The 72,089-nt window shown below is 44.4% G+C and overlaps 1 protein-coding gene across 1 annotated transcript; it reads left to right on the top strand.

Annotated features, from left to right (window-relative positions):
• The first annotated feature begins 19,283 nt into the window (after window positions 1–19,283).
• IL1RL1 (interleukin 1 receptor like 1) lies at window positions 19,284–63,642 on the top strand. Its single transcript, XM_073327534.2, has 11 exons — window positions 19,284–19,335; window positions 25,493–25,563; window positions 29,731–29,929; window positions 30,259–30,433; window positions 30,523–30,691; window positions 36,751–36,819; window positions 37,674–37,806; window positions 37,890–38,047; window positions 58,578–58,721; window positions 60,381–60,539; window positions 63,296–63,642. The coding sequence occupies exons 2-11, from the start codon at window positions 25,500–25,502 to the stop codon at window positions 63,640–63,642; spliced, it is 1,617 nt and encodes a 538-aa protein (XP_073183635.1). The 5' UTR covers window positions 19,284–19,335; window positions 25,493–25,499.
• Window positions 63,643–72,089: the final 8,447 nt, after the last annotated feature.

Here is a 72,089-nt window from a genome sequence, read left to right as displayed (position 1 = left end):
GAGGGAGAAGGAGTGAGCCGAAGCTGCAAGGGCATTTAGTTTATGAGTTACAATACCTGAGGTCTCAAGTTGCAGACCAGTGCAGCTGCTTTTCAAGACATTCTGTAATCTGCCTGCAACAATACCTAGGGTGATGATTTACTATTTGTAACCAATTTCTTCAGTGAAACAAGCTTAGTTTGCCTGTTTTGTTTTATTTGCTTAGTAATCTGCTTTGGGTCTGCTGTGACAGGTGGCTAGAAAGTGTTAAACATCCTGCAAAATAAATGACTCACATTCAACCCAATCTACCAATGTGATATGTGCCATCATGTGCCAGCAATGCCCCTCTGCCATGTACATTGGCCAGACCGGACAGTCTCTACATAAAAGAATAAATGGACACAAATCAGATGTCAAGAATTGTAACATTCAAAAACCAGTCGGAGAACACTTCAATCTCCCTGGTTACTCAATTGCAGACCTAAAAGTCACAATATTACAACAAAAAAACTTCAAAAACAGACTCTAACGAGAGACTGCTGAATTGAAATTAATTTGCAAACTGGATACAATTAACTTAGGCTTGAATAGAGACTGGGAGTGGATGGGTCATTACACAAAGTAAAACTATTTCCAACTCCCCCCCGTTACTCACACCTTGTCAACTGCTGGAAATGGGCCATCCTGATTATGACTACAAAAGGTTTTTTTTTCTCTCCTGCTGATAATAGCTCACCTTAATTGATCACTCTCGTTATAGTGTGTATGGCAACACCCATTTTTTCATGTGTGTATATATATATCTTCCTACTGTATTTTCCACTGCATGCACCCGATGAAGTGGGTTTTAGCCCACGAAAGCTTATGCTCAAATAAATTTGTTAGTCTCTAAGGTGCCACAAGTACTCGTTCTTTTTGCTGATACAGACTAACACGGCTACTACTCTGAAACTATTCAACTCTTAAAGACGTGGGGAGATAATGTTTGTGATTTTGTGTATTTACATACATATGGGTAGTGATCAACAGTGTAATCAACAGTCCCTGTCTATGCTGTATTCTGATAATTCAGAGATCAAAAGAACATCCTAGCATTTAAATGAATTGTAAGCATGGGATAGCTCTGTATTCTTCTCTCTTTGAATGTATAACAAATCATCTCTGAATGGTGGAGGAACAAGCAAATTGCCTTATGTTAATTCGATAACTAAGTACCAGTGATTGACCTCCTTCAAAGTCATCCTAATTACTTTTTGTTCCCCGAGGAACTCCAACTTGTCAAAGAAGACATGAAATTGTATAAAAGATCCTTGGGTCCTGATCCTATTCATCTCAGATCTGCTTGATGCTTCATCAGGGGAAGCTTAAACCACCAGATTGGTGCCAACTGGTCCGCCCTGAATATGATATTGGACTATAACGTATGAACTATTTCTGAAAGAACGCTTTGCAACTACAAACTCATGATCTCGCTATATATCTGACCCTCAAGAATAGAACTCACATCTGTATGTATATTGATTTTTAACCATACTCTCTCTACCTTGTGTTTTTAATAAATTTCAGTTTAGTTAACAAGAATTGGCTGTATGTGTCTATTTGGGTAAGATCTGGAATATTTATTAATCCGGGAGGTAATGTGTCCAAATCCTTTGGGTTGGTAAAACCTTTTCTTTCATATGATGAAATAAGATTTATAGAAATCTTCATCATATTTGACCTGGACACCGGGATGGAGGCCTGAGGCTGGGTACTTTGAGGGAACTGTGTTGTTGAATTCTGAATAACCAGTTAGGTAATTAAGAAGCTGTTTTATGCTGCCTTGGTAAATCTAAGTATTGAATTATCCACCAGCTTTGGGGTTTGTCTGGCCCATTATCTTTGCAGTTCACCCTAATTGAGTGACCTCAGCTGGCCCCCACTGGGACCCCAGTCACACCCCTTCCTCCACATTGAGGGAGGAGGCGGATTTCATAATATACCTTTGGGTCTGCACTCTAAGGGAGATGGACACCTGAGTGCTGGGGCAAGTCCCTTAAGTTGAGTCTTCCCAGAGCTGATCTCAGTGTCTGTGGTGTTCTGCAGTTGGGCGTGGCCCTGCCTGTGTGTGTGCTGGAGGAGGCTTGATAGCCTGGCTCAGTAAGACAGGTAAAAAGGGTACCCAGGCTGGCAGAAAAGGTGGGTTTAGTGGTATCTCAGCACATCAGGTGGCATCTTAAAGGGGGCAACCAGTCACAGCAGTAACACCACCTTCCCGAATGATGTTGCACTATGGCCAATTAACTGAGGTCAACACAGTGCAAGAGTAGACAATGTCAACCCCCACCAGTTCTCCAGCAGCTGTCCAACAATGCCTGATGCTGACCGTTCTGGTCACAATTGTGAACTCTGCTGCTCAGGGGTCACGGAGATTGGAAGCCCCCTCTGGTAACCCTGTGAATTTTTGAAATGCCCTTTCCTGGTTATCCATCTTTGTGAGCACACCTAGCAGCTCTCTGTTGTGAGCAACTGCTCAGATGATCATATTAACTACATACTCCAGACTGCTCCGGCCTGGAGAAGACAGGAGATATTAAACCTCTGGGCCTATGAGGAGAAGAGGCTATGCAGGCACAGCTATAGACCAGTTGTAGAAATGTGGAGATCTGTGAGCAGATTGCACAAGAGATGCAGGAGAAGGGGTATGACAAGGATCAGTAGCAATGCCATGTGAAAATGAAGAAAGTTTGGCAGGCATATGAGAAGGCCAGGGAGGGCAACAATCAGTCTGGTGCCAAGCCGCAGGCCTGCTGCTTTTACAAACAGCTGCAAGCCATATTTGCTGGTGACCCAGCCACCGCTCCACAGACCACTATGGATACCTCCAAGGAGCTCAAGACAGGCTCCTGCCATGAACAGCGAGTAGGAGGAAGAAGAGGTGGATGGTGGACATGCAATTGCGGGGGAGTACAGCAATGCTAAGAGCCAGGAACTGTCTGAGATTCCACCACTGTCCAGTCAGTCCCAGCAGTTGAGCATGAACAAGCCCGATGCAGGGTAAGGGACTTCAGATAAGCGTGTAAATGTATTTCCCATTTCAGTGATGTACAGACGGTGCCCCCAATTTAACAAAAGCCATAGACTTTTCATTCATTTACTTGTACTATAAGAGGTAGTGGTACAACCAAGAGAGGTAGAATTGTTATCTGGTTTTCATGCCCCTTTAGAATTAGGGATGGGGTCTGTGCCAAGTAGTTTGTTTATATACCACAGAGGTGTCCCTTAAATCCTCAATGAAATGCTCATGGAAGTACTCTGCAGTCCTCTCCCAAATGTTTCGAGGAATGGCAGCCTTAGTTCTTCCTCTGTGGTAGGACACTTTCCCATGTCAGTCCATAACCTTGGTAGGCCCCACTGCAGTAAACAGGATGGTGGCATACGGGCCCAGGTGGCTTCAGGATGCCAGCAGCAGCTGTGCTTTCAGTGCCTTTGTTATCCTCCAGAGTGAGAGATCAGCTAAAATCACCACTGCCAGTGCCATGACTTAGACTCATAGTTTCATAAAACCGAGCAAGTCCTTCCTTATTTCCCTCCCGCCTGGCAGGCCATACTCACCCCTTGCTCCCAGTCACCCCCATGCTACTCGTTTCTGTCCCACTAAGCATTGCCAAAACTTTCCAAAAGACGGTGCGCTGGATGGTGGCAAGATGCACATTGTGATACTTACCTATGGTGCACCATACTATGCATTGACTCCGGGGGAATACATGCAGCACCAACACAAGTAGCCAGGTATGCCCACACACGAGTGATATACCAACTGCAGCAGCTTTATGCTGCTGTAACTTGTGTTGGCCCAAGTTTGTAGTGTAGACATGCCCTACTCTGAGCAGGGTTAGATGACCCAGAGATTAAAAATTCCAGAGGCCAGTCTACAGTTACGCTCCTGGTGATATCCACTGATGGCTTCCTGGGTGCGAGCCATATATGCTCTTTCAGATTAGCGGACTATTATGGGAATAGGAAAGCAAACTCCTGGCAAGACCTAAAGCTCTCTATATGAGTACTTCCATTGCAGTGCCCAGTGCTTTACCTGCAATCACAGAAGTGTTGTTAAGTAACATTGGCAGGTAATAATAGTTGTGTGTTTTGGTTTCTTGAAGAGTGTCAAAGGGATGGGGGAGAGGACCACTAACAGATCCCTTTCTATTCTACTCTTTGATATTTCTTATTCTTCTTTGAAGCCAAAGACAGCAAGGCTAAAAACTAATAGGAAAAAATTAAGTTGTTTGGTAGATTATATAATATCAGCTATTCTGGGAACCAACAGTATTTGGTTCAAGTTTGCTTTGTAGTCATGAAACCACACAGAGGTTACACTCCAAATTCCTCATATTATTTGAACCAATAGTTCAAGGGAAAGTGAGAATAATGGCAGGTCAAATTGTGGATTACAACCAGATTAAAGCAGTCTTTGGATATAATGCCAGGCAGGTAAAATACTCGAAATCTGAGACTGAATAAATAACTTTTAAGAGTTACAGAAAAGCCTTATGTTCACAAGAAACTATTGTAACCCTTCTGCCTGTCAGAGTTGGCAGCAACAAGGGCCGGGTTCAGTATCTAGGGGATCCATTCCAATAACACAATGCAAACCGGCTCGAGCCCCCACCCAGTGACCTGGGACAAATATATACCGCCCCCGCTGGGCGCCTCCAAGAGGCAATACTTCCCCTCTCGCAAGCACAGAGTCTGACTGTAGCAAAAAGCCTTTTAATAACAGAGAGAAACAATGTGGCGTTATGTTGGGGAAGCACCAGCAACAGGATTCATAACACAACCCATGAGCAAAAAAACCCACCCCAAGCAAATTGGGGCATGTCCTTTCCCTTTAGTTCTTGAGTCCAGCAACCCCAAATCACCCAAAGTCCCAAAAGTCCAACGACCCAAAAGTCTCTGTCCCTGGTCAGGGCAGCCCCAGAGTTCAAAAGTTTATCTGCAGAGTTTCACCTCCCAACCTGGGTGGAGATGGGGGGGGGGGCGTGTTAAGCGGCATCTTACATGGTCCAACGCTGATGGCCCCACCTCTCCATGGGGTGCCACTCTGCCAGCCACCCCATGGGCAGCTCCGCTTGCCGTCCCGCAAACTGCTCTGCTCCACCAGCCGCTCCGCTCGCCGTCTCGCAAACTGCTCCACCATATATCTTCAGGCTCCCCCGCTACTTAACCCCCCACTCACTGATTTCAGCTCTTAGTAAGTTTAGCTCTTTTAGTGATTTCAGCTTGTAGTAGGGGAGCCTCAGTGCTGGTGCACCATTGGCCCAAAGTGAATTCAGCTCAGCAGCCTCTAACTAGGTCCCTAATGGAATCAAAATTAGCTCTGATATTCCACAGTGGAGAGAGGAGGAAGTGCAATTAGCATGTAAGGCCCTCACCAAGGGGCCCATGCCACCAAGTATTAATACCTATCCCCAGCCTCTCTCCATTCACAGTTTTGGAACCCATGTCCCTGGCCTACTCAGTTGATGGCAAGTCCCTCCATCATAACAAAAGGCCAAGTACAATTCCACTGTCCTTTATTCCCATAATCAGGGTAATAACAATTTATTCTTCCTGCCCCAATAACAGAGACACTGGGGATCCCACAGCAGCCAAAGTGACCATTTGGGCAGCTATGGCCTCATTCTAGGTGGAGTGGGTGTGCCTATGCAAAGGAGATCATCCCCTGAAGTTCTTTTCCACAACTTGCCACACCTCACCACCAGATGTCAGGGTGGAGCTCATCCTGACTCTGCTAACACTATTAAGAAATGATCATTGATCTTTATAAATGTGACCTTTAAATGTCTTAACAGTTTTGCCATGTCCCTTTCCACACTCCCACTCCTCTCTTCCTGTAAGAACCGCTACTTCCTCCCTGATGCTGGACTCAGATTTTTGTCAATGTCAACAGAAAAATGGTATTTAAAATGTTATTTCCACCCACAGGAAAAAAATGGTTACCCTAGAGTTCAGGTTGCACAAGTGTGTTTCTTTTCATTGCCAACACTAAAATTAACAGACAATCACCAATTAAGGCAACTTTAACAGCCAGATGGATCTCAGCAGAGCTCGACAACAAAATCCAACACAAAACCAGCTATGGTGCAGCACGGACCCAATTCCTCACAGGCTCTCTCAAAACTACAACCTGGATTAAGATGTTTCCCAGAGAGACAGGTGTAAAGTCTGTAATGTGTTAGTTGTACATGAAGAAGTGGAAGACTGGAGTTAAGGCTGGGTATTTGAAAATCACCACTAATAAAAATAACTGAAGAAAGAGACAAGGTTGGTGAGGTAATATCTTTTATTGGACCAACTTCTGGTGGTGGAAGGGACAAGCTTTTGAGCTTCGCAGAGCTATTCTTCAGGGCTGGAGAAGGTAAGGTTAGCTAACCAGAGTGTCTAAGCTAAATACAAGGTGGACAGATTGTTAGGCATTCACACATGCTGCAGGAGGCCATTTAAAATGTAGGGGTCAGTTGCAGGTTAGCAGGCGGTCAGGTGTGTTACAAATTGTTGTAATGAGCCATAAAATCTCTGTTTCTGTTAAATCCATGGTTCATAGTATCCAGCAGTGTCATGAATGTAAGTTCCCAGGCTCACAGTTGTAATGTGATGTGCAGGATTAAGTGGGGCGAGGAGCAGGAGTGCCGGAAGCTCACTAGAAGGGGTGGAGTGGGGCCTGGAGCCACCAGTACCCAGTACACCAGTACACCAGTACCCAGTACCCATGGCCCTGCACCCCCACTCCGCCCCTCCCCGAGGCCCTGCTTGTGCACCAACCTGAGGCCGTGCCCCTGCTCTGCCTCTTCCCCCATGGCCCTGCCCCCACTTTGCCTCTTCCCCACAAAGCCCTGCCTGCTGCTTGCTCCCCTCTTCCCTTTCCCTCCTTCCCCCATCACTTGCTCTTAAGGCAGGTAAAAAGTGATGGGACCATGGCCTCCTGGTCCCACCTTGTTCTGGCATCCCTGGTGAGGAATCAACCAGGACTCGGCTGCTTAGTCCTGTTTGCAAGCCATTGTTATCTTCTGCATCCTCCATATCTCATAATTTATTTGTATTGTGGTGGTACTGAGAGGCCCCAGCCCAACTGTGCTAAGAACTGTACAAATATATAACAAAAAGATGGTGCCTGTCCCAGAGAGCTTATAAATTAAATATCTTCCCTGCCCCCGCGCACAGATCATAGACTCAGCTTTTAAGGCCAGAAAGAACCATTAGGGTCCTTTAGTCTGACCTTCTGTGTAACATAGACCATAGGCCTATGACTTCTGCATGGGCCAGAGCATGTCTGTTAGAAAGTCATCCAGCCTTGTTAAGCCTCCAGAGATGAATCCGTCTGATGAACTTCCTCAGATTCATCAGACAGATGTCTGCCATTAGGATGTACACATGATACTCATCAGGGGGTGCAGCTGCCTCCATACTGGAAGTGCAAGCTACAGGAAGTGAAATCCTGGCTCCACTGAAGTCAGTGGGAGTTTTGGCGTTGACTTCAGTGGGGCCAGGATGTCATCCCAGCTCTCTGATAATTTGCAATTCAACTCTCCTCCTCTCCTAGCCTCCATCCCCCCCCCCCCCCCACAACCCCAATGGCCCCTTGTAACTAACAGAGGCTAGGGCAGAGGCTGGGGAAAGCCAAAATACAGCCTGTCAAAGACTGGGAAGTTGGAGAGTGCTGGAGAGCAGAAATAACTGGCTGATCCGAGAAGTTTTTCCTGGAGATAGTTAGGTTCTGAGAATTAAGGCGAATGGCTGTTTTTGTTTTTATTGTGTCCTATTCCTGAGAGGTTCTGAAAGTGTGTGTAGTGTAATGTACTGTAGAGTTTGTGGGAACTAGAGGCTAGATGATGCTACTGTGCCAGGTTTGGCACAGTTGCCTCCTGCTCGCTATTTGATGCAGCCTGAACCAAAGGGGAGTGGTGAGGGGGAGATGTTGCTGTGCTGTTTGTATCTAACCCGAAATGCAGGTGGTCTCCCACCCCAGGCCTGAATCTTGTATAGTGTGTCCATCTTGTATGTCAGTCTTGGAATAGAGTTAAGATGGGAATGGTATTAAGATGGGTGCTACAGTACAGACTGCTCTGCTATATTGGATATATTTTGGTTTTGAAATTTCTGGTTGATTATTTCCTTACCTTTTCATCTTGGGGGGACGTTGCTGGTTATGTCACTGGATTATTAATTATGTCAGCAAAGCATCTGTAGGATTCTGTGGAAATTATGCAAATTCCTATGAGCAACTACTATGTTGTGAAGGATAACACTAACCAGACTGGTATTTGGTTTGGGATGCTTCTCGGGATATAGCATTTTACAACTATTCCTAGGTTATACCAAAAAAATACTCTCCAGAGAACTTTAGGGAGAGATATTCAAAAGTGGCACAGGATTTTGGGGCATCAATTTTTGGGTGATCGATTTGAGACACCTTAAAGGAGCCTGATTTTCAGAAAGAGATGAGATTCCATTCGCTGAAAATCAGTGTGTGTTGGAGGTTGGGTACCTGAGCATGTAGTCACCCCAATTCCTAACTCACTTTTGAATATTTTAGGATGATTAGAGTATATGTTATCCAGCCTTTCCGCCTTACTCTGCCACCAGTGCTATTACCGTTTATGGCTTTCGATATAATGAATTGTATGTGGTTCAGGGTAAAAGTGAGGAAGACAGCAAATACATTGGTCGCCTAATTTTGTGGTTGCAGAAATTACTGTTTTTATGCTGCGGCAGTTCAGATAATCTTCCTCTTTTCTGTGGATGTTGCAAACCCCTTACATTGCCCCAGCAACCTCCACTGAGGAGCCTGCACAAATATTTTTCTTATAGCATCTGTTGCTGGGACACAGATAGAGCAGGGCCTTTAACTAATGCTCTGGCCCTGACAAACAAATTACCCAGTTAGGTGCCAACCTCATCTTCTGCAAAGTGATTGGCTTGGCTTTGAGTGGTCAGTGGATCACAGGTAAGGTGATTGGTTTTCCTGTTTCCTGTTACTAAGTACATGCAGCTACAAAATGGAATAAACAAAGCTATCTTGAATGGACAACAACCTGATCAATGCTATTAAGTCACACGGCTATGATGCAGAACTTTACTCCACAAATTGGGACTGGATTTGCAAAACAGTGGTATATGGATAATCTGCAGTCACCCACACTACAGTTAGAGAAGAAACCACAAGATTTTAACATTACCAGAAAGAGAAATACAGAAGTCCAGGACTAGAAGGTGAAGCAACGACACGTTACTAACCTTCTAATGAGGGGGCCTAAAATGTTCTGTGAAGCTCCCTGGGTAAACACTCTCCCTACTGAAAACCCCATTGATCCTGTATGCTTCCCTCCAAAAATTCATCCGTTCCACATTCATTCCCACATCTCAAAAATCCATCAGTTTTATATTCTTATCCCCCTCAAAATTCTGTACTCATTCATTCTGTATTCTTTCTTTCCTAACCCGTAATGCTTTGTAACCCAATGGCCAATGAGTTTTATGTGTCCCCTCTGCAGGGGTGAAAGTAAGTCTAGGGACTTACTGGTACGGGGCTGGGGCTGGGCCAGGGCCGGCTCTGGCCCCCGGAAGGGGCAGGGCCTCGGGCGGAAGGGGCGGGGCTGGGGGGTCAGAGCCAGCCTCGGCCCACCCTGTACTGGCAACTGCCTCCTTCCCCCTCCCCAGGGTAACAGCAGCAGCTGGGGGCTCTGGCAGCAGTTTAAAGGGCCCTGGGCCCTTTCAATCATCCCGGAGCCCCGCCGCCGCTTCCCCAGGGCTCAGGCAGCAGGGCTCTGGGGACAGGGCTCTGGCCGCCACTACCGCCTCGGGGCCTTTAAATCATCCCTGGAGCCTGCCAGAGCCCTGGGGTAGCGGCAGCAGGGCTCCGGGATGATTTAAAAGGCCCAGGGCTCGGCCGCCACTACTGTCCCAGCCCCTTTAAATCGCTACCCCAGAGCTCCAGCAGCGGGGCTCTGGCAGCAATTTAAAGGGCCGGGGGCTCCAGCCACTGCTGGGAGCCGCAGGCCCTTTAAATTGTGCCTGGGGAAGCTGATCCACCCTGGTACGGCGCACTAGCTCTTGCCGGTACGGCTTACTTTCACCTCTGCCCCTCTGGTCCTGATCTGCAGAGGATGTGAGTCTGTTACAGCCCCCAGCTCTCAAGCCTAGATCCTTTGCTCAGACTGTAGAAATTCATGGGTTTTTTTAGCTCTGGGGATCCTTGTTTCAATCCCTGGAGTTGGCAAGATGGCAGCGGGCAGGTGTCTGGGTGTCCCTAACCTCTGTCTGCCAGAAGCTGGGGACTGTACTACAGGGGCTTTATCACTTGATAATTGCCCTGTTCTGTTCATTCCCTCTGAGGCGTCTCGCACTGGCCGCTGTCGGAAGACAAGCTCCTGTAGATGGACCATTGTCTGTCCCAGTATGGACGTTCTTATGACTGTGGGGTAGTTGGGGAGGTGTGTAACGGGATGGGTTGAGTGGTCAGTTGGGACATGGATCTCCTTTGGCTCTGTGGGTGAGCAGGTGAGCCCCTGACTATTGGCAGATTTCCCTGGGGGGCTGGGGTCAGGAAGAGAAGCAAATCTTACCTAGCTGGGTGATGGGAGGCAAGGAGGAGAACAGGGATCCAGGCTCCCTTTCAGTACGTTGGCTCTTTAAGCTCCAGGCTGGGGCTGTGCAGGTAGGCACCATTTGGAGGAGTCCTAGGTATGCAGTGATTGTAAGACTTGCTCAGTGCAGCAGCAGCAGCTTGCCTACAAACACTCCTTGTGCTCCTAGTGAGGCAGGTGCAGGATGGAGGAAGGGTGGTCACACAGGCGCCGTCCTTCTCCGGGCCCTGGGGATGCTCAACCTCCCACTCCGCCCCCATCCCCAAAGCCCCTGCCCTGCCTCTTTCCACCCCTCCTCGTCCCCAAGACTCATCCCCACCCCACCACTTCCCTCAAGTCCCCACTCCAGCCCCACCTTTTCCCATCTAGTTCTGTCCCCTCCCCTGAGTGTGCCTTATCCCCACTCCTCCCTCTTTCCCCCAGTACCTCCTGCACATCGCACAACAGCTGAACTGCGGTGGGCAGGAGACGCTGGGATGGGGGAGCTGGTTGCCGGTGGATGCTAAACACCCACTAATTTTTTTTCCATGGGTGCTTCAGCCCTGGAGCACCCACGGAGTTGGCGCCTATGGGTGGTCACTCGTAGCAGCTGCAATATCTGCAGCAAAAGTGGGCGTAACTTATGGCTCAGCAGTTGCCCAACTGAGCAGTAGCTGGCCCAGTCCAGTCCAGGAGAGGGCAATGAATGTTGAGAAACTGAGCTGGTTTACATTTCCAAGGCCGCCTGCTCAAGGAACAGGGTTAGAAACTGACTCTTCCAAAAATAAAACCTGAGGTCCTCCTTTGTGGGAGCAAATCACAAGCGTTGATGGGCCTTGGGTGTGGGTAAGCATGACCTTTCTGTTGTTAGCAGGGCAATCCAGTCACCACATACAAGCAGAAGAATAAAAATAGTCACTGTAAAAAGGATTAGGACTTAAATTAAAAAAACCCCAACAAATGAAACAGACAACTCTGCCCCCTTGTTCCTGGTTCTTACATAACACACAGCTTGGTGGGAACTGAGACTCAGGGCCTTTGTTCCTTGGCACCGTTTAGGCTAAAGGATCTCACTTCATGGATTTTTGGAAAGTGCATTAGTTTCTGGAAAGGTGGTGATGTTGAGACATTCCTTTTAGTGATTGTATTGGTTGACTGCAGAATGGCCCCAAAATTCCTTGTGACTGACCAACTCAGAACATACCTGTATATAGTAAATGCCACTGTGTTGCCCTATTTCCAATGTAAGCAATTCTGCTGCAAACTCAATTTATAACCCACCATGTGAATGTAGCAAAGGTAGACGTATTATTTTCTTCAAAACAAAAAGGTCACTAGACATTTTAATGAATATACTCTGTGAAGAATCCAAGCTTAATTCTAGAGGCTGAAGTATTTCTAGATGCATAATTGGTGATTTTTGTGAAATAGCTTAACATTTAGGCATTTTCTTTATGTCTGAATAAAATGCAGGGAATAATACCATTCTTACATATTTTCTTCAGTTTTGCGACTAAAACCCTCTGAAGGGTGAAGGAAGAGAAATCCAGGCCAAAGGAGCTTTACAGATCAAGATCTGCCCCTTAATACACATAGATCAGCAAGAAATTCATTTCCAGTCATGCATCTACATTAAGGAACTGCCAAGAATCTTTAATAACAAGTCATTATGCTTTGTCAGGAACCAGTTCCTGGAAATTCAAGCTTATGTAGTCCTGTCATTTAATAGGAACTTTATCTTTAATATATCCCATCTGTGGCACTTAAATGTTTCCTTTATTTATATAATTTCTTTAAATAAACAATGTATGAAAAGCCTTAATAACTAATTCATGGTGAGAGGGTGAGATATGAATAGCATAAACAGCCCCAGAGGTACTTGAATTAATAATTCCTGTTAAGAAAAGAACAGGAAACTGGGGGAGAACTTCATGGTAGGATACAAGAACAATCTCCAAGGCACTCCGAGAGGAGGCTTTGGTGTCACTGGAGGATTGGGCTCACAGAAAGAAGTCCAAACTGTTGCACGTAAAAAAACCCTTGCAGATATGATGGTCTCTGATTAAATTTTTTAGAGGTTTCAGTCAGCAGCCTCCTTTCTGTGGTCTTAGTCTCCTACATTCAGTTAGTTATTGATGGGTCTTTCTCTTGCCAGGGAGGTGAGTACTTGTGTGCTTATTCAGTGGCTTGTTCAGACTCTGTTCTGTGGACGTGCATTGTGCAGGTTCCATGTGTGGTCTCTCCGCTCTAGGAATTCAGTCTCACCTCCACCTCTTTTTTCATGGGGACCCATTCAATCCAAATCTGGCATCAGACAACATGATAGAACACCTTGTGGGGGATGGAAGGACAGACACTCCATCCTGGTCCTAACTCTCACCTCCCTCCACTCCTCCTTGCTGTCTAACCTGTTGGGATGGCAGCAGCAAGCTGGCCCAGTTTCTTCAGGACAGAGTAGCTGCTGTCATTTTCATTTTGACTGTCCTGCATCCACCAGCTGTGGGCCTGTGGCCTTACAGCAGACCTATGGCCTTGCAGCCTCCCTTCTGGAGGCAGCCCTGGAGCAGCAAGACAAGGCTTTTGTGGACAGGGAACCAGCCAGAGTTTTGTTGCTGACTTTTTGATTTCTTTTCTGCAACATTTATTGCTTTCAAGATGATAGACCCTATCCCTGAGGAACTATCTCCAAGCAGGAGTTTGCAGGTTCACATTTGTTGGTCAGTTATATGCTGCTAATGTTAAACATGTGTAACCCTTCTGCCCGTCAGAGTTGGCAGCAACAAGGGCCGGGTTCAATATCTAGGGGATCCATTCCAATAACACAATGCGAAACTGGCTCGAGCCCCCACCCAGTGACCTGGGACAAATATATACCACCCCCGCTGGGCGCCTCCAAGAGGCAATACTTCCCCTCTCGCAAGCACATAGTCTGAGTGTGGCAAAAAGCCTTTTAGTAACAGAGAGAAACTATGTGGCATTATGTTGGGGAAACACCAGCAACAGGATTCATAACACAACCCATGAGCAAAAACCCACCCCAAGCAAATTGGGGCATGTCCTTTCCCTTTGGTTCTTGAGTCCAGCAACCCGAAATCACCCAAAGTCCCAAAAGTCCAACGACCCAAAAGTCTCTGTCCCTGGTCAGGGCAGCCCCAGAGTTTGAAAGTTTATCTGCAGAGCGTTACCTCCCAACCTGGGTGGAGATCGGAGGGGTGGGGAAGAAGAGAGGTAAGGGGCACCTTACATGATCTGAAGCTGACTGCCCCGCAACTCCATAAGGCTCCGCTTTACCAGTCCGCATCCCACAAACTGCTCCACCAGCCAGTCCATGAACTGCTCCGCATCCCACAAACTGCTCCACAATATATCTTCAGGCTCCCCCACTACTTAACACAACACTCAGTGATCTCAGCTCTTAGGTGAATTCAGCTTGTAGTAGGGGAGCCTCAGTGCTGGTGCACCATTAGCCCAAAGTGAGCTCAGCAGCCTGTAATGAGACTCCTAATGAAATCAAAATTAACTCTGATAGTCTACCATAGAGAGAGGAGGAAATGCAATTAGTATGCAAGACCCTCAATAAGGCACCCATACCACCAAATATTAATACTTATCCCCAGTCACTCTCAATTCACAGAGTTTTGGAACCCATGACCCTTGCCTAGCGAGTGCTACTTAGTTGATGGTGAGTCCCTCCATCATAACGAAAGGCCAAGTACAGTTCCAAGTACAGTTCCTATAATCAGGGTAATAACAATTTATTCCTCCTGCCCCAATAACAGAGACACTGGGGATCCCACAGCAGCCAAAGTGACCATTTGGGCAGCTATGGCCTCATTCTAGGCAGGGTGGGTGTGCCTATGCAAATGAGATTGGCCCCTGAAGTTCTTTTCCACAACTTGCCACACCTCACCACCAGATGTCAGGGTGGAGCTCATTCTGACTCTGCTTACACATGTAACTACGGGGTTGTTCTATAAAAGATGTCAGGGAGCTGGCTGAGCTAACTTTGCAGTCTGTCACTAGTAAGCCTGCTGCAGCTCTAGAGTGCAGTAGTTCAGAAACAATACAAGTTGATTGTTGTTCAGTTGTTATAAGACAGCTAATTCACTGTATGTACGCATTGACTCAGCTGGTGAGGCAGTGCACTCAACTTGATGGCATTTCTCTGTCTGTCTGTCTGTCTGGTATGCAATTACTTTTGAATGCCACCTCTGATCAATTCCAAAATGTTCTAGGCCTCAATGGGCAGAACTCTATTACTTTGGGGGGAAACCTAAAGTGGGGAAAATGGGGGAGATATGGAGCCCTTATCATCTGTTTAGCCAAGTCATGGCTTCAAGCTCTTTTGCAATAGTCTACTACTCAAACACCTTCCAGCATAATTGTGTCCCATCTCTTCTCTGCTCATCCTCTCAAGAGAATTTAACATGTTGTCACGCTGAATGATTTATCGCCCTGACAAACAATAATGGTGTGTGTGTAGAAATGGTGATCTGGAGAATAGGGGACCGTGATATGGGGGAAGGGTGAATGGGGATAAAAGGGTGCACACATAGCCCCTGGCAGAAGGAGAGAGATTGGGGAGAAGGTATGGGGAGAAGGGAGCAATGGAAGGAAAGAAGGGAATGGGAGGCACACAGAGCCCCTGCCATGGGGAGAAGAAGGGAATGGAGAGCATGAGGGGAAGTGGGAATGGGGTGCACACTGGCATGAGGAGGACCAAGGGAGATCCTAGTATGAGGGAGCGGGGGGGCACAAAGAGACCCTGGCATGGAGAGAAAAGGGGAATGGGAGGTACAGAGCCCCGGGCAGAAGGGAGAAGGTGGGGGAGTTGCAGGGAGTCCCTGTAATAGAGGAGTTGGGAGAGGAGGACACAAGGAGGTGGAAAGGAAGGAGGCCCTGCTGTGTGCAAGGAGCTCGGTCTACACAAGCTCCGAAGTGCGTGATCTCCCAGCTTATTTTGATGTATATCTAAAAAACAATCACCAGTCCTAGTCTCTAGGCATACATAAAAAATACAATCACATAATAAACCAATCCAACTGTTTATTTTCCCTCCAAACTAAAAAATAGCTAGCTAATGAGGAAAACAAGCCGAAACAATACCCAATTTCACCCACAAATGGAAACCTTTAGCACATTCCTCTCCATCCCCTTAAGGCCCAAGTTAATAGGCTGCGAACTACGCTTTGTATGTCAACAAATTCAGGCTACTGCAGTCCAAGGTGGATAATATGTTCCAGCGCTGAGGCCCCCATCACTATGGTAGTATAGCATGGATTGCGGGAAAGATAGACAGGTTCTAAGTAATTTAATGTTGTATAGGCCAACACCTAAACTACCGAGAAATCAACAGGCAGTGAAGATAATGAAGCACTGATGTCATCTTATTCCAGCAAGATGCCCTGCTTGATAAGTGAGTCATGAGCTTCAGTTTCTGATCACTGATGTAACTTATACATCTGCCCAGTGCTGTGGTGCATCAGCCCTTGTAAAGTCCCCAGTAAAATGTCAATGCCAGTGATAGCTAATGGCAGCTAGTCTAAAAGACCTCTAGTCTCTGTCTGTGTACAGTTGTCCTTTGCAGTAGTCCCCAGACAGTAGTCCCTTCTCTTGGGCCTAACACCTGGTCAGAGCACGCTGGCCACTTCTCAGACTAATTTCCAGTGTCTAGGGCAGTTTGCAATAGCCTTCTTCAGGCTCCAGTCCCTTAGGAGCCTGAGCTAGCTGCTGATTGTTTGCCCAGACTTGTGACTGCAGGACCCCTGCTCAGACCCTGTTGCTTCCAGCAAGTTCTGCACCATTCTGAATTTGGCTGTGATGGCTGACACTCACAGACTGCAATACTTGTGGCTTTCTGTCTCCTGCTTCAGCCTGTTCCCCTGCTGAGGCTATGTCTACACTACTGTGGTAAGTCAACCTATGCGATGCAACTCCAGCTACGTGAATAACGGAGATGGAGTTTATGTACCTTAGGTCGAGTTACCACGGGGTCTACACCGCGGGGGGTCGACGGGAGAAACTCTCCCATCGACTTACCTTCCTCTTCTCATCGGGGGTAGAGTACAGGGTTTGACTGGACAGTGATCTGCAGTTGATTTGGCGGGTCTTTACTAGACCTGCCAATCCACTGCTGGTGGATTGATCTCAGAGCGTCGATCCCAGCTGTAGTGTAGACCTGCCCTGAGTTGCAGTCTCACTGCTGGAGAAACACAGGCACAGCCCATGGTCTTATCAGCCTCTGCGAGATCTGGTACATTTGTACCAGCATCAGGCTGTTAAGGGCCTTGCTTTTAGTTGCCTGTTTCTGGTCATCGGCTTGCAGCAGTGTTGAAAAATATGCAGTCTTGGCCAGCTAAGCCAGATTCTTATTAGACGAAGGGAAAAAGGAGAGAGACAGGAAAGAGAAGAAATAAGGTGGGGAAGGAAAAGGACACATGGGGGGGGGCAGTGTGTGTGTGTGTGTGTGTGTGTGTGTGGAGAAACCCACGTGGTGTTCGGGATTCAGCCAGTAGAGATGGTGGAGTCATCTGCGTCCCTCACTCTGGCCTGGTCAAGTCAGGACGTCCCTCACAATTAAGATGAAGAAGGTCCAGGGTCCCAGGAGATGGTCAGGGTGGCAGCCATGATGGTGAAGTTTGCTCTAGTAGCCAATGTTCCTCCCCAAAGTCTGTTTCTTTAAGGACCCACACAGGGAATGGTGGGCAGAATAGCCCATCCCCTCATTATTTTGCCCAACAATTAGGCCAACTTTCACACTCACCAATTTTGGGTCACTGATTTCTGGTTCCACGCTTTTCTTGTTTACCAAGCACGATCTCTACACAGTCATTGAGTTATCTCAGTAGGCCTTTTTGGTTGGACTCATTCAGTTTTTCTGTCTCCCTTTCATACTTTTTCCCATCAACATTTGTTTTTATAGGTTCTTGTGACATCTTATAAACTCTCATGTATGTTTTACAGTAGGGCAAATTTGTAGGCCCAATTATCACAACACACCTGCCTCCAACCTACTACATCACCTTTGTTTTATCTGCATTGAGCCTCAACTCACTAGTTCCCACGAGTCTCAGACCCTGGGTAAAGCATTCAACAGCAGTGCCTGGATGGGATGAAATAGAGGTACAGAGCTGAGAGTGACAGAACACAGAAAGCATCACAGCCGTACTTCCTCACTAACTCTCTCAGTGGCCTCTCTCATGTACCCACATTGATCAGGAAAGCAAACAAGATGGATGCTTATGGAGCGCCATGCCCTCTGGGCTAACTGTCCAAGGCTACCCTTTGAGAGTGTTCAGAAAGAAAGGAATGAAACCACCCACACACAGGCCAATTCACTCTTGTCACAGTGCTTAAGTGACACAAGAACACTTCATGATCAACGGTACTGAAGGCAGCTGAAAGATCTAACGTCAGCATAAAGCGCCATGAGATTTTTTTTCCATGTTTCTGCAAAGTTTGAATAAAACTGTATTTTGGATTGTCTTGCTGCTTATGGAGAAAAGAAGGGGTAGAGCGGAACCCAGCCAGGTACCACCTGGAATGCTCTCAGGCCTTTATGGAATTAGTTCAGAGGCTGCCTGGCAGAGCAGGGAGCAACCAAGGCCTGTGCTGGCTGTGCTTAGGCCTGCATGGAACGGTTTCCTGATGGGAGGGAGGCAGGCAGAGATGAGTCCACTGTTTTGGCTGCTCTTGGGGCTGCCTGTAGTCAGTCAGTGAGTGGCTTGACAAGTGACAGAGCCAGTGATCTGAGCTTATAAAGCCGTCACTGAAGGGTTGGCTGAAGCATTGTGGGATTGGATTAGGAGGACTAATTGTTCAGTTGTAGTTGTTACACCAGCACTTAACTGCCTGTAGTAGCCGTGCAATGATGCAGAGTGCCATGGTGGACAGTGCAATGGTTAGCCTTGTCCAGAGCAAGAGTAACAATGCCAGCAGTGGTGGTAACAGGTGTAATGATGGCAGTGTACATATGGTGTGTTACTTCCACACTGGGGCTTTGCAGCAGTGGTTGCAATGTCAAAGCTTTCTGGTGTATACATGTCCTGTATTGTTGGATTGTTTGTTTGGTAGTGAGAAAAAGTACAGCATAATTCCTGAAGAAGTCCTTTAAAGGGGCTACCTCATGGCTGCTTCCCTCACTAAAAAGCTGCTCCTGCTATTCCAGCTCTGGTCATTTCTTTGGCCTTGCTGCCTGGCCAGTCTTTCTCAAGTTCCTCTTCTGTGCTCTCTCTACCCTCTTTCAGTTCATGTTTTTGGTCCCTAATGTTCTTTATCTGTCACTTATTTTTGGTTGTTAATCAAAGTGAATCATACAATGCCTTTTATTGACCAAGTGCAGCTCTGTCCTTTTCTGCCAGATGTTTGTGGGGAAGGGTGCACTGGAATTAGCCAGCAGGCTTATTACATTATAATCCAAAGGCTCTAAAAAGTTGATTTAAGTGTTGCACATAGTGATTAATAATGAATGCAGTGTTGTTTAAGAAGTATATTTATTTCTGGTTAGCAGAGACCACATCTGATAGGCACTGGTTACCAAAACAATTTCTGTATCTACTACGTGATAAATCCTATGCAGTGGGAGGTGCCTTGAAATGAGGTTACATATCTTGTTCCTACAGGCATGAATTGCAGAAGCAAGTTTATAAAGTTTCCACTAATCTCTGGCATGTGCTGTAATAGAGGAATCAAAGTGGAGGACAAGACACACTGACTCAGTTGATTCTCTCCATTCTGAATTGTCCAACTGGTAGGTTCAATTTCTATATTATAATTTAAATGTAATTCAGTGTGTGATGGAGAGTCAAAATAAAGAGCACACAAAAAATAATTCATGTAGGAAACTGAACATTCTGTGGGATCCATTCCTTTAGCATGAATAATTGTATAATCTCATTTACAAGATTCTTTATTTGTGATGTAAACAATGTTGAGTAAAAGAAAAGTGAGGGACTCCAAGTTTGTGTAGAATACAGGTAACTTTGGAACTAAAATGAATGACCTCCCTTGAAAGGAGGTTCAGTTTGAAACTAACATTTTTCCTTCAGTTTCCTGAGCTGAACATTTGTTTACAATTCAAAGATATGAATGATGCTTCTTGTGTGCAAATGGTTTTTGCAGCACTGTATTTTCCATGTTGATATACCTGCCTGTTTCAAAACACTGCATTACTACACTATGTACAGCAATATGTACAGCACAATAATTAAAAACTGTTATATTTTAATGTTGGGCTTGCTGAACTATACAGTTACAGTTTTGACTAATGTGGAAGGTACTGATTCCCTTGAGAGCTATTCCTGGCACTAAGTCCAATGCTATGCTCATTATTTTAAAGCATCATTTGCTGTCAGAGTGAAAGCATTGTGTATTGCTAAAGGTGTGAAAATAACATCTGAAAGATGAATGGGTGCTCATTATGAAGGCTTCTAAGATTTCTTCACATTATGGGTATCAGCTGGCATTTTATATCAACGTCATAAAACATTGTGAATGAGTAAATTACTATAGTATTAATTGTCAGTTTTTGCTAGTGTGAAGTGTATGCATGTTATGTTTAGTAATATTTGTAAACAATATTATAAATAATATCAGTTATGTATTGCCAATATGCAAGTTTGGAAAACAGCTGATAATTGTGTTTGTTAACACAGCTGTATTTGGGGGAGGAAAATTACTTTGGTAGACAACTATTCTTTATAATATAATAACTAGACCCTGAGCACTCTCACTGCCTGTGAAATCAAAGACAGCTGCTGCCACTTGGCACCTTACAGGGTCTGACATGTCTATTCAGAGAAATATACGACATTGGAAGGCATTCCTGTGTGTTCAGACTTTGGATATACAAAGTCTCCTTCACATGGGTAAAGGTTTGGAGAACTGAGCCCATAAAGGTATATCTCTTCCCTCAGACCTCGGAACTTATTATCAGGGTCGAAGGAAAGTTGCAGTAAAGCTGTTGGAGAATTACAGGAAAAGCTATTTTATCTAGAAAATTGACATTTTTGGCAGGATATTATGGAAATAAATCTACTGAGTAAGTGGTTTTCCAGGAAACTGTTAGGTAGTTTTTACTTTAAACATATTGTACGTTCCAAATATATCTGCAAAAGTTGGGGGTGGGGGATCATATTCCCCTGTAAATATACAATACTGTCACATAGCCTGAATCCTACATCACACTATTTTAAGAGATTCCACAAATGTTTGAGGGTCCAAAGTCAGGCTGCCCCTGTCCCTCAGCCAAGATACAGGAGTCATTTGCCCATTCTTGCCATTCTGGAACCATGGGCCTGTCTCCTCGCACCTTGTATTTTGTGCAAACACTTGTGCCCAGTGGATGTAACATGTTACTAAATGAAAATGGTAGCATTTTACATCTGCTTTGTTCTCACACTTTACATGATTGTAAATGATAGCACAAGGTATAAGGTATTGGAGAACCAGGTCCATATTGCCAGGTCCATCAGTGTGTCTAAACAGTGCTAATCTCTGATCCAGCTTTTGTTGAGGTCATTTGTAGATTTGCCATTGACTTCAATGGAAAATGGAAGCAGAATCAAGTTTTGTTTTTTTGAATTCCTGAAAAAAGTGTGTTTGAAAAACATACTTCTCTAATTATAGCTCAACATGTGCTGTACATGAATCAAGATCCTGCTGAAAACTGATGCCAAGGCACATACAAGGAGTTTTATGAATGTAGTGATACGGTGCAGTGAAGAAGCAACACAGTGGCTAAAATTATTTGGGGAGAATTTACCCGTGCAATGCGACTATTTTGCACCCACTCTGCTGGTGCAAATTGATCACAAACCCAAAAGCCTCTCCAAGAATTACCCTTGGAACAAGGGGCCTCCTTTGCAATCTAGTTGTCACATCTGGTTCCATGTGACCCCTGACGCTGCTGATATGCCAGTTCCAAGTCCTGGCCAGTGCACAAATTAGGGCATCTGCGAGTTGTGCCTTCGCTCCCCTCTCAGTCCTGTTGACTCTGGCTTGGTTATCTTTTGTTTGGATAATGTTGGCATTCAAGTCGTGTTCCACTAGTGTGAAGTGGGCTTTGAAGTTAAACTCTTAATGTGAACAAGGAAGTGCAGCAAGCCTATGGACTTGTCTGCACTACAGAGTCTTTGCCAGGACAGTAATGTCAGCAAAGGACACTAGTGTAGATGCAGTATATGCTGGCAAAAGAAGATCTTTTGCTGTCAGAGCTTCACCACCTGCTCAGATGATATTAGCTATGCTTACAAAGCACTATTCTAGCAGTATAACTGCATCTCCACCAGGAGTTTTGCTGGTATAGCGGTATTGGCTGGGGTGAGTGATTTTTTTTCACACTCCTACCCAACATAGTTATGGCAGCAAAGCTTCGAAGTGTAGACCAAGTCCTGGTTAACTCTTTTCTGTTACAGCATTATGTGTCCAGAGACAGAATTTTTGCAAGGCAAATATTCCTTAATTTATATAAAAGAAAGCTTAGAGTTTTTTAGTAAATGGCCTATGCTACCTCTCAAAAATTGAGAGTTGTGAGTGCTCATGAATTTCCATTAAGCTTCAAACCCTACCTTCTACCTATGGCATATCAACCTCTTGTTGCTTGCTTGCCCGCACACGCACACACACACACACACACATCACCATCTTGTCACACACATATCACCCTCTTGTCACTCTCTCTCTCCCACACATACTCTCTCTCTCTTTCCGAAATTGGAAAGAGAGTTTGAGTTTGGACAATTTCTTAATCCAGGTAATATGTGCAGTTATTAGAAAGCAGATTGCTGATCATCTGTGGTGGCCTTTAACCTTAATCTCATCTCAAGCTCTTTCCAGCTCTGGAATGCTCTCTGGTGATTTGCTGCCTTCTCATGGCATGCCAGATTTCTAGCCAGATTTTTTCAGTCCTTTTGTTCCTGTAGAACCCAATGTGGCTGGAACATTAGACTGGAAGAGTTTGCAACAAAAACAGTATGCAGCATTCTGGGTTTTTGAGTACATAAGCCATGGCCTCTCCACTTTGTCACCATTGGGGATTTCACACCAGTAATGTGTTGGATGAAAACGTCTATTTTCATTGTCTTTGGGGAACATGAAGTTTTTCACTTGCTGTGGCCCATGCAGTACAAGGAAGTCCCTCAGGCTACTGCTCAAGTCGGTCCAGAGTCCTGGATCATCTAGACTTAAGGAACTAAACTCAGGAGCAGCTGTTTCTTGCACCTCCACCACACTCTTCTCTGATCTACACTTTTCTTCAGGAATGTGCATGGTTACATTCATTTGAGATGGAGAGATGGATGCTGCAGTAGCTGCCAGGTCACCTGCACTCTGACTAACTGGAAGATCAGGCATCTCCTCACCACTCACATCCTCACTGGGGCCGGAAGGCTCACTCTGAACATTTGTGTCTATGTATCTCAGGAGAGCTCCTTCCTGCTTAGATAGAAAAGCTTCCTTTGCTTTCTTTCTTTTTCTGAATGCTGCCCCAGAGCAGTGTTTTCTTCTTTCACTCATGACTGCTGATCTGTTCCAGCTATAGTGGCTCTCAACACCAGGGCCGGCTCCAGACACCAGCGAACCAAGCAGGTGCTTGGGGCGGCAAATGTAAAGGGGTGGCAGGATGTTGGGCTCTGGGACGGCAATCCGCCCTCGGCAGCGGCAGGAATTTGGCTGCCGCTCCGTTACAGCGTGTTTCGCGCTCAGCGGCAATTCGACGGCCACACCATTGCTCCGCCTCCGTGTTCAGTGGCAAGGTGGTTTTGTTTTTTTTTCCCCACTTGGGGTGGCAAAAACGCTGGAGCCGGCCCTGCTCAACACTCAATTGAAGGGGACAAATAAGCAGGCTGGTAGCAGGGCCTGAGTGAGGGATGATATCAGCGTCTTAAGGGCCTAACTGGCTCCTACTACTTCAGTTGACTCCTCAAGTGGGTTCAGGGAAGCAGCAGGAAACAGAAAGCTCCCTGAGAAGCTGGTGTAAATCAGTCCAGGCTCCTGGGGGTGCTAGAGAGGTACGTAAGAGGCTCCTCCTCCTCTCTCTCTCTCTCCCTGCAGCTCCTGCTGCTTTGTTATTCCCTCTCACCTTTTCTCCTGCCTGCCTGTTCTGTCTTTTGTGCCCTCCTTCCTCCAGCACAGCACTCCACCATCTCTGTGCATCTAGAGCAGAGAGAATACATATGCACCAGCAGCAGACACAATTTTCTACACTCTGGGTCCTAGTGGCACCCCCGAACAGTCTGGCACCTGAGGCGGCCGCCTCAGTTCGCCGCATGGTAGTAAAGACAGTGTACTTAACACGTGCAGTATGTTACTTACCTCTTTTCCAATATCGTTCATGCTTTCTTTATCTCCAAGCTCAGTTGTTGTAATTCACTCCGAATTAGGGTTCTCTTGAAAACTGATCTGCAACAGATGCAAGATGTGGCTTCCCAATTATATTATGACATAACTTGAAATTGTTGTGACATGTCATATTATGCAGTACTATTACTGGATATGTCACAAAAATGGTAAAATAAAAATAAAATACAAGGTAAATGTTGAAAGCAAAATTTTATTTTGAAATGAAGTTTTTAAATTTTCCAAAACAGAGGGTTTTTTTGGCATATCTGTTTTGTAGGAAATTTCAAAAATCTCAAATGAAATGTCAAATTTTCTTACAAAACAGAAATGCTGAATACGGTAAACTGTTACGGCTGCTTAGTTTAGCTGGATTGTACTTATTCTGTCTTCTGAGATGTTGTCTGGATTCTTCTTCCTAGTGTATGTGCAATGTGCCTCAGGTAGCACGTGACCAGGATTCATCACTGAATTTGGTCCACTGGTTGGATCATCAGCTTCCCTGCACTGGGCCAGGCACTGATGGGGAGTGCGACATAAATGCTGATCCATGCCCTCCGTGTGTGGATTGAGCTAGGGAAAGGCTATATTTGCAAATCTCCATAAACGAATACCAATTACACCATTTTTTCCCTAATAAAGTATTTTGCTGGGGAAGTGCTGAGCCATGCTGCTCAGTGTGAATTCTAGCAGGCATTGTGAAGTCTCCGGAACTTTCTGGTACTGTATGTAATGGGAGTATGTCTGCTGCTACACCCATTAAGAGGGTGCAGTGTGCACTCCCTTCCTTGCACATCTGTTTGGGCCATGTCTTCACCTCCTCTTTGGCTTCCTTAATGTCATTAATGGCACGAATCCTGCACGGTTCTTGTGCTTAGGTGATTGCAAGGGTTGAGGCTGACACCACCCTGCATGAGGAACACAAGATTTGGAGGCTTCTTATGCCTTCCCTGCTATTATGCATTTGTGCATGGGGTTGAGTGCAATCTTGGCCTTCATTAGAATACAGAGATATTTCTCATGCTTGCATAAGCCAAGAATTGTTCAACAGCTTTTGCTCAAACTTTTGGAACAAATTCACCTTTTAGCAAAGACCAAGCTCGGGAAAAATCAGCAAAAATGAATAATTTTTTCATAAACATAAGAACGGCCATCCTGGGTCAGACCAAAGGTCCATCTAGCCCAGTATCCTGTCTTCTGACTGTGGCCAATGCCAGGTGCTTCAGAGGGAATGAACAGAACAAGCAATCACTGAGTGATCCATCCCCCATCATCCACTCCCAGCTTCTGGCAAACAGAGGCTAGGAACACTGCTGTGAGCAACTAACACTGTAATGGCAGCGTCAACATAATCTAACTCTCGTATTAGTTTATGAGGCAAATGCTATAAATCATGCTGCAGAACTAGCACACTATACAGTCAGCAGCCCGTATGACTCAGTTTATCATCCCACTGTACTGTTATCTCTTAATCGATGTGCACCTTTATCTGTACTGCAGCGATAGTACTGTGGATGCAGTAAGAGAGCACTCTGCAAAATCCCACTCTTTCTTTTTATTTCTTGATTTAGAACCGTGATGGGCCTTCTGCACTTGATCCTGCTATCTACTTTCCTCTCAGTTTCCATGACATCAGAATTATGTAAGTCTCATGTTACAAATATGTGACTGTCTCTTCTACAGAAATAGCTTGAAAGTCCCCAAATAATGGACACTTTACTTAAAAGTAGCTGGCTTAGTTCAAGCCACCAACCACAGTTTAAAATTAGTCCCAGATAGTATTACCTCAGGTTATTAAAATACATCAACCACTGCCCGCCTCTGAGATATTAAACTAAGGGTCTTCACTAGCAACATTAACGTGCTGCTTTAACATGGCTGTGTAGCCGCGGCACCAGCGCTCTGAGAGAGCTCTTCCAGCGCTACAAAAAACCCACCCCCATAAGAAGAGTAGCTCCCAGCACTGGGAGTGCCGCTGTCTACACTGCCACTTTACAGTGCTAAAACTTGCAGCGCTCAGGGGGGTGTTTTTTCACGCCCCTCAGCGAGAAAGTTGCAGTGCTGTAAAATGGCAGCGTAGACAAGGCCTAAGCTTCCTTTGTCTGCTTCTGGTAGCTATGCAGGTGGAAGGTAAAGGTGCTTTATGAAAGGATAACTGGTATTCTAGGCCCCCATTCAACAAAATCACCTAAGCACATGGTTACGTTTCACTGAAGTCAAGCATATGTTTAAGTGCTTTGCTATACTGGAGGCCTAGCTAACATTTCCTCTCTCATTAAAGGTGATTTTTAATGCACATTGCTGTGTGAGATGTTGGCTAAATGCAAACATGACTGCCACGCTTTCGTAGGCCGGGCCCGCCACCCTTATTTATGTTAGTAGTCCCTTCTGCTTCAATGTGACCACGCAAGTAAGGGCTCCTGGATTGTCTCTACAGCCACCATCTACCAGTGTAATATTATTTAGACCTTACATATCTCTCCTATCTAACTCACTGAATTGCATGTTGATTCGGACAGTGTGAATATGAAAGCAGCTATATAAAACATATTTCCGATTATAGGTTTCCATATGTGTAGGTTTACATATCAATCCCAATTTACAAATGAATTCAATTTATTTAAAAGCTAAATTCTGCTTAAAGTTGCACCAAGATAAGCTGCCTTGACTTCAATGGGTTTAGATCAAGTCCCTAGTCTCCTTTATAACTAGGCTTGGCAGAATTTGATTTAAATTTTTTTTTGACAGATATTTCAGTGTTTATTTTTAAGCATTTTTTCAATCTTTATCAATTTAAATTTTAACATTTGTGAGAAATTATGTGGGGGTCACATAATTGTTTAATGACAGCAGATGTTAAGCTTCAAAAAGTTAAAGCTTTTAACCATTAAAATACAAATTTTCAACATCACATCTGAATGTATACAAAGTAAACATCTTTAAATCAAACTCTCAAGCAGCATTTTTCGTACTTTGTAAATTTTAATTGTTATTGATGGAAGTAGTTTTTGCTGGTTTGTGTGTATATGGTGAGATCAACATTCACTGATACTTACCAATAAAAAGCTAATCCTTCCAAACCTATTTATAACCTTTCTCCTCCTCCTTTGTCTTTTTAAATGCTTCCATTTTAAATGCGTTCCTCCTTAGGCCAGGCAATGCTGTCACATCCTGATACTCCTGACACTTACCACTTCCCTTAAGTAGCTTTTGGGAAGGCAGTATTTCTAGCCTGACAGTAAGTGTCTTTTCTGCCAGAGGAATTTTCTCCATAGTTCCATCCGGCTACCTCTTCTCTTTCTTGACTCCTCTCTTGTTTTCCCTCTCCTCCATCAGGTTGTCTAACCCCCACTCCCACTAATTCTCTCTCATCTCTCTTTTCCCCAATGTGTATGTAATTTTGAGACCCGAGTGTCTATCTCAGAGCAGCTGTTTCAGCATTTGGGTGCTCACACTGGTGCATAGCCAACTAAATAATCAATTTTCAGTATCTATGTACCTAAACTGTGACATAGGACTGGAAGAGATCTCCTGGGTCATGGTGGTCTCCAGTCTTCTGATATCTCAGACAACCCTGTCATATAATCCCATTCATAAGTGCATCAAGCTTCATCCTAAATCTAGTTAGGTTGTTTTCCCCCAGTACTACTGTCGGGAGACTCTTCTAGAATATCTCTCCTCCTCCTCCCTCTAATTTCCATCCTACATTTATTCATGACGATTTTATGCCCAGTCTGAGCATTCAAATATTGAAGTCGCCACTCTAGTTTGAAAATTGGGTGCAGTGTCTTTCCCCAATTTCCTGTCTCAATTTCTCCATTTGTTTTCCTTAACTTCTCATTTTATCCTGCTTCCCCAATTTCTCCTCTAATCACTCCCACTATTTTCCTCTCTTTTCATCTCTCCACCAGATTCTGGTATCCCCTCTCCTGTCCTTCTGGTTTCTTTTTCTTATTCTCCTACTTCCCTGGAACTTCCAGAACATTCTGCATTTTTGGCATGTATCCCTGATGGGGTGTGTATACAATCTTCCTTCTTCTACTGGTCCCTGTATAAACGTTTCCCTTTAGAACCTCCTGCCTATGTTGTATTTACAGGCACCTAGATGACAATACAGTAACTCCTCACTTAACGTTGTAGTTATGTTCCTGAAAAATGCGACTTTAAGTGAAAAGATGTTAAGCGAATCCAATTTCCCCATAAGAATTAATGTAAATGGGGGAGGGGGGTTAGGTTTCAGGGAAATTTTTTTTTTGCCAGACAAAAGGCAGTATATACATTTTAAACAATTTTAAACAAGCAATTTAATACAGGTATAAGTTTTAAACAATTTTAAAGAAACAATTTAATACTACAATCATCATTGCTGAGTATGAAGCAATGGGAGGTGCCCCCGCCTTACCCCACACAGGCACAGCCCACTGGCACTGCAGACAATGAGGCAGGCAAGGAGGCTGAAGGTGCCGTAGGCTAGGAGAAGCACGGTGCGCAGCAGCAACGGCAGCTTCCCCTACTGTGCAAGCACCAGGGGCGGGGGCTCAACCCTCGCCCCCCCCATTCTACCCCTTCCCCCCAAACCCCCACCCTTAACCCACCTCTTCTCCCTCCCACCTCCTTCCCCTTTACACCGTGTCCTTGCTCCTCTCCCCTCCCCCCCCTGCCTCCTGAACACCGCAAACCAACTGATTGCCCCACAGGTTTAAGTCCCTGCTCTGAATCAGGCAGAGCAGGGATTTTAACCTGAAAACCAATATATTGCCACAAAAATTTTCAATTTCACTGAATTTTCCGATGAACAATTCCTGACCTTACTTTTGACTATTTGATTCTGGTATAATTCTGGACTTCCCTCTGTCTCACGTAGTGCTTATTAGTTCTATAAATAACTTATTACATCATTCATGAAAAGAAAAATTTAGAAGGAATTAAAAATTGAATAGGACTAAATTAACCCCTGTGCTGACTCCAGAAAGTCTGCTGTTGCCAGTGTTCCATAGTTTAACTATGAGAGTAAGAATCAGTGTCCTTATATGTTTGTTACTTCATGGAGCTGCTAATCAATTAACTAAAACCATAAAGCAATCCTATTGTCCACTATAATGTGCTCTGGTAATTTAGTTTCATACGAAATCCAGCCTAAATTCCTTTTTCTAGCTCACAGGAAACATGTTGCACTAGCAAATGCAATCTGAACTTGAAGTAAAGCATTTGTAACAATGGGTATGTTGTATACTCATATGTTAATGAGAAGAGTATGTCACTTTGGATTTGCACTTATGTACTAAAAGCTAGTCCACACCTGAAAACTGCATTAATTCAACTTAAAACTGATTTAGTTAAACTGATGCAACCCCCTGTGTGGTTACTCTTATATCACCTTAAACCTGGTTTATAACAGCTGAGTTTCCACCTGGTGCAACTAACATAAGCCAGGTATAAACTGATATAGGAGTGGCTCCCTCTCCAAGTTGCACCAGTTTAACTAACTCGGTTTAAAATTAGTTAAACAGGTACAATTTTGCATGTAGACCCGGTCTAAATTATACCTCAGCATACTGTTCCATGAAGAGTGTCTCAAGATATGATGCATTAATGATCATACAACAGCACGACTCCTTCTGAAATTTTATTGCATTTTCCGATTAAAAATGTGTAAAATATCGGATACTCACAGGGTGAAATTCTGGCCCCTTTGAAGTCAGTGTCTAAACTCCTATTGACTTTAATGGGGCTAGGATTTTACCCATAGTTTTGCCATGTATTTTTTCTCCAGCCAGGATTGGGAACTTTTTATTTTCTTCTTTTCCAGTTCATGCAATGGAAGACGAAGCTTTGGTTGTAAAATGTCCCCAAGACTGTCAAAATAGGACCGTCAGATGGTATCACACACAAACTAACCAGCTCATTCCTGCAGAAGAGGGTGGACGGATACATTCCTCTGGGCGATTTCTTTGGTTTCTGCCAACATCAAAAGAGGACTCGGGAAACTACACTTGTGTTACATGCTAGTAAGCAGAACACTGAAAAATGCAAGTTTCAAGGCTATAATAAGCACAGATGTCTGTTTTAGTTAGATGGACAGTTATAATCCCAATCTGTATAATCTCACTTATTTTCATGGTATCCATTTGAATCCCTGAAACTTTTATATACCAATTGCTATTTTTATGTGGCCATTTCCCCCACATCTTTTAACTGCAAGAGAAATACAGTATCACGTGCATACGTATAAAGCAAAAATAATATTCAGTAGAAATTGTAGGTTATTTCTAGCTAATCCCTAGAAGTATTCCACAGCCCTCTGTGTCTGATCTGTTTTTATTTTTATTTTTTTAAGTTATAATTATAAGAAACAGTACACTGTGAGTGTGATGGTGTATCCACACAAGCAAGGAATTTGTTTCCCAAGTCAGATACGTTATCCAAATGATACCGGAACGTTAACTTCTGGAAGAATTGTTTGCCCTACGATTGACAATTATGAGAATGCTACTATTGTCAAGTGGTATAAGGTAAATAAAAACACTAACAACATCAATGAAAATCAGATTATTATTCCAAGTTACGTACAGCCATGTGATGAAAGTGTCTTATTTTTCAGGACTGCAAAGCTCTCCAAGGACCACGTGAAAAATATTTAATGGGAGAGAAGTATCTTTTTATTAAACATCCCCAAAAAACTGACGAAGGATATTATACTTGCCATTTTACCTACACGCACAATGCAAATGTATATAATGTATCAGCGACAAGACCCTTTATAATTAAAGGTAAGATGGTCATATTGCTGCTTAATAAGATAAGGATCACTACCTGCCTTGCTACAACAAAGTGAATTTTGTGTGTATCATTAAAGAGAAAAAAGTTCTCCACTAGTTTGTTGCTTCTTGATGATGAAGCTTGTGACCAGCTGCTTACAACAGATTTTTGTGGGTGGAGAAGGTTGAGATACAGACCCAGGTTGGGCTCCATCTCGTAATAATCTCTTTGCCTACCAACACTGCCTTGGCCCTGAACTGTGCTTTCTGACCACATTAAATCTCCCAGCAGCAGCCTCTGACAACATTGGCTGTTGGATGTGATGATAAAGTTGCTGTTCTTGGGGCTATTCTGGCTGTGCTCGTTTCTGGAGGCAAGAACTTGCTTCCTTGGTTCCCTCAGTGGAGTGCCACAAGGTTCCATTCTGTCCCCTTTGCTGTTTGGTGAGTATATGACAGACAGCTCAGACAAGATTGAGGTGATGAATATAAACAGAGGGAAACGTTTTGAGTTTTGTTGATGTGTTTTGAATTTAGTAGATGCATGAGACTTCATTATTTTGAAAGTGTATGGGCCTCTCATGAGACAGGAGTGGAATTTGGGGTACACTTTTGATTGCTATCTTATCAAGGGGGCCCAGTGTTGTGACCATGGTCAAGGACAGAGCTGACTGGACAACAATTCCATTTTGCAGCCACATTTGAGGTTTTGAATTTGTTTTGGTTTTGATCCTCATTGGAATGTGGCGTGATTTTTTTTCCTTTCTTCCTCTGAAGCATAAGAGATGGCCACAGCTGAGGGTGGGACACTGGAGAGGGAGGACAGGTGCTCTGAGATGGTACCAAGCATTCTCTCCTCTCTCAGGTGCTTGGCTGGTGGGTCTTGCTCACATGCTCAAGGTCTAACTGATTGTTATATGTAGGATCTGAAAAGAATTTTCCCCCAGGTCAGCATGGCAGCACAAATGGGCAGATTGTTTCTCCAGCACCAGGCCTGGTTCACTTGCAATGATCATCGGGCATATCTCACTTAACTAACTCCCTGCAACTGCACTGGTGCACCTCAGTCCCTCGTGTTTTCTGATTATGACACACAATCACTTAGACAGTCGAGGTAGGTAAGGTAAAATATTTTATTGGTCCAACTTCTGTTGGTGAGAGAGACCAGCTTTTGAGCCACACAGAGCTCTTCTTCAAGTCTGGGAAAGGTACTCCCAGCTTCAGCAAAATGCAAGGTGGAACAGATTGTTTAGCATAAGTAGTTAGCACCTATTCTGAGGGACCATTCCAGGTACATTCACTACATACCCACAATCCTTTTGGGCGTAGTAAGGCCCCAGATGGTCCCGGTGCAAGAATAGATTAGGGACCCCTTCCTAATTCTGGCACCTTAGAGACTAACCAATTTATTAGAGCATAAGCTTTCGTGAGCTACAGCTCACTTCCTCAGATGCATATCGTGGAAACCGCAGCAGGCTTTATATATACACAGAGAATATGAAACAATACCTCCTCCCACCCCACTGTCCTGCTGGTAATAGCTTATCTAAAGTGATCATCAGGTGGGCCATTTCCAGCACAAATCCAGGTTTTCTCACCCTCCACCCCCCCACACAAATTCACTCTCCTGCTGGTGATAGCCCATCCAAAGTGACAACTCTTTACACAATGTGCATGACAATCAAGTTGGGCTATTTCCTGCACAAATCCAGGTTTTCTCACATCCCCCCCACCCCCATACACACACAAACTCACTCTCCTGCTGGTAATAGCTCATCCAAACTGACCACTCTTCAAGTTTAAATCCAAGTTAAACCAGAACATCTGGGGGGGGGGTAGGGAAAAACAAGAGGAAACAGGCTACCTTGCATAATGACTTAGCCACTCCCAGTCTCTATTTAAGCCTAAATTAATAGTATCCAATTTGCAAATGAATTCCAATTCAGCAGTTTCTCGCTGGAGTCTGGATTTGAAGTTTTTTTGTTTTAAGATAGCGACCTTCATGTCTGTGATTGCGTGACCAGAGAGATTGAAGTGTTCTCCGACTGGTTTATGAATGTTATAATTCTTGACATCTGATTTGTGTCCATTTATTCTTTTACGTAGAGACTGTCCAGTTTGACCAATGTACATGGCAGAGGGGCATTGCTGGCACATGATGGCATATATCACATTGGTGGATGTGCAGGTGAACGAGCCTCTGATAGTGTGGCTGATGTTATTAGGCCCTGTGATGGTGTCCCCTGAATAGATATGTGGGCACAATTGGCAACGGGCTTTGTTGCAAGGATAAGTTCCTGGGTTAGTGGTTCTGTTGTGTGGTATGTGGTTGTTGGTGAGTATTTGCTTCAGGTTGCGGGGCTGTCTGTAGGCAAGGACTGGCCTGTCTCCCAAGATTTGTGAGAGTGTTGGGTCATCCTTTAGGATAGGTTGTAGATCCTTAATAATGCGTTGGAGGGGTTTTAGTTGGGGGCTGAAGGTGACGGCTAGTGGCATTCTGTTATTTTCTCCACTAGCCGTCACCTTCAGCTAAGTCATTATGCAAGGTAGCCTGTTTCCTCTTGTTTTTCCCTACCCCCTCCCCCTCCAGATGTTCTGGTTTAACTTGGATTTAAACTTGAAGAGTGGTCAGTTTGGATGAGCTATTACCAGCAGGAGAGTGAGTTTGTGTGTGTATGGGGGTGGGGGGGATGTGAGAAAACCTGGATTTGTGCAGGAAATAGCCCAACTTGATTGTCATGCACATTGTGTAAAGAGTTGTCACTTTGGATGGGCTATCACCAGCAGGAGAGTGAATTTGTGTGGGGGGGTGGAGGGTGAGAAAACCTGGATTTGTGCTGGAAATGGCCCACCTGATGATCACTTTAGATAAGCTATTACCAGCAGGACAGTGGGGTGGGAGGAGGTATTGTTTCATATTCTCTGTGTATATATAAAGCCTGCTGCAGTTTCCACGATATGCATCTGAGGAAGTGAGCTGTAGCTCACGAAAGCTTATGCTCTAATAAATTGGTTAGTCTCTAAGGTGCCACAAGTACTCCTTTTCTTTTTGCGAATACAGACTAACACGGCTGTTACTCTGAAACCTTCCTAATTCTGCAATCTAAAATTTTGCTTACTTTTATCTTTTGGAAAATCAAAACATATCCAACTTATCCATAAATACACAAACACAATATGCAGACTATGTCTACACATTTTTGCAAGCTATCTACACTTTATTTACACATTTGTACAAAATTTTTACTTGTAGTACAGTGCTAAATTTTATAGTGCAGGAGCCCTGCAGAGATGATCTCATGTTGGTAGTTCTTGTGTGTGATGTCACCGTAAGATACAGCACCTATATTTTAAACCTAACATTTTACCAGTAAATAGAGGCTAATGGAAGATCTGTGCAAGAACAATTCTGAGACTTCCCACATTAGTAATAAATACACATATTGTATCAACATAAACCACACATAACTCAGTTTTGATATGCCAAAATTTAAACTAACAAACCACACCCAGAGCAGGCATGCAGTTAGTCAAAAAGCCCAAGAGCTTTAGTCAATATTGTGTTACTCCAGATTCAAGCTGGTGCATCTCTACTGGAACTAAAGGAATGGAGTTATTATGCTTCTGTCAAAGGGGAGGAATGCAATGGGGAATTAAGCCCCAAATCCTTCACCCACAATTTTGCCAAGGAAACACTTGGCATTTGCACACGAAAAGCATTTGCTTTGCATTTGCCAATCACATAGCTGTGCATTAAATGTAAGTAAGTGTTATCACCAATTTCCAGACGACTCCTGAAAATGTGGTCTCTGCGTCCCAGAAACCAAACACCAGGATCCATGCTGCCATTCAGTCAGAAAACCAAAGCCTAGTATAACAACAACTGCCTCTTCAGCACTTTTCAAAGTTCACGATTCCTACTTCATTTTCCATTACTGTCTAAGTAAGGCCCTTAAGGTAAAGCTGTTTCCATACAATAAAAATGTTACCTGACCTAGATAAAAAGCCATCTTCCACCAATATCTGTAACATCTTCTATGGACTTCTAAAATATACTCACTAGTCAGATAAGGTTTGATTCTATCCCAGATGGGGCAAGATTTACTGGTATGCTTCAGCTACTTTCGGGCTGCTCCAGAAACCCAGTTTAGCTGGCTGATCAAACCAGGTTGATGATGGTTTTCCATTGTCAAAATGTTGCACAGGAGCTGGAGTGCACCAGTGAATTTAGACTAGTTAGGAGAAACACACATTCTAACAGTGAAAACCGATTAATTCTCATCAGGGCTCGCTCCTCATCTCCCCCCTGAAATCTCTTCCTCAGCCTCCTCAGCCTCCACCCCCTGAGGCAGGGGTGCCCCATCCCCTGAAACCCTTCCCCTGGGCCTGCTCAGCTCATCCACAGTGGGAACCTCCACACCCCGCTCCCATCCCAGCCTGCACCCTCTGCCTGGCCCCCAGCAACCTCCAGTCTGCTCTCCCATACCTTCCCGGTTGAGCTCCTCACTGTTGAAGTAGCCACCACTGTGGCCTCTGCCGGGGCAGCAGACCCTACGGGGGATGGGCACTGAGCAGCAGGTGTGGACAGGGTGCAATGTGAAGCTTCAGCAGTGCTCGCAGTGCCACCAGGATTAGCTCCAAGCTGCTCAGCATCTGAGCCATGGCCACAGCTGCAATCTTACCCACTCTGGGGATGGGGAGCCCATGGGGAGGAGGTGGGAATGCTTCTCGAGTGACCCAGCTGGGGGCTGCTTACTACTCCTCAGAGTCCCCACCAGTTGGTAGTCAGCTGCCTAATCTGCCTATGTGTAGACTGTGGCATAACTACAATGGTGCCTAAGGTAAGGGGCCCCCATAACCTTAAGGGCCCTAGCACGACTGCACCATATGCATCATTGTAGCTAAACCACTGCTTGAGGGTTTAGTGTGCTGATCTAATTCTGGTTGTTGGGCTTGGTGTAGGGGTGGCTGGGTGGCGTTGGTGGCCTGTGATATACAGGAGGTCAGACTAGATCGGCATGGCCAACCTGTGGTTCCAGAGCCACATGCAGCTCTTCAGAAGTTAACATGCAGCTCCTTGCATAGGCACCGACTCCAGGGCTGGAGCTACAGGCGCCAACTTTCCAATGTGCCGGGGGGTGCTCACTGCTCAACCCCTGGCTCTGCCACAGGCCCTGCCCCCACTGCACCCCTTCCCGCCCTCTCTCCCTCCCTCCCAAAGCCTTCTGCACACCACAAAACAGCTGATTGGGAGGTGTGGGGAGGGAGGGGGAGGCATTGATTGGCAGGACTGCCAGTGGGCAGGAGGCTCTGAGAGTGGGAAGGTAGGGGAAGCTGATAGGGTGGTGGGGCTGCTGACCTATTACTGTGGCTCTTTGGCAATGTACATTGGTAAATTCTGGCTCCTTCTCAGGCTCAGGTTGGTCACCCCTGGGCTAGATGATCTTTGGCCTTAAATTCTGTGAAAGCTGGAGTCAGGGGTATGCAGCTGTATACAGGTTGTGCCCACACACTGGAAAATGTGGACCTATAAATATGTCAGTAGCATTATTACTGAATTGCCAACTACCCCAAAGGACAAGTGCCATCACTGCTAAAAGGTCAAGGAAAAGGAATCTACCAAGCTGAAGTGATGGGCAATGGTCCCTTGCTCAACTGCCTGAGGGAATTCCCCATCCTGTCTTTAAAAAAGATTTAAATGTTACTAAAGAGCGATGTAAACAGGTGAGAAAACATGACAGCACATAACTAATTTTTCTTCTCCACCAACTAGCTAAAGCAACATGCTTTAGAAAAATATTCTTTCTTCTTTCCCCTTGTTTATGAGTATTGATGTAAAAATGCAACACAAATTAATAAACAACCTTTGCATTTCATACAAATATGCAGATTTTCCAAAGGATGTTGTCTTGGGAGTAAAATCAGATAATTCTAGTAAATATATGGACCACTGGTGTTCTGGTGTTAGCTTGCATTTCTGCTTCTGCAGTGCTAAAAGGTTAGCATGGCAAACTAGAATGATAATGTGGTAAGGCTGTCTAACACTTGCTTTCCTTTTACCTTAATTTCAGTATGCCCTTCACCTATACCTCCCCGAATTCAATATCCAGCAGACAATGCTGTAATAAAAGTGGAGTGTGGTATGTATCAACTTCTTATCTTAATAATTTTTAAATGACGTTCTGCTGTGGGTTGCCTAACTTGGGATTGATAACAATATTATTGATAGAATTCTTCACCTTGAGGTTACTAGACTTCCATAGTGACAGAAATTTATTTCCATTTAGTGGGTTATTTGGAGAGAGGCCAAGGAAAGATCATGTAAACTGAGCTCTCATCTCACTACTAGACATATTGCTTCCTAATCATAGTTTGGGTGCATTGGGCAGAGTGTGAGGATAGATTGCGTTGCCTTCTGTGCTAAAGGATTTCATTTTTCCAGGTTGTCAGTTTAGCACCTTTTGTGCAGAGCAGCGGGTTCTGTCTGGGTTCTCTGCTCAGTGTCCCCATTTGGTTCCCTTGTTTTAAACCTATGATCTACACTCCTATTCCTGCTCCCCCACCCCGCTATTATTTGTCCCCTGGATTTAGTTGATCCCAGTTCCTGTGGCTGCTCCCTTGATTAAGGGGATGGACCTTTAGTTCGAGGTGGTTCTGTCCACCTTTCCAGGACATCAGACAGACCTTTTGCAAGCACTTTAATTTACTTAAAGAAATAAAATATTCTAAACTCTTTGCTATAATGAATCTATAATTCCCTATTTGCAGGAATGTTAGAATTCCTCTCTCTCCCTTGCACATTACCAGTTTATGCCATGAAGTGTAAGATTTGTTAACCTTATTTTCGGCCTTGCCAACACAAACTTGCACAGATATAATTAAATCAGTTTTAATTCACATCTTCCATTATTTGGTGCAAGTCAGTACAACTCTTATTTTGGAATTTTGCTTGTGTCAAGGATTATTTACAAAATTCCCACTGACTTTTGTTTAGGTTCTCCTGTGGACATTAGCTGTAGAGCCCTTCTGGGGATTGGGAAGCAAAATATAGCCGTTGTTACATGGGAGGTTAATGAAATCAAAGCTGAAGATCTCGATACTTCAAGGTTTCGTGAAGACCGTCAATTGTAAGCATCATGTGAAATAATTTTCATATTTTGCAAGCTGTGTCTATCCATTAACAACTAAAAATAACAACTTTCTCTACTAGTTTTATGGGACGTGACTGGGAATACTATGGAGAGTCCATTTTAAATATTGAGGAAGTAAAGGAAGAGGATTTTCTGTCGAATTTCACATGTGTAGCACTAAATGAAATAGAACATGTAAAGCTCACGGTGACATTACAGCTCAAAGTGCCTTGTAAGGGTAAGGTACCTTTCAATTTTCATACAGTTTGAAGAATCAGAAACATGTGGTTGTTTGTTTCAGTTGGCAAAAGTAAAATAAAAAAGTACCATCCCTCCCACTGCCACCCGACATGGTCAAACTATACAACGTATATATACTATACAACTGTATATTCACGTGCTATAATATGGAGAGTTTTGTTGGTGGACTTGTGGAGATCTGATCTTGAAGCTTTAGGATAAAATCCTGGCAAAATTCCCATTGACTTTGCTAGGGTCAGGATTTCACCCTCAGAGTCTAGTGTTCTGAGGTAGGGGTTCTCAACCTTTTCTTTCTGAGCCCCTCCCCCCCCCCCCGCAACATACTATAAAAACTCCCAAGGCCTACTTGTGCCACAACAACTGGTTTTCTGCATATAAAAGCCAGGGCCAGCATTAGGGGGTAGCAAGCAGGGTAATTGCCTGGGGCCCCATGCCACAGGGCCTCCCACAAAGCTACTTTGCTCAGGCTTTGCGTCAGCCCTGGGTGGTGGGGCTCAGGGCCCCAGGCTTCAGCCCCATGCTGTGGGGCTTTGGCTTTCTGCCCTGGACCCTAGCGAGCCTAACACTGTCCCTGCTTGGTGGACCCCCTGAAACCTGCTTGTGGTCCCCACAGAGGGCCCCGGACGCCTGGTTGACAACCACTGCTCTGAGGGATAGGATGCTGTTCAGTGTAAGTGTGGAGTGTTGCATGTATAGTGTAAATGAGAGGTTCAAAATGACATGCAGGGGATCCAATTCTGCGTTCATGAGCATGTCGCTGCCAAATCACTCCTTCCTTGTGGCGAGATTAACCTGCCTTGAATCTATGCAAAGCAACCACTTGCCCATGTGCTTAGCACAACAGCCCTGTGCAGCCTGCCGTGCACCACAGAAGGACCCCAGGATCTAGATCTGAGTCACAGATCAGCGGGCGGCATAGCTCTGACACGAGTCTCCGTTTCTCTTATCAGCAGTGTTCAACTACTCTTTTTATCGCTTTTTGAAAAGAAACTATTGCTGCTAGTGCAGGACCAAGTCAGGAAACACAAAATCTTCAAAATCTTAAAAAAAGAAGTTGAAGGTTGAGCTGCCAGTTCTTGTAGAGCCAAAGGACTGCCCTTTCCCTCTATGCTCTTCTAGTCAGGTTCTTATGTCACCCTCATCACTGCGCACCTTCCAGAAGTGAAGTAAGCGATGTGACTCGCATTCTCTCCCCAAGGGAGAATTGTGTGCGCTATGGTTTGTTTTGGTAGGGTGTTACTTTGGGGGTGGTTGTTTTTTTCATGTACAGGCTGCTCAACGTGTATGTGAGAGAAGGCAGGTTGAAGAAGTGCACCATGCACTTGGAGCAGATGACTGTGAGGTTTGGGATGGTCCTTCGCTCCTGGGGGAGTTTGTTCCCCAGACCAGCCCCTAGGAAAGTTCTATGTCCTGAACTTGATGAGCTTGAAATTTTTATAACAGAAAGTTCCATTGTGCCTGAGGAGCAGAGCTTTTAATTATGGTCTCCATTCCAGAGCTTTGGGTGGTCTTTTAGGCTACATCTACATTACACATCACTGGCGGCGACATGTAGAGTATGCGTAGCTGCACATCGCATTGAATAGCACACCATATCCACACTATGGCGTGTAGCTACATATGTCAGCGAAAGGCTCTGGTAGAGGGGAGGCAGCGGGAAAGCCTTTAGCAGCTCCGCACTACAAGAGCCTTTCGCTGCGGTGAAGCACCTCTCCCCGCCAGAACCTTTCTCCGCTGCCAGAGTTTTTCCCTGTGGTGGGGCAAAGGCTCTGGCTGTGGGGCACTGTCAGAGATTTTCCCTGCTGCCTGGAGTCTTTCCTTGTGGCATGGAACTGCTGGAGCCTTTCTCCACTGCTGGACCCCATACCCACTGCTGGAGTATTTTCCCGGGTTGGAGAAGGGCTCCAGAAGTGGGGAGGCCGCGGGCACTACACAGCTAAAAATAGCAGTGTAGATGGGGAGGCATGGGTTGAGGAAGTAGAGAGCTGTGTAAGTTATGCATTCAGGTTCATACCCACAGCCTTCAGATCTGTCTTTACTCACCTAAGCTGTGCCTCACCATCTACCCTGCGATTTATACCTGTGCTCTGGGGACTATGCATGTATGTACACTACACCCCACCAGAAGAAGAGTGCAGTGTAGACACACCCTTAGATATGCTAAGCGCAGGGCACTGAGTGCCTTGGAGATCGGACCTTGGCCTTGACTTGATAATCTCTGGGAAGCAGCATAAAGAACGGGTTTGATATGCTCATGTTAGGGAAAAAGGGTTTCCCTCCCGTCTAGGGTTGGGAGGGTAGCCTTCCCTGGACTTCTGTATTAGCCAAACAAACACAGAGTCAGGACTCTTAGATAAAATGAGGCACTTTAATGCTAGCAAGTACGACAGCTGAAGGGCTCACCAATTCCTACTCAGAGGAATATGGCGAAGCCCCCAACAAAGAACAGAGATGAGCTTTTATAGCCTGGTTCAACATACAGTGTGATATCTCTTCCAGTTCAAACCGGTTAACCCAGTCTGTTTGAAGTTCTGGGGTAGGTATGAACATGGAGGCTTATCTGTATAAGGAATTCTTTCCCGAAAACGGGGAGTACAGGTTACACACAGTTCACATTCCTTCTACCCATAACCTTAGAGAGAAGACAGATAAGCATAGAAAGAAGACAGAAGCCTAGCTTTACATGATTATAGGGTTGTTTTCTGGTTCTTTTCTTTATCAGTTCCCCCCTTTGAGCCTGAAGATAATTATCTTACATGGCTCATTATTCATTGTTTAACATGTTCATATGCTTTTCATCTTGGTTAACACCACCCTTTCTTATATATATTATCTTTGCTGGGCTCATGGCTTTGGTACATACCCGGTGGAAGAGGGCACAACAACTGGACACACAGCAGAACAGCAGACCCACAATCATAAGGAATCCCACTCCATACACAAACAAGGTTTTTAGCCATCCAAAGTTAGGCAACCAGCTGGTGAGCCAGCCCCATAAGTCAAAGCCCACACTGGGAGAAATATAGGCCTGCTCATGAAAGAAGGCTGACACGTTTGCAATTATATTAGTATCCGTGACTATGTGTCCGCTTTGATTCACATAAAGGCAGCATGTGGCATTGAGAAATGTGCACACCCCTCCCTGCGCACTTAAAAGCTGATCCAAGGCCAACCTGTTTTGCATACTGTAGCGAGCTAGTGAGCTTATTTCTTCTTGTAAGGCTTGGATTGCATCTCGAGTGGCGTTAGTAAATATTTCTATTTCGGCTGACATATTTTTTAGAGCGTATTCAAGTTGGCCCACCCCCACCCACGGAAAAAGAATACGGAAGGCTCGCATGCCTGCACTGCCTTCCTCGACAATAGGATTATAACTGGTATCTCGACGGGTTCGTCGAGTTGTGTCTTTGATTTCTATTAAGTCTCTACGATGCATCCCTGCTGGCCAGGCAAAGGCCACCGTGCATCTTCCTAACCACTTTGGGGGCAAGGTTTTTCCTGCCCAAGTACCATATACCCACCATAAATGGTGATCTCCTAATACTATGCTATAGTTGCCTTTATTGCCCCCTGAGTTCTGAGAAACGTCCTGCAATCGTCCCACCAGGGATGCAGCATCATCAGGATTGGGTCCTATTCCCCCCAAGTTCCATAATGTAAGGCCGGCAAATTGAGTCGTATTTTCTCTGAGAATGTACCCCACATAGCCTCCGGCATGGGCATAGTTGGCTACCTCAGTACCATTGGGATACTGCAAAAGAGTAGTGCTTGCATTTTTCCCCAAAATTAGGATTTTCTCACAGTGGGTTTTTGGGTATTTTCCCAGTGTAGTTTTACCTCGGGAGCATAGTGACTGTTTCTCTACGCACAAGGGGGCCTTAACGAGCAAGTCTGGGCGATGGTTCGGGATCCAAGTCCTAAAATCTATGGGTCCCCTTCCCCTTTTTCCCTTTTGGCCGTACCACACCGACCCATTTTGCCAAGAATCGAGGAGCGCTGGAACCGGCAAAATGGGGAAACCTTGCAGTGAATGGGAGGAGAAGTGGGAACACACCCAACAATCACTAACATTCCAGGCGTTGGTTACGTTTTGGGCTAATTGTAGAAACGTATTTTTATCCCAGCCCCCCAGGGCAGAGGCCCAGGTTAATGCCCATAGCCATACATACATTATAAACACTACCGGCTACTAACCACACAAAACAAACAAAAAATAATATTAATACAATATTTGTAACAGCATAACTAATGCTCCACAGTTCTATAACTGCTTCTGATTCCGCTGACCGATCGGTACACAGTTCATGTAGAAGCGGCGGTTGTGATGGCAGTCATTGGGGATGTTGGAGTAGGAACCTTCTTACAGTGGCTGCAGTGCACCCATCTATTGATGCTCTCGACCTTCACTGCAGTCGGAGTAGTCAGAAGGACTTGGGCCGGGGCCAACCACCTTGGTTCCAGGCAATGCTTCCTTCGATGGATTTTAACACAGACAAAGTAACCTGGAAAAAGAGAGTGCGCACAAGTATCAAGCGGTAAAGGTTGGGCATCTTTTACTCTGGCCCACGCATCACTCAATGCATCTTGCAACATGCGACAATAACCCGCCAACTTACCTTGCCCAGCCATTAATGAAGTTTTCGCTGGGACAAACCCGTCTACACTGGTTAGGGGAATTGGCAAGGGTTGGCCAAATAGAATTTCGAACGGTGTCAATGAATGCTTCCTATGGGGTGTATTACGAAGATTGGTTAACACTATGGGTAACACTTCGGGCCACTTTAATCCAGTCTGCTCGCATGTTTTTATCAGCCCATTCACCCTTTCTACTTTTCCTGAACTTTGTGGATGATAGGGGGTATGCAAGGCCTGTTTTATGCCGAGGGCCTTCGCTAAGTGTTGAATAATTTGGGAAGTGAAACGGGGGCCTTGGTCACTTTCCAAACGAGTCATTATCCCAAAGCGGGGAACAATCTCCTTGAGGAGACACTTTGCTACGGATACTGCATCTGCCCTTCGAGTGGGGAAATGCTCAACCCACCCTGAAAAAAGGTCAACCAGGACAAGCAAGTGTTTTAGTCCTGTCACTGGTGGTAAGTCCATGAAGTCCATCTGGACCACAGTAAATGGGTAGTCAGGCAATGTCCCATAACTTGTAGTTTGATGGCTCCTTGATTATACCGTTGACACAATTCACACTGTGCAGTTACGGTCTTCGCAGCCGCATGGACCCCCGGAGCAAAAAACAACTTCTCCATTTGAGCCACTAATCCCCCCTTTCCCAGGTGCAAGGCCAGGTGGAGTGCCTGGGAAACCTGAAGGAGGAGTTGTCTTGGGAGAACTGGACGACCGTCCGGGCTGACATAGAGGTTGTCCTCATTTAGGTGGCATCCAATGGATTTCCAACGGCTAACTTCGGCCGGGGGCGTCGTCTGCTGGGCAGAGAGCAAAACGGCTGGCGTCACTGGTTGCAGTAGCAGGGGTGCCAAAAAAGGAAAAGGGGTTGGAGCCCCACAGAGGGCAGCATGACGGGCCGCCGAATCGGCTGCAGCATTTCCCTTGCAAACCTCGTCCGAGGCGCGGGAGTGGCCCTTACAGTGTGTAACTGAAACAGCTGCAGGAAGTTGAATAGCCTCTAACAAGGCCAAAATCAAGGCAACATGGGAGATCTGAGAGCCACTGGAGGTAAGGAACCCACGATGTTTCCAAAGTTGTCCAGTAGAGTGGCATACTGAAAAGGCATATTTGGAGTCAGTATAGATGGCCACAGTTTTGTTTTCAGCTAATTGACAGGCCCTAACAAGCACCACGAGTTCTGCTGCTTGCGCTGACTTTTGAGTAGGTAAGGCATGCGCTTCAAGCGTTGTCATCAGGGTAACAATTGCATAGCCAACTCGTAAGGCTCCAAACTCGTCCCGACAGGCGGAGCCATCACAAAACAATTGGAGGTCAGGATTCTGCAATGGAATATTGGAGAGGTCAGGACGAGGCGTGGAGATCAAATCCACCAAGTGGAGGCAATTATGAGGTTCCCCGTCCTCAGGCAGAGGCAAAAGGGTTGCAGGTTTCAGGACTTCGCAGCAGCGTAGGGTAACAGCCTGATTGGCGAGCAAGGCCAACTCGTACCTGGTCAATCTGGCTGCTGTGAGGTGCTGCGTGGATCCACGATTAAGAAGCGCTGCAACGACATGAGGCACCTGAACTAGAAGAGGGTGGCCCAAGGTAAGTCCCGAAGCTTTCTCAACCAATACAGCGGCAGCTGCAACAGCGCGGAGGCAGGGCGGAAGACCCTGAGCCACTGGGTCAAGAAGGGCCGAAAAATAAGCCACCGGTCGCTGGCCAGGCCCAAAGGGCTGAGTTAGCACACCAGACGCCGTGCCAGATTGTTCATGGCAAAACAAGGTGAAAGGCTTTGCGTAATCCGGTCTGCCCAGAGCTGGTGCAGAAGTTAATGCTTGTTTGAGGGCTGTAAGGGTGTTGTTGTGTAGAGTCATCCATGGCAGGGGTTCGGGAACGGAATCCAGCAGCAAATCAGTGAGGGGGTGCACTAACTCCGCATAAGCCGGAATCCAGGCTCTACAATAGCCACTTGCTCCCAGTAACTGGCGGAGTTGTTTTTTAGTGGTAGGCCTTGGCATACTCAGAACACTTTCAATCCTGTTCTGAGTAAGTGCAGTAGAGGCATATGAAATACAATGCCCTAAATATTCCACCTCGGGTTGGGCAAACTGTAGCTTGGAGAGTGCCACCTTGTGACCTTTTTCGGCCAATGCAAAAAGAAGGATTTGAGTGTCTTGTACACAGGCAGTCTTGTCTGTAGAGCACAATAACAGATCATCAACGTATTGAATCAAAGTAGAACCTATGGTCAACGAAATAGAGTCCAGATCTCGCTTTAAATACTGGCTGAAGATGGTAGGGCTCTCCCTGTAGCGCTGAGGGAGGAGGGTCCATACGTATTGACGTCCGTCAAAGGTAAAGGCAAATAGCAACTGTGAGTCTGGGTGCACAGGGATGCTGAAAAATGCTGAAGACAGATCAATCACAGTAAAATAAGTAGCTCCTGGGGGAATAGCAGTTAAAATAGTTGCTGGATTGGGAATAACTGGAGCTCTCGGGATCACAATAGTATTAATCAGTCGGAGGTCATGCACGAAGCGGTAAACCGGTTTGCCATCGGGGCCAGGCTTGGGTTTCTTAACAGGAAGAATAGGTGTATTGCAAGGGCTGGTAGCCTCTTTAATGATTCCTTGAGTTAAAAGCTGTTGTAGGACTGGCCGAATGCCCTCTATGGCCTCTTTAGGCAATGGATATTGCATTTTTCGGGGCAGAGGGATGTCTGTACGGTAAGTGATATAAACCGGTTCTGCTGACTTGAAAAGTCCAGTTTCAGTGGACGCCGAGGCCCACAATGCTTCAGGAATATCAGATAACTCAGCAGGGACAAGGGGGGCAGTGGGTGTCATTGTGGTGGCATTAGTGGCTAACAATGCCATTACCGTAGCTTCAGGGACAGAAGTAGGGACTGAGAGATATAGCCCCTCCGGGCTGCAAGTTATAGTCGCTCGTAGTTTACATAACAAATCTCTGCCTAATAGATTTGCAGGACAGGAAGTTGCAATTAAAAAGCTATGATCCTCTGATAACGGGCCAAGCTGGACCGTTTGCTCCGCAGTTAGAGGAAGGGCGCACACGGTGCCACCAACCCCTATAGCTTTTACGGTTGCAGAAGTGGTAGGAAGGTTGGGGTCCTGTAGAGTACTTCTATCTGCCCCGGTGTCAGTTAACATTGAATAAGTTTTTCCTCCCACCACAACTGGAAGTTCCAGGTGGTTTGCATCCAACTGCACTGTCCAAGAAGCGGAGGGGGTTCCTGGCGGGGGGAACGAAGCATTGTGGGCGGCTAGCTTTTAATCAGTACTCCCTTCTTCTTCCCCCCTTTCCTGTACCCTCTGGTAGGCTTGCATAAGAGGGTCAGCTGACTGGAGGGGGTAATTTGGGCACTGGGCAGCCCAGTGTCCTTTTTGTCGGCACCGCCAGCACTCATCTGGCCCTGCCCTCCCGGGCCGTGGCTAGAAGTTCTGACCTTGTGGTCCCCATCCCTGGGTAGAGCTGCCTCCTCTTCCGCCTTGTCCCCGAAAGCCTCCCCTCCTACAGCTTGCATCTCGTCCCCGAGAGCCGTCTTGGAAACCTTGCAACTGCAGATTAAGGAGCTTTTCGGACCTCCTAGTGTCTAATTCCTTCCTATTCCTCCAGGCATGGGCTGCTAACCACACCACCTCCTCCAGCGTTTTGTTTTCATAAGCTGGTTGACTACACACATACTTCCGAGCGAATGGTAATAAGTTTTTTACATACTGGCCGATCACTTGTGTTTTTGCTACAGAGGAGGTTGGATCTAAGCCGCCGTGGTTTTTCAAAACCTTACAAAGGCGGTGGAAGAATTCCCCTGGGTGCTTATCGTGCTTTTGAACACATGCATCTACCTTTCCCCAATCATACACAGGCTTAGACATCTAATGCTTCTAAGATTCGCTTTCTCATTTTATCCCACTCTTGAACGGTCTTTGGAACATCCCAATCCATTTCAGGTTTCTCTTGCGGATAAGCTGCCCTGCCTTGTACCGCCTCTTTAGCTTTCTTATACACCGTTTCCTTCTCACCCTCACTTAGCACTTGATTCAAAATTATCTCCACATCATCATAATTACAATTATACATTGTGAAAATATCCTTTAACTTTTTAATAAATTCTTCCAGACACTGTCGAAATGAGGGAAAAGTAGATGACCAATTCATTAGATCTGTGCTGGTAAAAGGGACATACACCATCTGTGTCCCCCCTCTACCCCTTGGCAATTGTCGCATAGGCATTTGGACTGCACTAGCTATTGCAGCTTCAGTAACTTTTGCCTTAGGTGTGCCTAGAGAACTATGAGACAGGTCTTTGCAGGGGTCGCATCACTGGGGTGTCGTGGATCAGGACGTGCCACCGCCATGGTAGAGGTGCCAGCCTCCGGATCGTCCCCCAGCTCTGTGTCGGTTGTGGGGGTATCGGTAGCTAGCGGGAGAGTGGGGCCGCTCCTCTCCCCGTTCGGGGGCGTTGGTGCATCGGGGTCAGGCTGCGGTACCCCACCCCATAGCCAGGAACATTCTTCCAATGGTATAGGGTCCCCCGCTTCTTTCAATGGGAGTTGGGGATAAATAGACTTTGACACTTTTAGCTTCCGGTCAGCATTACTAGATTCTGGATTGTAGGGTGGGGGTCGCATGGCTTTAAGTTTGTTTACCTCAGTACGTAAACTAGTAGTTACACTGGCGCTTTTGCGCCATTCGGCCTCCCTTATCCATACATCAGAATACTTAAGTTGCTGCGGTTGCAAATCATACAATACTTTCCGTAAATGAACAATGTTATTTATAACTCAAATGTTCCCTCCCCCGGCCAGCGATTTCCTGGTTCCGGGTCGTCTCGCGTCATTCCCACCGAGGGACCTTGACACAGAAATATAAACTTATACAAAGCTTTGTTGCCATCCGATTGTAAGGCCTTGATATCCCTATCATAATGTTTTAACATATAGCCCAGGGGCGTAGAAGGATCAACAGTTCTACTGGATGCCCCCCCCATCTTTCCCCAAAGATGGAACCCCCGGCTGTTATCTAGACAATCACAAAGGAAAAATTCAGAACTCACCAAGTTCCCACCGGCCGGTGTTCACCAATAGGTCCAGACCCTAGTGCCTTTAGGGATGCCTTATTTCACCGAAGCGGCGGGTGGAAGCGAGATGGGAAGCCTTCAAGGTTAAAGCAACCCAGGTGCCGGCAAGAAGGATTCAGAGTCCCGACTGTCCACCGGTCCGGAGAAGCGGCAATCCTGGACGAGCCCCCAATTTTGTTAGGGAAAAAGGGTTTCCCTCCCGTCTAGGGTTGGGAGGGTAGCCTTCCCTGGACTTCTGTATTAGCCAAACAAACACAGAGTCAGGACTCTTAGATAAAATGAGGCACTTTAATGATAGCAAGTACGACAGCTGAAGGGCTCACCAATTCCTACACAGAGGAATATGGCGAAGCCCCGAACAAAGAACAGAGATGAGCTTTTATAGCCTGGTTCAACATATGTGATATCTCTTCCAGTTCAAACCGGTTAACCCAGTCTGTTTGAAGCTCTGGGGTAGGTATGAACATGGAGGCTTATCTGTATAAGGAATTCTTTCCCGAAAACGGGGAGTACAGGTTACACACAGTTCACATTCCTTCTACCCATAACCTTAGAGAGAAGACAGATAAGCATAGAAAGAAGACAGAAGCCTAGCTTTACATGATTATAGGGTTGTTTTCTGGTTCTTTTCTTTATCACTCACAGTATCCCATGTTGCTGAGGAGATGTACTTCACTGTCACTGGCGTTTCCAAAGGGCTGATGGCTTCATCCTTAGATATATTGCATTGCGCTAGTCCAAGGCATACGGTGATGAAGCCTTGTATAACTGAGGCAAGGCCATCGTTCATCAGGATGGGATGGAATCTCCTAGCCATCCAGAGATGGTAGGAAGTGTTACTCAGAGATGCTGCTGTGTGTGAGCTCAGCGTCAGTGGGGAATTCACTCCTAAGCTATGGACTGAATTGACCTCTTGTGGGTGTGTACCTTCAATCAAAGGAAAGTAAAGCCAGTGTGGCAGCCCCTGCAGTAATGTTGCTAGTCATAGGTATGGTAATAAATGTCTCTTGTTGTGGTTCATATACAACTGGATGACAGAAACAATGACTAGCTGTGTATCTGACTTTCTCTGTAAGAACAAAAAGAAAAGGAGGACTTGTGGCACCTTAGAGACTAACCAATTTATTTGAGCATGAGCTTTCGTGAGCTACAGCTCTAAGGTGCCACAAGTACTCCTTTTCTTTTTGCAAAGACAGACTAACACGGCTGTTACTCTGAAAACTGTAAGAACAATTTTTGTCTCTCTGAATTCTGGGCAATGTAATCATTAAGTATCTGGTCCTTGCTGTAGACAAATCCTATTTTGTTTTTATCCATAGGTCATCAATAATAGTTTATGAAGGGCTCTTGAATGTGCCCACTTTGCTGCTGCCAGTGTGTGTGATGTCTGTCCCCCTCTGTCTATTGCTGCTAACGCCAAGATCCCTACTTCTGTCATTCTTGACTGCTGGTACCATCTCCAGGAGTGCTTATCCTCTGCTGTAGCTGCCTCCCTCCTTCCTAACATGGCTCAACAATATTTATGGTGAAATGACAGTAGCTGGCATTTAAATCTAATCATTGATACAGTAGGGATTTCTTGTACCAGATGAATTATAACCGTGCAATAAAAGTCATGTAAAATGTCTCCCTTGTTGTTTTTTTCTGAAACAAGCAGACTTTTAAACAAATCCAATATCATCCTCCTTCACCATTTTCTTCCACTATCCACAACACAGTACAGGCCTCCCAGTGCCCTCTGCTACCCCATTGTTAATGGCTCTTCCGCTCAGTCCCCTTCTGCCAGTGACGTGCCTCCAACATTTTCACAAGAAGCCCCCATTATTATTATTTGTATCACAGGAGTGCTGAGAGGTTCCATGGAGGATTAGAGCCTCATTGTACTAGGCGCTGTACAAACACATAGAGACTGTCCCTGCCTCAGAGAACTTACAGTCAAGATGGAAAGAAGTGCTATTTTATAAAAGGAGAACTGAGGTATAGAGGGATTAAATGACTTGCCCAAAGTCACACAGAAAGTCTGTGGCAGAGCTAGAATTGAGCCCAGATCTCCTGGGTCCCAGTCAATTGCCTTAACTACAAGACTATCCTTAAATACAGTGTCCCTCTTAATTTGTATTAGCAGGTGGAAGGGTGACAAAGGGGTGAGGGTTGTGCTCACAAGCAGGAGTGAGGAGGGATTGGGAAATCTATTCTTCCAGCCCCCACTCCTCACTCCTCCCCCCAGGTAAAACAGAAGTGCTTTCTCATGGTCACTGCCAAGGAAGGAGGTGACACCTCTTGGCAAACATGCTTAGATTAAGTTCATTTCAGTGGAAATGTTTGCATTTCCTTCCCTCAGAATATACACAATGTATGTAGATTTGAAGTATATGTGAAGATCTGTAGGAGGGTCTGGCGTGTCTGTCCCAAAGATTTTTCCTTTTAGTTTGTTTAATGACTGGGGCATGGTGCAACCCAGTGCCTTCCAAAGGCAATACATCAGTCTTTCAGACACGTCTTATGTCACCAAAGATCCTTGCATACTGCTGATGCTATACATAATAGTATTACAAATATCATAAAATCATGTAAAGAGAGACAAGGTGACCAACTTCTGTTGGTGTGAGAGACAATCTTTTGAACTTACACAGAAATCGGTCCAGTAAAACATATTACCCCACCCATCTTGTCTCTAATATCCTGGGACCAACACAGCTACAACAACATTACATACATAAAACCATGCAGTCAGCTCTATGTGGGATGATTTGGAAGTATCCAGAAGGGGGTGAACACTTTCAGTGGCAGGGAAATTGCGCATACAGTCCTTCCACTTTAGTACCAGAATTTTAATGAGGAGCTCCTGGGAATCTCAAGAGTCCCTTCAACCACCTCTCTGCCTCTTACCCCTTTCCACCCTCGCCCCGCCTTCACCACCATCTGCCTCTACTTATGTGGTGTGGATCTTCCAGTGTACACTGTATCTTCTACCACTACTACTCCTCTGAGTGACTCTTCCTCCCAAGCTAGCCGTCCCCTTCCATCACTATCTCTAATCTACCCCATACACACTGTTCTTTCTCCCATGTGAATATTGCTCCCTTCCTCCATCCCACTCTCTCCTACTTTCTCCTACTTCCTTTTCCCCACAAACAGAAGACTCCTTTCTCATGCAATCAGCAGGCCCAAACACTCCTAATACAAACACCAAGTCTATCCCATACTCCACATTCACGGTTTGTTCCTGATATCTTCTGATTCCTCCTCTCTCAAGCCCAAGTCATGGAAAAGACATTCCTGATGTCTCCTGACCCCTTTTCACAGGAACAACAGGCTGCTCCACTGCCTCCAGATGCTCCCATCTTCCTCTCCTTTGTCCCAGAGAGGGCGATCACCACATCCTCAGGATTCCCTCTGGCAGTATCTGACTGTCAGAAGCTGGGAGTGGATGACAGGGGTTGGATCACTCAGTGCTTGCCTGTTTTGTTCATTCCCTTTGAAGCATCTGGCATTGGCCACTGTCGGAAAACAGTGTTCTGACCCAGTATGGCCGTTCTTATGTTCTCCCCATTCCCAGACAAGCCATCTCTGATGTCCTCTGAGGTCAATTTACAGACATGTTTTATCTGGTCAAAACGTCTGTTTATGGAGTGTTGGTCTCTGAGCACCTACAATGGCAGGTTATTCCTCACATCTCTTAATCCCCTTTTCCTGCTCCTCTTCCCCAGTTAGGCCAATCTCAGTATCTCTTCCTATTCGCTGACTGGGTGCCTGAATACCTCTTAATTCTGCCCTTTCTCTTCACAGACTGGGTGCCTCTGGCATCTCTCTGTCCCTCCCGCCCATTCAGAGACGTTCCACCCTGGACATTTCTGGCTCTACCTTCATAGACAGTCCTCAGTGATATCTTCCATTTCTCCCTTCATCTTGATCTGGTGTCTTCTCATCCCCATTCACAGACAGGCCCATAATGTGGGGAAAAAAATCTTTTCCCCTGTGCACTCTCTGCTGTAGAAAATATTTTCTTCTCTAGACACAAAAATCATTAGGGGGAGGGATAGCTCAGTGGTTTGAGCATTGGCCGGCTAAACCCAGGGTTGTGAGTTCAATCCTTGAGGGGGCCATTTAGGGATCTGGGGCAAAAATAGGGGATTGGTCCTGCTTTGAGCAGGGGGGTTGGACTAGATGACCTCCTGAGGTCCCTTCCAATCCCGATATTCTATGAGTGGAGGTGGGCCTACTTCCAGAACACCAGATTCATTTTTTCTCAAATTCTTGGGAAAGTTCAGGACTGAATCTGGCACTCAGGTTTATCTCTGGAAGATAGATTTGGATGTGAATTGCAGACATGGATCCAAACTTTGCTACTTGGAAAAGCCACTATAAAATATCTTCTGGCTGGTTTCTAACATGCTGTCCCTCTCCAGTCCCCTGTTCTGTCGTCTTATCGCCTCCTGTCTCCAAGTGTTGTTTTGTAAAGAGCCAGCAATGCCATGTTCCCACAGCTTTTAGCTGTTACTTAAAAAAGCCCAACAACAACAAAAAGCTAATAATGTGCTGTTTTTAGCAGGATGAAGTAATAATTCAGTAACCAGAAACACCTGAATCGCCTTGTACAAGGTCTTCACAAGTACCCTGCCCAGAAATTGCACGGAACTCAGTTTATCTCTCCCAGAAAGACAAGGGGCTGTATCAGCCCTGTTGAGAATTGAACCCATAGTTCCAGGAAGCCCAATGTGGAGATTTCTGTCTGATGCATATAAACTTCATAAACACAGGAAGTTTATGACCTTTTTAACAGTCCTTGTGTATCCAGCACAAATACAGATGTCAACAGCTCCTTATAAGGCTCCTGTATTTGCTGAACTGGGATGATAGGGCCCATTTTTTTTATTAGCTGTCTTTTAGACATTTAGATCTCAGGGCAGAACAGTCTTTATATATGTATATAATATTGTTTATATTATATCTTTATGTATTGTTGACTAATGAGAAGGATTGTTGCCATTGGAAGCCTGATTGCTTCATGTCCCTTGTATCCAGGAGGAATCCTAAAAACAAAATCAAGAGTGTAGAATCCATGTCAGATTTCTCTAAATCCCAGCCCTATTGGGACAAGGGATAGCGTATTTTCAGCCTCTTTATTTTTCTGGCTTTTGAATGTTTTTTTCTCATGGGCTCATGCTTTTAGGTTGCCTCCCTGCTCTAACTGGCCTTTTAGTGCATTGTCTCTCTCTGGCTCACGTTCTTCTGAAGAAACCATGAAACTGTAAATCAGAATAAAACAAGCTCTTCCATTTCAAATGTTTCCTTTTAGCTAATTAATTCAGAGCCAAATCCAGATCCAGCGGCCTACCAAATCTGCCCCAGGCTGTGGAGCTGCTCCAGGAAGGCTATGTCAGCCTAATCGCTGTATCAATCTGTGTCAGATATTTATTCTCACAATCCCTCCAAATCCCTGGGCGGCAGTTAGGATGGAAAAGCCTACCTATATTTTTCTCCTACCTACCACCCCCATGCACTGCCATAGAGCCAGGACTCCATGACATGCAGATGAGGTACATCCAGTTCTGCTCCATGAAGCAGGGGGCTAGATTTGCTCCACAAAAACACACTATAAATGTAACTGTGCCTTGGGAAATGACAGTGTTTCTTCCATCATTTTTTAAAATGTACATTAGTCTGGGTGGGGTGAAAGCGAATCCCTAAGCCTCAGTCCTCCAAAGGGTGCCAGGTGGATGGATCCCTGTGCCCACATGGAGCCCCATTGATTGCTGTGGTGCTCTGCCTGTGCAAAGCTTTTTGAAGAATCAGGTACTTAGGACTGGCGAGATACAACATAGTCAATTTGCTGCATGAAGATGATGTTAGATTTAAGTACAAACAAAACTTGACAGTGATGTAAATTAGCCAGTGAATGTTTGTCATAATGAAAAATGGTGGATCATAAATCACACTGGAAACTATTTTAAAATATTTGGAACTAGAAAATGGTTTAACAATTTCTGTCTGAGTTATTAATATTATTTTGGTAGAAATATATCTGTGCTGGAAACTTGTATACCAAGGGCCAAATCTTCAATCTTTACTGAGCTAGCTCTCCTTTTTCAGTGCAATCAGAATGCTGCCTAACTAAGATTGGAAAGACTTTGATCCTAAGTTACGGCCCAATGTCCTTGGAAAAGGCTAAGATGTTTTACTTAAATTTGCCTTGGCTATAGCTTAAAATGTAACACAAGGGCATAGGCTCATGAAAGAGAAAGCAAGAAAATAGTGTTTGTTTATAGAATTTAAACAAATAATTGTTTTTTTTTTTAATTTGTAAGTGAACTTGATTTTCATGAAAGAGGGTTAGCATTCTAAGGTTTAAAATGACAAAACAAAACAAAACAGTGGATGCCTTTAAAATCTTGACGTTTACCACTCACAGTGATTAAATGTATTGTGGTATTTGCAATACTCCCTCTTTAAGTAATGGTACTATTACATATACTATGGTAATGCACAGATAAATACAGTAATGTTCTATGACAATTAAGAAAAGCAAATTATTTGATACTTAAATGTGAAAACTCCTAAAAAGCCCTGGGATATGAATGTGGAGGAAAAAGATCTAAGAGTCAATAGTTCAATAGTTAGATGTGTTATAAGTGAGTCTGGTAGTGCTGCCTATTATTAACGGAGCTCAATGCTTCCCATTTCACTGGCTTATAACTGTCACTCGTTAACCATTTAGGCTGAAATTTCATGCCAGGTTTCTCCCCCTGGCTGATTTGCGGGGTGAGGGGGAATTTCAGCCCAAATGGTTTTCCCATTTCTGAAAATGAGGTTAGGAGAAAATACATGGTTTTGACCATGCTGAAAATTTTGGTGACCTTTTCTTTGATAAGTTCTAATGCCCCATGCTTTGGAGCAAGAAACTGAAATTTGGCATATGGTGGCCTTTGTGTCAGGGATGATGTGCCTTTTGCTGTTCCTGTGACAATCTTCCCAAATTTGACCAAGTTATAAGCCTTAGAAAAAATTGCAGTTTGCATATGCTCAGTAGAGACTTGCAAGAGCTTTGCAGCTAAATTCCTCACAGATTCAGTCCACACTGGGTATACTTGAGCATTGGACTGAGCAGAACTTTCCCTTCAATTGAAGCTGTAGCCTTCTGTGGCTTGGCCAGGGCTGGGTCCAGGCACCTGAACTTAGGGGCTGCTCTAGCTATAGGCAAACTGGGCAGCTGCCTAGGGTGGCAGATTTAGTTTGGCCACCCCTCTGTCATGCCAGAGGCACGGCTGGGCCAAATTTGAGTGGCTTGCAACCCCATGCTTCAGGGCAGAGTGCCACTCAGTGAAATTTGGCCCAGTTGCCCTTCTATCATGACAGAAAGGCAGCTGGCCCAACTCTGCAGCCCTATGCTCACAAGGAGGGCAGCAGCACACTGAAATTTTGCCAGGGCTGCAGATTGTCTTGAGCAGCCTCTTACTGAACTGAGAGCAGGAAAATTGTTAAAGTAACGTTATTAAGGTTGCAAAGTCGAGCACTCAAAAGTTAGGAAATGCCAGAATTAAGGTTGCCTGCACAGCCTTAATCCAGCCCCTTGTTCAGGTGTATTATTATGTAGTCTTTAATTACATGATCACATACTGTTTTTTCTATAGGAACTCTGCCTCTTTCAATGCACAGGTTGGACCTACTCTAGCTAGTGAAGAAGACTGTTGTTCGTGAGACCCCTGCCTCAATTGTTGCAGATGTTGGAAGGTGTGCAGTGAATGAGGCAGGGGACTGCAGGAGGAAAAAGGAGTGTGTCTTAGTTAATTCTGCCACAAAGTTCCTATGTGACATTAGGCAAGTCACGTAAACCGAACTTTTCACAGCTGGTCATTAAGTGTGTGTTCCTTGTTTTCTGGGTACTTGACTTCAGACCTTGAGGTCTGATTTGCAGAAGTGCTGAGCACTCTCAGCGGCAACTGAAATCAATGGGAGCTGTGCTTTGAACATATAAAAGTGCTTTATAACGCTAAATACTCTGAAAAATCAGATTCTGGGTGTCTTAAATTGGGCATCCAAAATTAGTAGATACTTCTGATCTTAATGTCTCTGAGCCTCAGTTCCACATCTGTAAAATGGGTATAATACTCCCTCATCTCAGAGAAGTGTTGTAAAAATTAATGAATTAATGTTTTGTAAAGCACTCAGATACAGTAATGATGATCAACAGAGAAAAGTTCAGGACTAAACTAATAATTTCCTCAGAGCAGGTTTGACTAGTGTGCAGCAAATAAGGCCCAGGGCCACACATTGAACAGTGAGGAGAACACACAATATTAAAATAGTTGCTCATTAATTGAGCATCATCCACCCTGTGCATAGAATGAGGCTGTGATCATGTGGAAAAAATAGGATGTGAGCATGTGAGTAAAGAATGTCTTATAGTGCCTAGGCACAAAAGGGCTGAATTAAGATTGCACAGGCAATCTTAATTCTGGTATTTCCTAACCTTAATAATGTTTTGTAAAACATTTATGAGTAGGTAATATATATCTATATTTCAGTTCCACACAGGAAAAGGTGATTTTAGTTATAAAGATACATTTTGTGTAAGTAGGGGTAAATAACCCATGATTGAAATCAATGAACAAAGATTCATATAGCTGAATTCTGACAAGAATTGTTATTTTGGGGCGGGGGGGAGTTTAAAAAAAAAAAAGGACTTGTGCATCTAAATATTTTAGGTGCTTTTGAAAATCTTCCCATACACCAAAAGTATAATAAATAAATTCAAAATCAGTCAATTTGGAATGCCAACAAGGTGGGTAGCTTATCTTCAGTATCCAATTTGTCTTTTACTTCACTGATCCACTGCAAGAAGAGAAGCTTTAATGTCACCAAAATAAAAAAAAAGAAATATTTTTTCCCATCTTTATTCCAGTGTTTTGGATGGAAACATAACCAAGGCCTGGAAGCCCAAAGTAAGCAATTCTGCTAGTTAAAGCATGAATTTCTTTCTACAGGCCTGTGTGACATTTGATACATCAAGAAATACAATAACCTCTTTATCTAAAATGAAAATATCACCTCTTTTCTTTTTATCATAGCAAATAACATTTAATGGCTAGCCGATAGTAAAACTGACATCATTCATGCATGTGATGGATTTACTGAACGTATTAAAACATTTGCTTGAGAGGGTTGAAGTCATCCATAGAATTTTGAAAATTATTCATAGAATTGTACTAGCTTTATGATCCTTGGGGAAATCCCCAAACAGACATCTTACTAATCTTATAAAACTCATATCTACTCACCAGCTTTCATACAGAGGTACATATTGTCTTTAATTAATCCTCCCATGAGTGACTTGTACCATCCTTCTCTAGTTTCCAGAGTTGTTAATATTTCTTAGATTTCATTTGCGTGTTTTTAGCTAACTCATACTCTGTCTTTGAGTCAGACATTTTAACAGCTAAGGGGTCATTGGTGTGAATGGGTGTAACGTCGCTGAAATCCATGAGGCTGAAGTTTGTGGAGCTACACTCATTTACACCAGCTGAGGATATGGTCCAAGGAGTCCAATTTACATTTCTAAAGAATCAGGCTTCTTAGCCAGGTATTGCAATAAAATGTAATTGTAGAAGTAGCTGTAGCATCGAAAAGTTAGTGGTAGATATGTTTTCAGCTATTTCAACAGCTTCACATACAGTGGCTAATACACATGAACAAAATAGACACTGATGTGAGAGAAATTTTCCTTCTGCCTCATTTTGTGTCACAGGAGTAACTGCTAATGTATAGATCAGTGGTTCTTAAACTGTGGGTGGGGACCCCACACTGGATCGTGACCGCATTTTAGGGTTGTCAACTTTGGTTGGATGAATTCTTGAAGGTTTCATCACATGATATTATCTTTAATTAAAGATTAATCTTTAATTCCTGGAGACTCCAGGACAATCCTGGAGGGTTAGCAACCCTACTCCTTTTTAATGGGGTCTCCAGCCCTGGCATTGGACTTGCTGGGGCCTGGGGCTGAAGCCAAACTCCGAGGGCTTCAGTCCTGGGTGGTGGGGCTCAGGTTACAGGCCCCCTGCCTGGGGCTGAAGTCTTTGGGCTTTGGCTTTGGTCTCCTCCTCACCCAGGACGGTGAGGCTCAGGCAGGCTCACGCTTCGGTTCCCCTCCTGGGTTGTGTAGTAATTTTTGTTGTCAGAAGGGGGTCATGATGCAATGAAGTTTGAGAACCCCTGGCTAGATGTAGCTCAGCATTGTTATTCTGCTTGTACTGAGGGGAGATATAGCAAAAAATACAATAATCTAAGGCAGGATCTCTCTTAGCACAGCTGCTGTCTCCTCATCCCACACTCCCCACCTCATGTCCCCTGATGTCACCTGATGGGGGTGGGGCTGATGGTGAGGTCCTCTCCGCACAGCAGCTACAATCACCCCACCCCCTGACCTCACCTCTGATGGGAAAGGGCAAATGTTGTGGGCCTTCTTAGTATGGTAGCTGCTTTATACCTTGGAGATAAAGGCTTATAAACCTCACCCAGCCTGAAATGATGTATGGAAGGCAGGCCAGTGAAGGGAGCCCCCTCAATGCAGTGACTGTAACACCCCCACCACACATTCCCTGACATAACCTCCATGAATGGAGCTGAAGGTGGGGTCTTGTGGACCCATCAACTACCGCTCACTGGCGGAGGTTCTTTTAATCCCTTTACTCCTTAAGATACTATCTGGGGTGTGTGTGAGAGGCAGAAGACGGGGCCCAGCTATTAGTATCTTTAATGTTAATACTATCTTTTTTCTTTTTCTTGGCAGGAGATAATCACAGCACCTACACAACGATAGGGATTCTTGTTTTGTTAGTTATAATAGCCCTCTTGCTCATACTTTACCAGTTTTTCCAAACTGATATTGTCCTACTGTGTCGGGAGATATTTAAACCCTACAAAACCCAGGATGGTGAGTAAGAATTATGCAAAAGATGGGGGCGGGGAAGCGGAAGAGGTAAATTGTTCTGAAATGGCTTAATTACATAACTGTTTATTGCATCCATGCACTGATTCTCCACTCTGTTACCCTTTGTGAAGTCATTTATACCCAGGCAACATAAGGGTAAAGTGGTAACATTCTGATCTCGCAGTGTTGCATGCTTACTTTGCACAAGTGTGAATGGCCACCTAATTGGCAAGGCAGTGGAGAACCAGGCCCTTTATAAAATATGAAGGCTGTTTTCTAAGTTTAGTATGGGTGTGTGTGTGTATTTTGATGTACAAATACTAACCTTGAGGTCAGTTTCATCTAGATAGGATCCCTAACCATCTGCAGGTCCTTTGTAAAGTCCTTTCTTCTCATGGACTTTGTGTAAGTGCTATTAGTGTATTATGCAAAAAATCACTTCAACCCAAAGAAAATTCTTGTTTGATACTCTAGAGGGACAGTGCAAATTTGCAAATATGATATATAAGGCTATCAATATTAATTGTTGTAAGAGTGCCCAGAGCATACAATGGGCACCTGTTAATAGAAGAACAGCTTTTATAAATCAAAGCAAAAATATATACATAAATAATAGACAGGTAACCGTTTTTTAAAAGGTTCTTTTGAGAAGGCTTTTTATTTAACAGGTAATGTAAGTGAAGAACTTCAGGATATAGGCATTGCTGCTCTATGGCAAAACATAATGAAAATTAGTGTAAAACCAACCTGTTAATATGCACTGAGTTAATTCTGGCAAATCTTCATTTATTGCATGCTCCTTTTTTTCTACCGAACTTTATTTTACTTAAGGGAATTCACTTTTCTTTTGCATGGCACCTTCCTTTATATCCCAAAGCACCATACAGAGTTCATTAGTACATTTACAGTTAAATGCAGGTGGGAGACTTAAAAATGGAAAAAGAAAATGGAGGAAATGGAGTCCCTGTTTAGGAGGAAGTCAAAGGAGGAAAGACCAGTCCAGGAAAGGAAGTAGATGTCAGATTGAGGAGATGGCAACAAACCAAACATGGTTAAGATTAGAGGGGAGAAGGAGACAAAGGGAGAGATGTTTGAAGGAGATGAAGGGCATAATAGAAACAATGAGAATTTGAACTAGGCCTTGGCTGTGATTGCAACACCATATCTTAAGTGAACAGGACCTTCACACAGATACATGGAGGTATCATGGGAGTGAGGGGTAATTTCCACAAGCAGAAAGACTTCAAATGTACTGTCTGCTCCCAGCATGTCAAAGGACGTTACTGGCTTATGATGCCATCGAAGGAACAAATGCTGAAAATTATATTGGCTTCATGCTGACATGTGTTGGTTTGTTTAATTCTTACTATATGACCAGTCTGGATCATTGAACTTAGGGAGACAGTCCTTAGTGCTGTAAATTTCCACATGTGCTTCAGTGTTTGCAGGACCGGATCCCAAATCATGACAATGCATAATGGTAAAACGCCAACGATATTCTTTAGTTTACAAATACCCATATGTTGATTTACAAGCTTCTGCTTAACAGAAAGGTCTAATTAAATCTATTTTGAAAGATTAATTTTTCTTTTCTAACTCTTGAAATAACCACGTTTCATCCACACTAACAGCAATGTGCTTTCCCCTTGTTTCAACTTGCAGATGGGAAGATATACGATGCATATGTTATCTATCCCAAAAATCGCACTAATGAAGCTAATTTTGTGGAATATTTTGTTCACCAGATTTTGCCAGATGTTCTAGAAAATAAACACGGATATAAACTGTGTATTTTTGGGCGAGACATGTTGCCGGGGGAAGGTAAGGATCAAAAGCTATTTTGCAGTGAATGACTTGTGGTTTGGGGGCGGATTGTGATCCTAGCTATTAGCCCACACTGGGGCGTAAGGAGTCTCTTTATGCTCTTGTGCAGGTTACTCACTTTGTGGGCAGCAGTGTGTGAGAGTAGCCTCTGTGGAGCTGCTACTCTCCCTCTGAACAGGTGGGTGACAAGCACATGGGCAGAGCCAGAGGATGTAGCTTTTGCTGGCTGGTGTGCCAGGGACTGTAATCTGCAGATTAGAGGCACAAATTATTTACCACCTTTCTGAAGAAACGGGGAACCATGAACTAGATTTTGACTCTATTTTAGTTGTGTCTACACTGGAGCTAGAGGTATAATTTCCAGTTTGGGCAGACATACTCACACTAGTTCTGATTGAGCTAGTGTGCTAAAAATAGCAGTGTAGCCATTGCTGCATAGGCGGCAGGATGAGCTGCCTAGAGTGCAAATCTGGGGTCTTGGATGGGATTATACTTGAGTTGGCTAACCTGTCCTGGTGCTTATGCCACAGCAGCTACACTTCTATTTTTAGCACTCTAGATCAATCACAGCTTGTGCAGGTTTGTCAGCCAAACCAGAAATTATACCACCAGTTCTAGTGTAGACGTACCCAAAGGCACAATCTGGTTCACAGTCTGCTTGTGGGACAGTGTATCTATGCACTGCCTCACAAGCAGACTCAGGACTTGTGGCAAAGTCACAGCTAAGCCCAATGTGAGCAGCTTTACAAGAAACTGAAAAGGGAAAAAGTACAGACTAACAGTTTAGGATTCAATCCTGCTGCTCTTTCTCATAATTGTATGCACACTGATGTTTCCTGAGGGATAACTTGCATGAGTAGGGTAGCAGGATCTGGCTATAAATCACTAATCAAATACTCATTGGCTATGTAATAAAGGACTGATGTAATCACTAGTCTTCGGAAAACTGAGTTAAGACTCCAGTTGATTTCCGTCCCTTCATCACTGGCACTCTCTATCATTGAAATACAGCTGCATAGGAAAAGTCAAATGCCATGACTAGATTTAAAACAAGGACTGGATAATTGTTGGCTGATAATCTTAGACAGATATGGTTGATAAAATAAGGGCAATAAAATCTCACTCTATAAGGCGTTTTCTGTAGGGATGGAGTAGAAATTATTTATCCAAGTCAGTATACTGTTGCATAATTGGTCAAATGCATAGGGAGTGCCACAGGGTGTCTGGCCCCTTTTAAAAGGCTGTATGGAAAGATGAACTTCTAGAAGGGGCCAGAAAAAGAACAGTAGGAAGCTGTTTGAAAACCCTTCAGGAAAGAAGGTAGGCCCAGAGAGGGCAGAGATTCAAATAGGAAAAAGCAAAACAAAAAAAGAGCACACCTCTCCTGTGACTGGAGAACATTATTTTCAGTTGACTGTTGGGAAGGAAACTGAGGACTGCATCCCAGAAAAGGTAATTGAGTGGCTGAAGAACCAGGTGTGGAGAAGTAGGAGAGGACAAAGGTCTGCTTTAAAGATGATGGATTGAGTTATCTCTAATGTTAATAAATAAATCAGCAGTGGGGTTATTTAACAGAAAAAAGGTTTCCGTGCAGTAATTGAAGAGAACTTGAAGAGAAGCATAGTCATGACTGGACCAGTAGGTCCATATTTGGCCAGCTGAGGGCACATGTGGATGACACCAGCCGATGATAGGAGGATATTGTCTTCCTGTGAAATGTCAAATATTGATCTCTGATAATAGCAGGATCCTGGACTTTGTGAATCGATGATCAAATCGAGTTTGACAAATCCTATGTCCCAAAATGAAATTTCAGCTCTCAGATCTACAGTAGTATGACACCTAGTTTAGCTGTGATTTTGTTAACAAAAAATACAGCTATTGCATGTGTGCCTTAGGATTTGCATATGTTTGTAGACTAGACAGCATGCTTCTTGCACTAATATGGATTTGTCTGTGTTCATTTTGTCAACCCAATTCTGATAATATTCACAAAAGGCCACACCATATCCTTGAACTCTGTACACAACGTCTACTGAAATTGCACACACAGAAAACTGCACACACAGATTAGGAGCAAAGTATGGCTCTACGTGTGTGTACAGGATCATTTACTATTTTTTTTCTTTCTTCATAAAACTGGATCATATTGTTCCATCTATTTTTAAACAGAATTTCCCATAGATAGTGGAGAATTCTGCATAGAAATGACTGGTATGATAAGGATCACATATCCAATGCTGCAACATCCTTGTATCATTCCCAGAATCCCAGGAGTAAGTTGCAAAGGAGTGAGAGCCTATTGATCTGACTGTACCATATGTCTGCATTCCCAAAAAGAAATACATGAGAGGCTGGCTATATGCAGTTCAGAGCTGCATATAGCCAGCCAGTTCTCCATGGGAATCAGTTTGAGAACCTCTGATATAATTCTCAGTTCTCCATTGAATTTGACCTTAGGTTTTCAAAACTATGTAAAGCACCAAAATTAGAAATGCACTGTAAATAGTGGGCACCAATAGTAAAGAATCCTCAGTGTATGAAGGTTTCAGATAAGGAGAGCATTCGAAATAAAACCCTTGATTACTGTGTGCTTTTCAGCTTCTATTCATAATGAGAGACTAATTCAGGTTAATGTGAGACAAAGGTTATTTTCAATGAAAATATATCTTGAGCGGAGAGGTCTGGACACAGCGGAGTCCGTAAAAGAAATCTCACATCTTGTGATTTATTTATTTTTTGCACATTATTAGATGAAGCTAATGCATTTGAAATGAGAATACAGAAGAGCAGGAGACTGATCATCATTCTAACGCCTCAGCTAATTCAGTATGAGGAATTTGGTTGTGAACACCAGATTGCCTTATACAGTGCCCTCATTCAGAACAACATAAAGGTGATCCTCCTTGAAATGGAGACAATTGGGAACTATGAGGGCTTGCAAGAATCCCTCAGGCACATCATCAAGCAGCAAGGTACCATAAAATGGAAAGAGAAGCACCAAGAATGCTCACATGCATCCAACTCTAAATTCTGGAAACTTGTGAGGTACCATATGCCACTGAGACACAAGCCTTCGCAACTCAACCATGCTGTGTAAATAGGTAGTTTTCTTAAATACTGTTACTTTGTCTGTTTGAATTGTCTGCTCCTGTTTGCTTTCTGTAAATTTCAGGGGTATCTAGTGAGTAATATATAGATCCTTCTTACTCTACATAAAAGTTAAAAGAATGGTAACAAACTAAAATCCTCTTCCTTACTCCATCATTTTGTGAAGTAATCATGTTGTCTAACTGATGGTCCCTCTAGTTTTTGTCCCCTAAACTCTCCTCCTCATCTTCTCATCTCACTACATCATATCTACAACTGGTTCTGATTCTGGGTTCTACTATTTTTGTGGCACTCCATTGACTTGTATCTGATAGCAGGATTAGAAGCTTAGTTTGTAAACTCTTCAGCTCAGGGACTGGGACTCTTCTGGTTTTGGGAGGCTCCTACAACACAATGAGATGCCATTATAAATAAAATTATAACAACATGCTAATAATAATTAAGAAATGATTTAGATGCTGCTGCTTATGTATTTTTGAATGCTTGGTATAAAAATTTGAAATGTGAATAAAAATACATTCTTTATATAGATAGTGAATTTATTATAGCTGTAGTGTCAAAAAAGAAATGAAAATATCACTCCAGTGTACTTTCATTGCACTGTAAACACTTTTTTAAATTAAAATTTCAAAGCTAAATTTACAGAAAGATGATTTTAATGAAAATTGCTACATTTTCAAAATAATCAACAAAATTGATTGTGAAGCTTTAAATACTGTGGCTGTGCTTGATATTGGATTCTGAAGTAAAATGGGATATTTTGTGTGCTTGATTGTTTCAGGTATCTTTTTCTCTTAGGTTTATGAGAGTTTGCAAGAATAATTCCAGATTCTGGTCCAGCAAGATCTTGTAAAACGCAGAGAAGAATCTGTGGGTTTCCTTATTTGAAAAGAAAGCAATGACTTCTATCAGCTCTTGCAAGAAGATAGGAGCCTCTTACGTGTGTCTTTGCATGTGAACATGGGAAAGAGCTAGCTATGCAGAAAATAAGAGAGAAATTCTTACAAGTGATTGAAAAAGCATGTGGTTATAAGGTTCCTCACAGAAGAGTCTGAAAGTCCAGGGGTTTTTTTCTGCATTGATAAGAAGGGTTTTCTTGTGTGAATGGGTTTTCTTGAATGGTCAGAATGTTGGAAAGACAGCACACTTGTTTCTGTCTATAAATAGTAGTTTACTTGCTTTTTTAAGTAGAGCTCATTGAAAATTCACCATTGGTTTCCAGGTGTTTTTTTTGTTTGTTTGCTTGTTTTTGACAAAAAGTCTAAATTTTCAGCTATTTTGGTGAAATTTTTTGGTGGAAATTTTTTCCATGACCAGCTATATTTGACAATATATTTGACATTAATTTGCCTCAGTGAAAATGAACAAATTCAGCCTGTCTGTAGATCAGATTTCTTCTGAGTTTGTGCCTGTTTGATTGGATCCCTGGCAAATTTACCTTTACCCTTTACTTTAATATCTATTTCCAAATAGAGAATCTGCTGTGCCTTGTAAAAAGATAAACTAACTCCTGCCCCAGATATCTGTCATGTATGTATCCCAAAGTATGTGTTTCATCAGAATATTCAGAAAGATGTGTTGGAAAAAAAAAAAGAAATATTCATCTCAGAACTGATCAGTTTTTCAGTTTGTAATGAAGAGGAGTCACAGCCCCACCTAGTGGGTGAGTGGAATTGTTAAATAGAGGTCAGTGTTAGATTGTTGTCAGCTTAACATACATTTAATAGAAGTAAATACAGCGGGTCAGTTTCTCAGCTTGTGTAAAATGGAATGGTGTATTGAAGTCAATGGAGGTACACTGACTGAGGATCTGTACTGAGGATCTGAGAGAGCAGACAGGGTTTTTGAGGTACTAGGTCCATTAGCTCAATAAAGAATAAAATACCCCTTGCAAAAGAAAAGTCGTTTGCCTCCAAGGCATGGAAGTTATATGATGTGATACAACTAGTTGTGCCTTCTCATCTTTGGATATGATACATCTCACAATGGTGTGCTCCAGCTGAAGCAGCATGGAGAAATGAGGAGTGACATACTGGCCCTGTTGAAGTTAATGGTAAAATTCCCATTGATTTCAGTGGAGCCAGAGTTTCACCCGAGATACCTGCTAACATGAACCGAGTTGGTTTCATAATCTGTGTACTACAATTTACGCTGTGTATCCTTTACATGTATTTAATGTGTATAAACCCTTGTACAAACATGTTAAACACCCGAGGCCTGATTTACCACTGCATTACTCCAGCTTTATACAGTTGTAACTCCACTGAGCCAGATTCACTGGCATGGTTGCGATACTTTGCGTTGCTGAGTAGCACAAAGCAGCCACAGCATATCAATGAATCTGGCCATTGATTTCACTTGAATTATGTCAGTAAAACTGCAGTAATGCAATGGTAAATCAGGCACATTTTCTGATGTGTATTTTTCTATATGCCACATATTTGTCATGATCTAAAAACTATAAATTTGGTACCATAAAGTTACAGCTTACTTTAATTCACATCACTGTGGACTCTGTTGTGCAGTGATTGACTACCAAAGGAACTGTTTTCTATGCTGAAGGTAAGTGTAACGGGTAAATATCATTTGTGTGGTAATAGCATCTCTATTTCTCAGCCTTGGGAAAAGTTTCATTTTGAATATAATGTAGTCAGAGACTTTTTATAGCAGAGTTAATATACAAAGGGAATTGTATGTCGCTGATCCATTCATATGTTGAAAAAGTTAAACTCTTGTGATAGGCTCATTCAAGCAAAATGTTACCAACTCGTGTAATATTTGCTGGCTTTCTTAAAGCCTAGGCCTTGGGGAATCATTTTCTTTTGTGATAATCTCAGCTTTTATTTATTAATTTTGTAAAAAGTAAGTTTCTAGCCTGTCTAGTTGTGGAGAAAAGCTCAAAAAATGAACCTTAAAGGGTCAGAAAGCAGAAGGCAAATAAAAAGAACCCATAATTTATTATTTGTTTAAAATCTCATGGTTATTAAGCCACTGTCATGAGTTGGGGACCTGGTTTTAGAACACCTGGGGCTGGTAATATTGCAACAGACCTTCAACATGAGTTAATGCCTACTTGAGACTGAGAAATGACTGGATGCAGAGATGGGAGGATAGACTAACCGCATATTGCAGGCTAAAGGCAAAGAACTGTTTTTTCCTGTGGTCATGACTCTAGGATGTGTTGTTATTTAACACAGAAGTTGTTTTGCAACTAAGTTCTCACATTCTAGTTTTAAAAGTTAGCCCTTCTGCTTAGATAGAAAAGAATCTTGAATAGAAAAGAAAAAAATGGTGTGAAAACTAATTTAAAGCAAATAACGTCCATGAGATGTTTAATCAGGTAACCATGGCTGTCTCAATGTGGTACATTTTTCAGTCTCAGTTTGATTTTCATGATGATCAGATCATGTTGCAGTCCTGAAGAGTGGATTATTTGCTATAGTCAGGTTGCTTTTCTGTTATAAGGCAGTTGTGTTCTCTGTGGACTCAGAACATTGGACTTGATTCTTCTCTGACACTAGTGTAAATGAGAACTCACTGTGAGATCAAAATCAGGACTATTAATGCAGCCAAGGGTCAGATCTGTGGTCAGTTGTGTGGGGTGTGACAGGCCATTATTGCTATGCATGATAAGTAGGAGAGCCAGACTGAGGCTCTGGATGATATCACAGACCCAGGCACACTACCAACCATCTTGTACCTATTGTCGTGTGTTTCTCCTGATGGGGCACCCATCCATGCATAGATTCAGCATCAAGCACATGCTCCTGCTTTGGCCCATTCTTCCCTCAGTGCAGTCCATCAGTGAACTAGCCTGTCACCACCACTCAACGTCTCCTGCAGACTAAGGACTTGTTTTTAGGTAGAGTTAGAGCATGGCAAGCTGGGTTGTAAATCTACAGCACTCCAGAAGGCTGCATAGTAACTGTCCCTGTGGACAGTTACTGTGCAGTAAAAGTTCCCTAGGGCACTTTGAGCTACTCTGATTTGAAACAGCGGTATGCAAAACACACTAGAGAGCTTTTAGTGCTCAGCAGCAAGGTCCATGTGGCAGTTAGTGCATGGTACCTTGGAGCACTGTAGATTTACACCCCAGGATGCCATGTGCTAACTTGCTGTATGGACATGCCCTAAGCCAGTCCTTCCCTACCATGTGACACATCCTGGTAACCCACCAAGAACCTGTACCTATGCCTTTCCTTAGCCCCCATGTACCTCTGTTTCTCAGGCCATGCCAAAGCACCCAATCCCTTCTCTTTAACCAGTCCTTACCCACCATGCTAGCACCCTTGTGTGTCTATTCCTTGCCCCCAGAACACAATCACCTTTGTAAATCTAACCCCTGGGTCTGTAACCCTGACCCCCTCCTTTCCAGCAGCCTACTCAGGGTCAATTGAACCAATCTATCTCTGGAAGTCCTGCTCCTATATGGTAATGACCCAGTCGTACATGTGAGGTCAGAGCGGGGTTGGGTGACCCCGTCCCAGCCCATCTTTCCAAGCAGGCCCTGCACCGGCGCAATGCTCCAAACATGCTGCGATTGCTGCCACCAGCCCAAAAATCTAAAAAAATGAGCAGTGGTTTGCAGAGAACATCCCCTAATGCACCCCCTTCTCCTCACATTATAGATAGAGGATGTGTCTTCCCTCTCTACACAAACATTAAGACTATGAGGAAACCACACAGACACAGTTGTGTTCCAAATAAATGTTTTTAATATACATTGTTGCTCCATACCATAAGCACTTAGTAGCTTCTGCAATAGAAGACAGGGAGGCCCACTACATGTCTTCCCAACTATTTAAAGGGGTACTTCCCAATTCCTATACATTACAGGTATTCCGTGTTGCGCTACTATAGTATGCAAGATGAGCATGCCAGGAATATCCCATTGACCTACCTGGCAGTGTGCCACCAGACAGATGGAGACACCTCCACTGAATCTTTAGGATGCCAAAGGCTCTCTCACTATTGCTGGCTGAGTGGTTTAGTGGGCATGATGATAATGGGTTTTGGCTTCAGTCTGAGGGTTGACAATGGCATCGTGAGCCATGATTGTTGGGATATTGTCCACAGGTACCGACTTTCAGCTTTCCCTGGGGGTGCTTCACCCCCGCTCTGCCCCAGGCCCCACCCTTGCTCTGTTTCTTCCTGTCCCACTCCTCCCCGCCCCAGCGCCTCGCGCATGGCACTGAACAGTTAATTGGCGGTGGGTGGTAGGCGCTGGGGGAGAAGAGGGAGGAGCTGATTGGTGGGGTCCACTGAACGGCTGATTGGTTGGTGGGTGGCTGGTGGGTGCTGAGCAGCCCCAGAGTTCCCATGGAGTTGGCGCCTATGATATTGTCTATCTCCTGTGAAGGAAACGTGTGAACCAAGGGGAAAGAACTCATATCGTTATGCATCTCTTGCGCTGTAGTGATTGGCAATGGGCTGGGATGGTTGTGGCAGGCATTGTTTATGCTGGGGTGAGGGGTGCTCATATAAGGTGTGTTTGGTCATGGAAGGAAGGGGTGATGTGCTGTGTGTGTGTGGGGCGAGGGTGTGTGTGAATTTCCTATCTAGCAGCCACCCTGCTGGGAACTCCTCTTTGATGAAGTGCCTTGAGAGTCCTGATATCGCCCAGATGTGAGAGTCATAGCAGGATCCAGGCCATGACATCCGTGAACAGGAGTTGTGTATTGCAGTCAGCCATTGTGTTGAGAGTGTACGTTGTATATCTATTGATGTAAGCATATACATCTATGCTCAGCTTCCTTATGGTGATGTAAGTGCCACCCTCAACTCTGAGTACAGATGGGAAATGCAGTGACAAACCTATCAAATGCCCACTTATTCCTCTGATGCGTTTGACTATGCATTGGGAAACAGATGTAGTCAAGGGTGTAGTTCAGCAGGACCTCAGGAATTGGTGCACTATGTAGGAGGCAGTGGACTGGATTATTCCTGTGGTCTGGCCTATGAGTCTCTGTAATGATCCAGTAGCCAGAATACCCAAGGCAGGGGTGACCCTGATGGGCTCTAGGAGTGCCTGGCTCCATTGTAGGATGGTGTAGAGATTATTGTTGGGCAATTTGCAGAGGTCATGCATGGACTTCTGGGTCAGCCTATATCTCTGTATGCAGACTTGCTCAGGTAGCCCAAGGAAGCTGCTGGGAGGTGTGAGGGTGTGGGTATGGGTATCTCCATGCCCCCTCCAGCTCAGCACTTGTCTCCATTTGCACTGTCGCTTTCATCTCTATTAGGAATAGTACTATGTAGCTGTTCCAAATGATTTTCTGCTCTCTGGCCTCTCCGCCTCAACCCAGCAGTCCAGCCCCCTTCTTACTCCCTCTTCCATCTACTGGTGATCCTCCCTGCTTGCTAGCTCTGACCCAGCCCTTTTCCCACTTCCTGAGAATTCCCTCCCCGCTTCCTGGCCCTACCTGGCTGGGTTCCACTTGCCCCACCTTATCTGACTACCGGAGCTTTCCCTATACTCTTCTCTTCCCCTGCTATGTTCCACTACCCCCCTGATCACCTAACCCAATCCCCATCCCTGAGCAACTAAACTCTGCCAAACTCAAAAATGTTTCCTCATACACGTCTATTTCTCTGGCTCATGCCAATAACTCTCACATTCACCCTGAAGTTCCTTCCCATCTTGTGTCTTTTGAATGGGCTTATTACTGCCACTCACCTATTAGTGGCCCACATGTGGCTTTCCTGATGCAGGCCCTGGCAGGTGACAGGTGTCAGGTTTAATCCCTCCATGCCTACAGTGAGACAGGCATGCAGCCACCTAGGTTGAAAAGGCCAAATAGGCACTCAGGGGATTCTCTTTCAGCTAGGGGACTGAAAGGTGGCAGACGTTCTGATGGTTCAGGCTGGGACTGCACCTACGTATGAGCCCCAGATCCTATGGCCATGGCCCTTTGCCATTGCATACTGGTTGTCCTTTGAAATGTCAATAGGTACCAACAGGTGGGAAAATAGGTGCCTTGGGAACTTTGGTGTTGCTCTGAAAATGTCAGTGGTGCTTAAGCAGTTGACTTAGGCACCTGTCTGCATCTTTAGGTGCCTAAATACCTTTATATATCTGGCCTTGTGTCTACATGGTAAAGTTTTACCAGTTAAACCACCCAGTTAAATGGGTGGATTTTTTAAAATGTAGCTTAAACAGCTTCCCAAATGGCGTAAGCTAAAACTGGCTATCTTATACTGGAATGTGTCCATCCTGGGAGTTACGCTGGTATAACTATATTGGTTTAATTTGTCTGCTGGGGTGGAGGACAGAGATGGAGCAGCTGTCTGCTGAATTTGAACAGCCAGATACAAGGGCTGTTAGAAGCGCTCAACGCAGAGCTATCTGGCTCAGGCAGGCTTTGAAAGACCATTTTAATAGTGAGACAGAGTAGTGTATGTTGTTGTAGTGTGCTGTACCTGGCCTTGCTCTTTTGCACCCTGGTATGAATCTTGCAGTGTCTGCTCTGTATGTAGGAATATAACATTGTCAATGCACCTGTTAATATTGTCTGTGAATGATGTTATGGGTTCTGTGACAAAATGAAGTAATAGTTAATTGGTGGGTGTCAGACCAGTTCAGCACCAGACAGCATATAAAGATTAAATAATAATATTATTTAATAATAATTAATAATTAATAAAGATTAATTTTGTTCCAAAAATAGAATTTTATGCTGTAACATGAACCAGGCAATTAAAAAAACATTTTAAACTTGATAAATTAAGGGAACAGAACTTATGAAGGGGCAAGAAAAACTCAATTTCAGGTACACCTACATCAACAATGGCTTTCACAGGTCACTGTATGTGAAGCTGCGATTGTCTTTAAAGTCCCCTTAGGTGGAGTGGTGAGCATGGTGCGCTGACCACTGAGGTTACGCGGAATGTTGGGGGGGGGGGGTAGAGGGAGGTCCCAATATTGAGATCTCTATGGACTGCAGAGGGAGGTGAGCACAGGATTGTTGAACCTGCAGATCCACCAAAGTCTGCAGCATCTCTGTTCTGTCTGAAAAGCGCAAGCATGTCCTGCTACACCTCCCTCTCCTTTTCCTGCTCCTTTCTCCTCCCCACTCTGTCCTTCTCCAGGCTGTCTGCCAGTGTGATCCTCCAGGTCCTGGTCTCATTCTCTGATGCAGGACTGGCTTGCAGGATCTCCTGGAACATGTCATCCCAAGTCCTCTTCTTTTCCCTCTTTGTCTGGCTTAGTCATTCTGAGGGTGTGGAGGTGGAGATACTGATGGCTACAATGTCAGCAGCTGCAGACACAGCACACATAGGCACCATTGTCAGTGTATTCATGACAGAAACTGAAACGTAAGACACTGAACTCCCCTCATTCCCCAAAAGTTGCAAGCATCACATTTTCACTTCTGTTTGGGATTGACAGAACGTGGGGGAGGGAGGCGGGGCGGAGTGTTGGGAAAATGAGGGTGG

Source organism: Lepidochelys kempii, chromosome 1 (assembly GCF_965140285.1).
Source record: "Lepidochelys kempii isolate rLepKem1 chromosome 1, rLepKem1.hap1, whole genome shotgun sequence".
Classification (NCBI taxonomy): Eukaryota; Metazoa; Chordata; order Testudines; family Cheloniidae; genus Lepidochelys; species Lepidochelys kempii.
This window is presented reverse-complemented; position numbering and strand designations above follow the sequence as displayed.

Coding starts and splice junctions, on each gene's coding strand:
- IL1RL1 (XM_073327534.2), top strand. CDS start 25,500: ATGGGCCTTCTGCACTTGATCCTGCTATCTACTTTCCTCTCAGTTTCC. Junction 30,434..30,522: donor CTATTGTCAAGTGGTATAAG/GTAAATAAAAAC, acceptor CTTATTTTTCAG/GACTGCAAAGCTCTCCAAGG. Junction 36,820..37,673: donor TGTAATAAAAGTGGAGTGTG/GTATGTATCAAC, acceptor ACTTTTGTTTAG/GTTCTCCTGTGGACATTAGC.